Source organism: Dicentrarchus labrax, unplaced genomic scaffold (genome assembly GCF_905237075.1).
Source record: "Dicentrarchus labrax unplaced genomic scaffold, dlabrax2021, whole genome shotgun sequence".
In the NCBI taxonomy this organism is placed as follows: Eukaryota; Metazoa; Chordata; class Actinopteri; family Moronidae; genus Dicentrarchus; species Dicentrarchus labrax.
The window spans coordinates 13,946,787-14,010,456 of NW_026136706.1; the positions used below are offsets into that span (position 1 = coordinate 13,946,787).

At 39.1% G+C, this 63,670-nt stretch overlaps 2 protein-coding genes across 7 annotated transcripts; one reads left to right on the plus strand and one right to left on the minus strand.

Annotated features, from left to right (window-relative positions):
• Window positions 1-22,316: 22,316 nt before the first annotated feature.
• On the minus strand, window positions 22,317-23,515 carry rprma (reprimo, TP53 dependent G2 arrest mediator candidate a). The gene has a single exon (XM_051404785.1). It carries the CDS (start codon window positions 23,200-23,202, stop codon window positions 22,894-22,896), a length of 309 nt encoding a protein of 102 aa, XP_051260745.1. The 5' UTR covers window positions 23,203-23,515; the 3' UTR covers window positions 22,317-22,893.
• Window positions 23,516-25,897: 2,382 nt separating this feature from the next.
• Window positions 25,898-60,478, plus strand: galnt13 (UDP-N-acetyl-alpha-D-galactosamine:polypeptide N-acetylgalactosaminyltransferase 13). Of its 6 annotated transcripts, none has more exons than XM_051404505.1 (14): window positions 25,898-26,367; window positions 30,346-30,614; window positions 39,481-39,649; window positions 41,499-41,665; window positions 42,262-42,469; window positions 44,116-44,286; window positions 44,996-45,113; window positions 45,867-46,047; window positions 47,761-47,900; window positions 49,772-49,870; window positions 50,597-50,731; window positions 51,045-51,074; window positions 53,408-53,625; window positions 57,501-57,630. In XM_051404505.1, exons 2-13 carry the CDS (start codon window positions 30,473-30,475, stop codon window positions 53,591-53,593), a joined length of 1,746 nt encoding a protein of 581 aa, XP_051260465.1. In that variant the 5' UTR covers window positions 25,898-26,367; window positions 30,346-30,472; the 3' UTR covers window positions 53,594-53,625; window positions 57,501-57,630. The 6 variants fall into 6 exon arrangements, 5 of the variants coding, with proteins under 5 accessions (XP_051260465.1, XP_051260467.1, XP_051260466.1 ...); XM_051404507.1 differs by having other exon boundaries at window positions 25,898-26,122; XM_051404506.1 differs by having other exon boundaries at window positions 53,408-53,617; window positions 57,501-57,586.
• The last annotated feature ends 3,192 nt before the right edge of the window (window positions 60,479-63,670 follow it).

Consider the following 63,670-nt stretch of genomic DNA (forward strand, 5'->3'; position numbering starts at 1 on the left):
AAACACCACAGGTTTAATTAAAACATGAGCTGTCCACCAAGTGAGTGCAGATTCACATATAATAATAGTCATGGAAACTTATGCTCAAACGCAGGATAAATATTTTAGCCCCAGGATTTTTTTCAGCTTATCTCAACTAAGAGCTAGTGGGTTATGGTGTAATCTCTGGATCAGCTATGGCTTTTAACCACACTCACCACACTGGTCGAGCAAGATTACTTTGAAATATAGACCGCTTTCAAGAGAGTAGCCCATTTAAATCCATCTGATATTTGTCCTATCTCCAAGGAACAGCATAGACATTCTTACCCAAAGGAAGAGAAAAATACACAGAATCGATAAGCACATTGACTTCCACTGCTGAATGTAATTGCTGTTATACAGTCCCTCCACTCTTCACAGAACATTGTGTTCAGGACATGAATGAGCGGTCAATTAGCTATTACAGTGCTCATTTGTCTGTATGTAATACCCTGCCTGTCAATCAATCGGAGCGACTCCGTGGAGATAATGATGCTCACTAAACTTTATGAATGTAAATGCATGTGAATCATCTTGGCACAGGGCAAACAAATCAAAAGAAAAAGATTCACAATCAGAAGTATCTGTAGGCCTGATTTGGCATCTGTTTGTGAAACCGAGCGTAGTTGTTTTGAAAGACTGACGAGATCAGGTGGGGAACCAACATCAGGTGTGGAATGAGACACAGATCCCAGAGGGAGCTGCTGTGGGAAGTGTACTGTAAAATGGGGCAACGATGGCAGGTTCACCACACCTTGTTGAATCCCACAGTGCTTGGCAAACCAAAGATAAACACCCCAAAAAAATGCTCATTCAGAGAAACCATTTGACATCTGTTATGCAAGAGGACTAATTCTGTAACACTGGAATGCCTCTAAACATCTGGCAATACCAATTAGACATGCAAGGTTGACCACTCTGGCCGCAAGAGAACAGAACATTTTGTTTTGAAGTTTTGTTGTGAGAAGTTAACTAGGTTCATTCTTGAATATCCATGAGAAATCACAGATTTTATTAAAAGCGCTTCTTTGTAAATTGCCTCGACTTAATGTGTTAAGATGTGACTCTGAAAGTTACAAGAAAAATGTCACTGTTATGAGCATGGACTGTCAGTCCTGACCTTGGAAACAGTGTGTGACAAAATAATCTCACCTCAAAGGTCAACTTATCTTTTTGCTGCTTTAAACCACATTTCATAGTCTTGATCATTGAACAGCTGTCAATATGTAACATGAATCAGTCACATCATCAGTCACATGATAACATGTCTCTGTTTTGGTAAGTCAATAGTGATCAAAGTCTATTTTTGCTACACCATACTCCATACTGAAATATCTTAATAACTTTTAGATGAATTACCATGAAATTGCTAATCAGCTGATGTTTCACATTAAAATTGTAAGCATATGGCTGTAGACTACTTTTTTACATGACCAAATTTAATAAGGAGTGTAATAACATCACATGAAGGTGCAGGGCTGCACATTGACTCCAAACCACACATTTATTAAACTTTTTAATCTCTGTTGTAGAACTAATGTGATTGAATTGTAACAGTAACAGCATTAAAGTAACATTTAACATCATAAAAAAAGACAACATGATCAAATGTTTTTGAATCAGAGCTTAAATGTCACTTAAATCTATTACTGTGTCATTATTTTCAACTTTTGCAATTATAACAGTGGACTGGAAAATCATTTCCAATGTCCGATTTAGTTATGTGAAAAGTAAAGTTATTATTTTCTTTTTTTGTCCATTTTATGCCTTCTATACAATTAAACTTTTTGAATTTATTTCTATGAAGTTTTTTTTTTTTGGTTACAGCTCTATTTTCTGACCTACATTGAATACTCAATTTCAAAGCCTCCCTGGGACCCATGAGACTCTCAAAGAGTCAGACAGACCCATTGTCCTCCCAGATGTGGTGACTGACACAGCATTATGATATTCAGTTGGGTGAAAGCACCTGCTCCCAATCTGTAATGAGTATGCAGAGTTTGCTGCACATGAACCAAATGGCAAAAACCTGATGGAAACTGTGAGCCCAGACACAAATAATGACCTAATGTCTGAAGCTCAGGTGGGTTGGCTCCATTTAAAAGTCCCCCACCACTTTAACTCGCTGACACATTTGATATTTCATTAAAGTGATGCCTTAAGCTGCCACTGGAATGTGATGAACTGATCTCATGTTGCTCTCTGAGCTCCCTCTGTGCTGAGGTTTGTTTTCATAATTATTCCAATCTGCCAAGCAATTTCTCACCACGTAGTGAAAGGTCATTATTATTTTGTGATCAGGATTTAAGGTCCTACATTTTTACATTAAAATCACATTACAATATCAGCACAGAGTTGTTTAGTTTTACTGGGCACAGCTGTGTATTAAATAAGGCCCTTAGAGGTTCTTGTCTTGGCAGCATATATAACGAATTACATAATTAATTAATTGAATATGTTTCTTTTAATATTTAAACAATTATAATAAAATAATTAATAAAGAAGATACATATATGTCTCTGTGGGTAGATTTTAGCTATAGAACGTGTTTATTATACTATATATGTTATAGCTATTGCTATATTATGATATTTATCTTTGTCCTGACCCATTATTTGCTGTTTGCACTTTGAATTGCATTAAGGCGTGCAGTTATACACCCATTCATGATTATTATATCCTCTCAAAACTTCTGAAACTTTCAGGCTTTAAGGAAAACAGTGACTGTTTATCCCTTACAATAAAAAAAATGCTGTTAACGATGTGGGGAATTTTACAATTCCTCAGTGTAACATTTCAGCCAAATTGGACACTTTCTGAATGTGTCTGCATCTGGCAATCCCTGATTGTTAATTAGATATCATGTTAAACTGTCATCCTCTGTTTGCCTGACTTATTTAATTTGCTCCATCCCAAATGCTCTCTTCCCCCTTATCTCCAGGAAACAGTTGGGCTGAGGCCATGTCTCCGCTGGCTCTCATTTAGGCTGGTGCAATCCTGTTGACTTCACACATGGAGCAATCCTTTTGTGCTGCTTCTCAGAAGCTCTGATATCACAGGTCTGTCCTGTCAGACTTGAGACAGGCATTTAATTAAAAGAGCATCGCTGAGTTGTTTTTCACTGTCTTGCTTTGAGCCATATCACTCCCACTTCACTGGGTCAAGAGGTATTTGAGGCTCTAATTTTTAGTATTTCATCTTTTTAAATTGGATATCCATTTGATAGAAACTGATAAACCCCTGGGCCTTTTTTGAATGGAATCAAATCTATAATGATTAAAAGTCGCTTGTGAGCACTGATGTGAATTGGGGTGGAAATCCAGCACAGGATTAGGGGAATATTTCAGAAATGTGTTGAAATGAAGTTACCAGGAAAAACAGTGGTGTAGATTTTCGTTTTATAAGACTGTATAAACAGCCAATATAAAATAACAATAAAATGCCTCCTGTTGTACCATTTCCCCCAGTGTTCATTTACTTGGACTGAAGACATTGTTTCACTCACAAATTGGATGACACATGTTGCACAGCAGGGAAAAAGGAGAAAGGGACCTGCAAACTGAGTTACCTCGAGATTCTAAAGTTGCTCCCCTTCAGCTATTCTTTTCATCTCAATACACTGAAATACAAAACAAAATCCCTGTTTGGACATATATGTAATATCTTAGTTAGTCCTGTTGGCTGGTCGGATCTGACACCACTACTGACATGATGACTAACTGTCTCAAGGGGTGGTCAAGTTCAGGCACAATACAACTTGGTTACGGTTAGGCAAAGATTATGGTTTGAGTTAAAATAACTTTTTTATGGCTAGGGGAGCTTCTAAACCACCAGCAGTTAGTTTCAGCTGCAAATTACTCGTAGCAACTGTTCTTACGTCCACCATTTTGCCAGCACATAAATAAAACTTTAGCATAGAATTACTGATCTCAAACATCTGGTAAAGCCGGCTAAGCTATTATCTATACTACCTTTCCCCAAAAGACATGTACAAATATATATACGTATCTATCTTGAAAGGTAGAATGCATAAGGCCAGTAATCATTTATCAGTCAAGAGAGTAGAGTGTGATATGATATAAAGCTCTTTGCCTCCTGACATTCAGGAATATATAAAGTTGAAAAAGTGGTTGAAATCTTCCTTGCAATAATAGTATCTGCGTCTCTTGTGAACATGTTTCATTACAAACACCCACCAGCCTTGAAAGAAAGAAACTTAACCAGCAGTTAGTTGCAATTGAACACACTGTTGCTAGTAGCAACCCCTATTAGTGCACATAAGATTAACTGATATTGTACCATTTTAATCTGTGACCAAGCATTTGTTGACGGGTATCTTTCATTTTCTCTTGGCCTTGCTAGACTGCAGAGCAATATCTGTACCCAATGTTTATTTGTTATTTTGTAACTGGTTTTTTTTCTGAGTCAGTGAATCTGACGGATTAAGTGAACACCAGGTTAAATTTAGTGCTAACCAAGCTAGTCATTATACAAGCTCTCTGAGGCTAACATGTTTCTGATACAGGGTTCTAGGTGACTATTAAATTACTGTTGGTTCCTTGTTACTATCTTTTGTCAGATTTATAATTGCTATCATTTAATAGGTCTTTTTTTTATATACAGCAGATAGTATTGGCTTATTAATTACTGGCTTACTGTGACAGTTAAATCAAAGTCAAAATGTTTTACAAAAACTTAAAGTACAATTTAAGAAGTTGCATTTTCCTTGTCTTTCGGCATTATTTTCAGTTGCAGTGGATGCCTGTGTCAGTTTCAGTTCCCTTAGTAACGCTGTCTTGGGACTTCATCAGTACAGCAGCCACAAGGGAGAGACAGCAGAGCACTGAAAGACAATCTTTTCAGCTCCATTACAAACTGAATACAGTCTGGAAACAGGTGGGCTCGAAAAGTATCTCTTCGTATATGTCAGATATATTAAAACGACATTGAAAAGATGCCCTGCAGTTAAAAGTGTATTACGTTGAACCAATGTGATTATGTCAGCCATGACTATTGGATAGACTGCCATTAAAGTTTGTGCAGACTTTCATGTTCCCCAGAGGATAAAGCATCTTTGGTGGTCACAAAGCCTATTTTTAGCACCACCGACATGTTGACAATTTAGTTTTTGTGTATTTTTGTATTGTCACTTATTCATTAAATTATCACAGCATGTACTGAATGGATCGACACAAAGTTCGTGGCTTCCAGGTTCGAGAATACAGACTTTAGTGGTCACCTAACTTTTCGTCTAGCACCTTGAATTTGCCGGATTTGAGTGCAATCTCACAACAGTTAATGGATAGATTGAAATGATCTTTGTCCAATATTTTGGTTTATGACCAAATATCTGTAAAACCTTCACATCACACCTTAGTTATACTTAATTGCTAAACTAAGGTTGGCGAGCAGGTAGGAAACATTATACCTGCAAACACTGAGCATGTTGGAAAACTACAGAAATTTAAATAAATGATAAATGAATTTTTTTTAATATTGCATTGCATTTGCAATACATAAAAAAGGCTGCAATAAAATATAAAACAATTGCAGAATCATAACTACAGTGAAAATATTTACAAATACTAAAACAGGATGTAAGATGGCTGTATAAATAACAATACACTGAAGACAATATAGATCATATCAACTACTTCAGGAAATCTAGCCACACGTGCCATGTCACCTGTCTGACACATATCACTGAGATGTTAGACACATGCACAAAGCATAAGATGCCTTCAGTTAGTACGGAAATAGGAAACTATTACAGGAGGAGCTAGACAAATCAACACAAGTAACAGTTGTGTGAAACAGGTAGGAGCAAAGCATAACCATCAGCAGCTGCAAAATGAGTGAGAACTTGTCTGAAAAATAAAGACGGCCTAATTTGCTTCATGCCTGTGATTGTGTCCCGTTTGAACGTAATTAGTAATTATAACTGTGTGCTGATTCTGATGGTGTACGCAAATTCAAGTGGTCTGCTAGAAATAATGTGATACTTCACTAATTTAGCTCCCTGCTAGATTTGCTACATTTCTGCATGTATCTCCACAGTTTAGGATCCAGGATGTTTGTTTGTTTGTGTGTGTCAACAAATGTCGATGAAATTTAGTGGAAAGTCAGACCATGCAGTAGAGCCATCAGCCATGGGTTCTTCTTCAATGTCACAGCTCCATCCTGAGGACCCTACTTGTTGGCCACCACAGCGGGTGTCTCAATTACTGCCACCCCAAAAAATGAATCTACCAAGACCATATGTCATCTCCAATCTCAGCATCAGCAGGACTCCTGTGACTCCAGTACTGTCTTGAAGGGAGTGATACAATGCTCTTGCACTTCTTTGCAGCGGTGTTATCTCTCAACTCATCTCCAGTTGCTACATAGGCCAGCTAGGTGACAATAGCAGGTTCTGGTAGGCCCGTGCAGGTAGGTGTGTATATGAGCATAAGCCCCCTTTTGTGTGTTCCTGCATTGTTAATGGCATTTTTATCTTCTTTATTCATCCACCATGTTTCCTAAGATTTCACTGTTTGTACACAGTTAGTGATGTTCTGTGTACAACTAGTGTTTTTTTTTTCTTCAATGTCAACCAATATTAATATGTTGCCACTTACAAAGCAGTTTATACAATTTGAAATGATCACTTCAGTGAGTTCACCCTACCTGTAAACCTTTAAGCTGGGCTAGGACTACAGGAGTTTAAGTACTGATGTTGGACCAGATTATCTGGCAATGTGTGGAGTTCACTCATCCAGTCTTAAACCTCCTGACCTGCTCACAAACTCATCAGGGCCGTCACGATAATTTTCAAACACGTTTAAGTTCAAATCTGGATGATTACGTCGATAAGGAAGTGAATGAGAGGTTCTGCCAAGCTATGGTAAACTTTTTAGCCCTTGGGGTTGACTAGCATACTACTGTTGACAGATATTATCCCTGACAGTTAAAATCTCACCTACAGTTCTTGCTGAATAGAGAACCCGTGTTGACCGAACTGTTTTTTCCTCTTCTGGACTTGTTTAGCCTTCTGTTTTTGTTTTTTGCGTTCTTTTTTCGGTGAAAAGCATAAGTGTTACTACAGCAAGTTTACATCTGCTTCATGTGATCATGTGAGGTGCTGCCTTGCTCCATCTGGCACAATAATCTTAATAATGTATCTTGCAGTCCCTGATCCATCATTATTGCTCAAAAGTAATGTGAGCATGTTTGAAATGAATCAAAATGCATTTGAAATAAAAGCTGGAATCTTATTACACTAATGACAAATAATAAATAATAAATAATACGATTAGACATAATTAATTTCGCTTAGTGAAATTACCGGTGCAATTTAGTTTAGGATAATAACATTGGTTCAAATATATCAGTTTTAGGGTAAATCAAAATATAGGTCAAGCCTTCAGTTGCACAAGCATTGGTCCACTTGTTGAGAATATGAGTCATTTAACATCACATATTTCTTTCTTACACATCTGTCTAACCTTGCGCCTATGTTTTTTGCACCACTGAACTGTTAAATGTGCATTCATCTTTGTAATGAGGGGTTTTATGCTGCAACCCTTCCACAATATCCCTCTGTGTGTTGTTGTTGACCTCGTGTTCTTACTAGCACAGTCTCATCACGCTGACGTTCTCAATCATACAATCTCTCCCAGAAAATAACATCTATATCAGCAAACATTTCTTATGCAGTTGCATTTAAGGTAATCACCTTTGCTCAGTTGAAATGTAGAATGCAGTCATTTAAACACAAGTCTGTTAAAGTGCTGATTGAAATTTCATGCGTTACCAGTGATTGTGGTGTTAATGTTTGAGTGGCAGCTGCTCCTTGTTAGAGGCGCTTATTAAATCTGCAAGCCCACTCACAACTCCACTAACATGCTCATTTCCATTATAAGAATCTTTGAAGGATGTGATGCCTATTATCTCTAGACCTGAACATGGAAGTAAAGGTCAGGAGCTGGAGACATTAATTCAGTTATAAAGGGCCGAAAGGAAGGAACAATCCTTTGAACAGCAATTTGTTGTCTCTGTATGTGATGCTTTGACCAGACAAAAACGAGGTTTGAGAGAGACACAGACCACGGCAGAATATTTATCAACCAGCTCTCACATTCCAGCCCAATGTCCTGGCTACTCAGAAACATGAATCTCAAAGTGTCAGTTGCCTTCTGTCAAATCTGTCCAACCTGTCAGTGATCAGAGCCTGCATTCAAAGGCTAATACAGTGTGACAGTTGTCAAACCCATGCAGCATGTCACCCCCAACATCCTTCTAGGAAAACACAGCATACTGCCCACAGCTATTTATGGTATTGTCGTCCATCTGTAGACGTCTTTATGGTCTTTGTTCAGACAATAAATGGACAGAGATGTTCTATTTGTCTGATAATCAATTTGTAGACAGATTTGATGGTCAGAGTGTAGCTGTCATCAGAGGAGGAAAACAAGGCTGTCAAAGCTATACTTAAGTTTGTCAAGTTATACAGAATTCTAGTAATTCTTCTTATGTGGCTAAATGGAAAAGAGTTATCTTTAACAGATGTACCAATACATTGACTGCTTGGCTGTGTGGGAATGGAGAAAAAAATATTACAGACAGAGAGCCAATGGGTGAACTGTTCACTAAAGGTATGGGGAGAGTTGGTTAAAAAATTTGAACTCCAAAAACAGATATAACTGCTTAGACGGCCAGCATACGACTCTGAATTCACACCAGCATCACAAGATAATAGATATAAACAATGGACCTATTATGGTATTACTGCTGTATGTAAAATTGTTAACAAATGGGAGCTTAACAGCTTTAACAACTTATGTCAAATATATGGGTTGGACTTTTACAGGTACTTACAGTTTTGGGATTATTTTTGTAAAAAGCTGAAAGGTCGTAACCCAACAGAGCCACCAGCGGTTATTCATATATTTATGGATGCAAACAACTCTGGGAGTATCAAAGGACTCATAAGCAAGTTATACCATGGCATCACTTCATTGAATAAGGACACTACAGACTATGTGAAACATCGATCTTGGAAACATGCCGGATGGATTGAGTAAAACTGATATTTATCTTCTTAGGGTCTTGCTGGCTAAAAGTAAAAAGGCCATCACAAAATGCTGGCTCCAGAAAAATGCCCCCACTATAGACAATTACATGTCCTAGAGCAAATGACTTACTTAATCCGACTCCAAAAAGATCTGGGTGAAAAACGATGGCAGAAATGGCATGCCTATTTGGCCAATGTGTGAGACTGTTTATGATGTGTTGTGTATGGTATTTTGTCTTTTGGATATATATAGATCACCCCTGGACCTCAAATTTGTGTAATTGTTCAGTGTTTTGTATTTGTTTGTTTTTTTGTTTTACCTTTCATCTCTGTACTAAAATATGAAAATTATCTATAAATGTAAAGTTTTAACAGTTTAGATTTATTTTAGATTGTTTTCCTTTAGTGTGTCTGAAATATTCAGAGTCTGCACCTCCAAACACCGCACTTATAATAAATGTTCTGTTAGATTTCTATAGACCAACGGGCAGTTTCTATATTCACACTCATGATGTAATTTACATATTTTAAAGCAGCAGTTGTTCTGTTTCTTTTCATATACATCTCCATGAGGGCTGGACCCACAAAGGAGTATTTTGAGAGGAGCCTCTGAAATTGGATGCCACAAAATAAAGTGGGGATTATGAGGCTAACCAGGACTGGGACACTCAACAGCAGTGTGCACTTGTCTCATTTCCGACCAGAGGCCTGAGCTGAGCATTTCTGTTCACGCACAATGAGAATGATTGATTGCCGGCAGAGTCTTGACTGCCAAGTTTTTGGGTTGCATTATTCTCCAGTGAAAAAGAATGAAAAATGTGCTGCTTGTTAATGGCAAAGTTAATCACTGTACCTGTTTGCTATGGCAGTTCTACTATCTTTTACATCTCTCCCTGCTCTTGTCTCCTGGGGTCTTGTTGCTATGTACATTGCTATCTACAGATCATTCTTCAGTAAACACATTATCACATTTATGGGTATTATTAGAGTTCAATTTATGTTCCTCTTAGCCTAGAGCAGTCTGTCAGGCGCTGATTACAAAAACAATGCATTTCATTTGTTGGGTGCGGGAACAGCTTTAATGTTATGGTTTTAGGGAAAGATGAGCGTGTCTGTAACCCCTGTGAGAGATTTTCCATTTGCATTCACATTGCCAGGTGGTAGAGCCTGGTGGCACTGAAACCTGCTCTGCTCTGGATACAGCTGATGTGTTGTGACATTGCTGTCACCAAAACGGAGGCTGAAAGCAAGCAGAGGGACACTGAGGACCCTGGAGAGAGTGACACACACAGAGATGGAAAAAGGTAGAGAGGAGAGGGTTGAAGACCACTGAAAACCAGAGGAACAAATAAGCAGAAAAAGATGCAGGGAAAGAGTGAGGCAGATTTGATTTTATTCATCATGAAGTTCTCATATTCTGCTGCTTAAATAAGCTCCATTTCAACCCCCAGCTACCTCTGAAATCTGGCAGCTGACATGTCCTGTTATTATATTTTCATCATAAAATGAACAATTTTCTAAATGTCACCTGTAGTTTTCAGGGCTTTCATCCATCAACAGCTGACCAGCAGAAATAGACTGTAATGGAGACAGCTTGTCATACACTCCTAGGAGTCCTTGTCAGAGGCATCACCTTTTCAGACAGTTTATTTGTGCAGATGTGTATGTACTTATGTATTGTATGAGTATGTTGCTTGTATTAAGAGTGCTTGAAGTTCACCTACCCCTATATAGCAATTGATTCAGCAGGGCTTCCGGGGTGACTGCTGTCACTTAGCTGTCAGAGAGCATTAATTCTAAAAACCCATATATGCTTGGGAAGAAAAGTGCATTTCTTTCTGGCCCTTTCACCACAGCCACTGTGGTGTGCTTGTATCATCTTGGGTTGGCAAAGATTAAAGGAGGTGGCAATTTTATCAACCCATTTCATGTCAGTTTCATCCATTTTGTGTCACGACACTCCCTGCGCATCACATCTGCTGTGTAGAAATAACCTAACATTGCATGGCACCACACTGACTGAGCTATTTTTAGAGAAAACCTTTGGAAACCAATTTGCCCCACCAATAATCTCTCAAATACCCAGACAAAGTAATGCCTGTGTCTGACATATGACGAAGAGGCCCCCCTCAGAGGCTGCCTGTTTTGGGACACTCTGATGTGCATTGCGTGATGAAAGTGGGGGGCAGCAGAGCGCTGCTTTCTCTCTCTCTGCCCTGGGGTCGCACCAACAGGGACCTGCACAGCCTTTACTGGCTGTCAGCTGAGGGAGTTGGTGTTGAACTGGTTCAACCGGAAAGCTGACAGTGCTGGCTACTGATTTATATATGTCTTTGCCAGTGTAAGAGGTTGTGCTGTTGTCAATCTGCTGTATTGGACAGTCATTTGGTAAAAGAATGGTGCTCCTGTCTCCCCTCAGTTGTGCAAAACACGTGACAAGCAGCAGTGGAAAGTCCCATGGATTCATACACATCGATTTTAATTCTCTCTCATAAATGAAAACTACTGGGATGAACATGAGGGGTGGCAGCAGCAGGGAACATGGCTCTATCTAGGCAGTGCGTGAACTAAAGTTTGAATCTTGAAACCAGGAATCAAAAAAGACATTGACTAGAATTTTAAACTTTCTAATTTGTTGGTCACAGGAATACATGTGTTACATTTCAATTCAGTGAACCATTTTTCATTGCAGCATTATTCAATGTCTTTATATATGACATAGAAATCAATGCAAGATAATATTTTTGTTAGGGTTTAGACTGAAACTGGACTGATGGACTTCATATGTGGGGTAACGATTAAGTTACTTAAAGGAATAATATGACATTTTGTAGAATATGCATCTGTATTCTTGCATAGAAGATTGATACCATGGTTATGATCAAGTGGCATCAATGTTCACATCTAACTCTTTGTAAGTAAGAGAATAAGTGTAACTTCTCAACTATTCCTTTACAATAGGTTGACTCATTTAGAACAGTAGAGAATTTGTGTATTTCCAAAACCCGTAATTGAACAGAACTGTACAATAACAACGTGCTAAGAAATGTAATACTATTTTATTTCTTGCAGGTTTTTCTGTCTACGTTGCCAACAAACCAATAAAACTTCAGCAACAATGACTTTAACAGGTCTGAAAAGGACATAAACTGGACAGATGCTCCGTGTCAGGCATCAGAGCAAGTCCCATTGACAGGTAAATGTGTGATGAGAGGTGTAGTGAAAGGTGCCATCGGTCAGGTGAAGCCCTGAGGCGTTGTCAAGGGATGTGATCAGTTCTGCGAGTGGCGGAGGGGAGGAGGTCAGAGTCAGAGTCAGACTAAAATGGTGCACACCAGCTGCAGCTGCTGAGATCGGCTGCGACTGCATTGCTCAAATTAATGACAGCCATGACGCTCTCACACCTCGCTCACAGCAGCAGTAGCATGGCAGGCTGTCAGCACTCAAAACACCTTTATTTCCACACTAAAGCATAGACCAGCCTGGTTTATGCCAATCGTGGTTGAATATCACATGGATTTAACTATGAATGGAGAAAACAGCTTTTTTTTTAAAAAAGATGACATATACCTGATTGTCAGGGATGCATTGTGGCAGTAAAGTTAGAAGGCAACTTTCTGTCTGTGTTCTGTGTTGTGCAACACACACACATTCATAGAGTGTGTTCATAGAGAAAGCTGACAGAAAAATGTTTGTCTGGCATAATTTGTGTGAATTTTATTGCTCCACTGTTTGTGCAGTCTGTGTTTATTGACCCTAAACAACCAGCAGACTGTACAGATGTTGCTGTAGCTAGCTAGCAATGTACACACCTACCGTGGGTGGGAGCACTTTGTGTGTTACAAAAACAATCTGATAATGCTAGTGTTAGAGAGAGTGAAATTCTCCTAAACACATGGGAGGCTGAGCTGTATTCAATTGGTTGCAATGTGCAATTTCACCACTAGATTCCACTCAATCCCACACTCTGAACCTTTGAAATGTGGCAATACCTGTTGTTACTGGTGGTAGGCCAACCAGCAAGTGCGGTTTAATACTACAGATTCCTGCTTTTCATCTAACTCACTGTAGCTGCTTCTTCTTTTTCAGTTAGTCCCCGAAATATTTCAAACTGATCCACTGACAAACATATTGCAGACACATAGCTTGTGATTACTTCATAATAACAATCAGCTTGTGGTTTGCCAGCTAAATGATTTTAATGTGATGCTGTGATAGTAGGAAATGTTTGGTTTGCATTACCAGAAACTTAATACAGCATTCATTCGTAATACTGAGAATAGGCTCAAACAATATAGTGTTACCCCATTCGGTGATGGATAGTGACTTATTCTTCAAGATTATTACTTTAAACTGTATCATCAGATTTAGCCGGCTTAATGTTGACAATGTCAAACCGCTCTGTCACAGCCACAGCTACTCTCTCACCCACACAACTGAGAGTCTGTTTGGACACAAAGACGCCTCTCCTCCTCTTTCCTTTTTTAATCACTAATCAATTTCCTCTCAAAAGGGACCAGGGAGCTGTTTAATGGTTACAAAGAGGGGAAAACAAGCAGAGAAATAGATCAAAGCATCTCTAACACTAGCCAGGTGCAAAGCTCTGAGAGCCAACCTTTTATGTGGCGACTGGAGTAGCCGCAGATGATCCACAATATTACAGCCAGGCTTTGTTTTTTACATGGGTGGTTCTACAGCTCAGTCCCAATGTAAATTGAATGAGGTCACATAGGATAGTCATGAATAGGCTAATCATATCTGAAATGCTTGATTGGGTGACTGGTGCTTTAGAGAAAATGTGGTTTGCAGCTCATTTCTGACATCTAATAAGAGCTACTTCAAGGCTAAATGGCATATTTGTGATTACTGATTAGAATGTTAAGTTTGAATTCAGAAGATGCTCAAGGAGATCTGGTGTCATTTGTCACATCACTAACAAAAAGGTATCTGGTGCAGTGAAACTAAGGACGATAAGCCAATTTTAACTGAATAGTATACCTTGAATAACCCACAAAAATCAGCTTAGTGGGACTGTTTGCAGGCCTGAGCTGATGCAAACTGACACACTCAAACAGGCGAGAGTTTATTGGTCATGTGATGCAGCTGACCTTTCATTTGTAAGAATAAGCGGTGAGGACAACAGAACAGCAGAGGTCTTTTAGAAAGAGGCTCCTGGAGTGTGGTGGGCTGGATGCTGATCCTTTGTGACAGCTGTTGTGTTGTAAGGTGTGGCTCTGCTAGGCTGGGATGTCATTTCACACTGCTGCAACACTCTGTGGACACAACTGCACCTGTAATGCTGACCCTCATAGCTTATAAGCGCAGGAGAGTAAGCTGTCACACACACACACACACACACACACACACACACACACACACACACACACACACAACACACACACACACCACATGGTAGAGATAAGACTGTGAAGAAGAGAGGGCGATATGCTAGAATTGAATAAAAGCACCCTGAAAGGAGGATGTTATGAGGGTGGATTATTTACTGTATCTGTTTTGTCACATAGAGCTGTGAAATAGCACAAATGGCTTTATGAAAAGATGTTCAGTAAGTAACTGTTTGGTTCCTTGGCTGCTGCCCATACATCGACTGTACAGTAACCGGGACCAGCGACTCTTATATCAGTGACATTTTCGAATGTCATCCTGTTCAGTGGCTGTGAAGTCACACACAGCTTGTGAAGTGAAGTGGATTATTCTGACACTGAGTGATTGAAGCTCTTTTTCTGTGCTCAGATAACATCATTTGCACAGAATAACATTTTCACAAGTTATCTTCCTTTCTGACTCATTTGCTTTAACTTCCTTCTTCTAATCTTGGATTTCTCTCTCTCTGTCTCCCTGTATCTCTCCTGCTTTATGATAGATCTGTTCTGTCAATGCAACCGCTTATCTTAACTCACCAAGTTTCCCCTTTAAGGATTCTGTCTTTTATAAAATATGATACTTTTAATCAGAAAGTGGTAATTGTTCTCTTTCACAAAGGCAGAATTGTCATTAAGAAAGTTCTGTTAGTTCTTAATGTATTTACCTTACCTACCAGTGGAAGTGGCACATTCTTATTATTATCTGACAGTGTTTCTATTTCCACTGGTGGATTTGCAGCATGCAGTATGGTAGTTTTCTCTGGAGCCAATCTTCAGCATAGTTTAAATGAAGCAAGTCAGTGATGTGACCGAAGAGCACCTGCAGACAGAACCAGGCGATAATGGCACCGGGCCTGAGGGAGGAAGAGCTTGCAGCACCGTGAGAAGCAATTTGAAGAAGCTCAATAAGTCATGACACTGTAGAGGTTTTATCATACAGCACTCTGGCTTACTTTCATGTGCTGTGACAGAACCAGGAGGAGCACCATTAGGCATGGATTCCCAAGGCATAGGAGCAGATTTAAAACATGAGACACCACTCAGCTGGCAAATCAGATTATACCTTTTATGCTGTATGTTGACGGTATAGTTTGTGTACTTGATTCTACTGTTTTCAGAACACTATGAAACCTTCTACAACCTCTCTACAAATTATTTACACTGTAAAAATTTAGCTCCTATCCTGGAGAAAAATTGTAATAATCATTATGCATAAATCTTGTTGTGACTAACATATAGAAACCATGTTGCTTTGATTAGAGGATGATACAGGGGACACACTGTATGTAGTGGTAAAGCAAGGCTCAGCCAAAGGTGGTTCATTACTGGTACACTGACTGAGTGCAGTTGACAGCTGGGGCACGGGAGTGCGCCACATAGGCAGGGTGGACACTGCTACTTGGCAGGCAGGTCCAAACTGTCGCCACTGATTTCTACAGTCAGGTCTGACGAGAACACTTCTCATCAGTGTATCTTTGCTCAGCCAAGAGTATGATTATGTGTGGCTTTGCAATGATTTATCTTCTGGTATGTAAGAAGTAAAATACACAAATCTTTGTGTTTGTAAAGGTTTAGTATCACTAATACGTAAGTGATATCTGCTTTAGACACAATCCTGTTGAAACTTGTGAGTCTGTAACAGCTTCTCTGTGTCAGTTAGGTCTCAGGAGAGCAAGTGATGGTGGTGATGATGATGATGATGATGATGGCATAAGGCCTGAGGATGAGTCAGTATCTGTGAAGCCAGTGCGCGCCAGGTGTGGAGCCGAGGTCTTGAGGTCTCTTCGTGGCCACTGAAACCACCTGTCAGAGCTCAACACAAAGAGCTCTGGGCACAATTGTCTCAAAGAAAGACCTTTTCAACAGTCTGATGAAAAAAACATGTTCAAATACACTTGAGTCATGGTGACAGGTTGGGAAAAATGCGGTGCAGCAAACTATAAAAGGAAGAAGAGTGCCAGTGGGTCTTTGGTGCTCTGTTGAAGTCATCTTTAAAATAAACTACAGCGGGAGAAAATGTCCAAAGGTTACACCCAGACAGACGCATATAGAATCAGGTGATGTTTTAAGCATTTGTCCTGAGTATCTCTTGTTGTGACAGGCTATTCAGTACACAGGTAGTTGTACAGTTAGCCCCTCTAGCGTATACAGCCACAACAAGAGGCTTGGTTAAGCATAAGTTTGTCGAGTAGATGCTAGAAAGGTGAGAACAGTAGTAATCAAACATGCACAACCCTAAGACACAAACAGCTGACAGACACACAGGTCATGTGTGCAAAGACCAGCAGTTGGCTGAATTATGCATATTTCTATTTTACATCTTGCCGTATGATTAGGAAGCTTGGCTCATCACACCTGCCATACATTAGTAATGGCTATCTCAAGCCAACAGGCTGCTATGCATTAAAAATGTGATTTGCAAAGTCGAAGTGGATTTCGAAAATGACAGCTAATGGTGTTTTACTTATAGGGTATTAAGGGACATTAAGCTGAACAGTGACAGAGTATGCTTACTGAGTGTATAGCACATACAGAATGTACTATTGGTCAACTTAAGCTCTTTAAAACATAGTGGGTGCGGAGTACTTCAGGTGATTATGATGATACTGAGATAAAAAGGATCCAGAAAGCCTGCGCACTGACTCCATCGGAAAAAGTGCGTCTGCCCTGTTGAGTGGTATTTTTAACACTCAAAAGTGGCAGCAGAGTCCTTACATTGAGTTTGAAAGCTCCCTTGAAAGTTGATCTTATTGTAGAAAAAAAACACTTTAAACTCCATCAGTGCTTTGGGTGCTTTCTTGAAAAGGTTATTACTTATGTGGTTATGGTGTATGGAGAAACTTTCCTCTAAAAGCAAATTAATAACTGATTTTTAGAGACAAGGCTGCAGTGAAGTTAATGCAGCTGCCAGAGAGCTGCATGATTAGAAGGTCAATAAAGCCTGAAACACTCTCACGCAAGAATTGAAATGGATTTCAGGGTCAATATCACATCATCACAGCTATTATTTTTAAAGTAACAAACACTCATTACACATTTGCATGACTGCAGAGAATAATGAGTTCCTGCTGGTCGTCTATAATGATGCTGCGTTGTGTCACTGGTGTGAATAAAGGCAAAGATTAGCCAAACAGGATATTATTTGGTTTCTGCTGTACCATTTAATTACAAGAGTACAGTTGTTTTTTTCAACAGAGCAATGAAATAATCTGATTACCTCGAACAACAGAGTTAATTTTAGATTAATGATACAAACAGATGCACACGCGCTTGCACAAACACACACACACACACACACACACTCAATTACATTAATTCCCTGGAGCCTTACCCTAACCTTTACTACGACCAGTACATGCACTACCACTAATCCTAATCCCAACCTTAAACCTGCGTTAATCAGTCATTTGTGACCACTGGGGGGGGGGGGAGAACTCCACAACAAGCTAAAATTCACATTTATTTGGAGTCGTGTTTAAAAAACTTTTTATATTTAATTAGTGTATAATAACCTGAATATAGGAATCGCTGCCCTTTTGTTACCATAGAATGAGCCGTGGCGGCTTCGATGGAGTCCGGAATGTTGAACCATCATGTTTCTACAATAGCCCAGAAGGTACAGGCCAAACACTGGCTGGGCCTTTCAAGTGTTTTTTTTTTTTGTTTCATGGACACTGTATTTCCTCCTACACATTTCACAGCCCATTCTCATTCTCCGGTTATTAAATTCCGGCGATGATGGTGTTCAGTTAGTTGCAATCTGCAGCTTCACCTCTACATGTCACTAAATCTTAGACACTCGTCCTTTAAGTAATATTTTAGTGAGTAAATATGTTTGTGATTTGTTACAGTGCTATTGGCATAACATTTTGTAAAACATTTGGGAAATGTAATTGGATATTCCAGTTATATAATGTAACCCACTATTATTATTGTTGTTGTTATTATTATTATTACAAAGATTTAGGTTGCCAGATATTGGAGTGTGTTCACTGCCCAGTCTAACTTTTATTCCTACCATGCAGTGATGGGCGAGTAGCATACTGTGAGTTTATTAGAGGTTTTATACTGAAAACAACAAGCAACCTGCTGTGGCTAAACACAACACTGATGAAAGTGGTGAGACTAAACCAAAACATTAAATTTAGTACCGTAAAAAAGAAAACAGTGAGCTGGGGGCAACTGAAAAGGTGGGTGATAATCTAACCTCACCACAAGCTAAAACTTTTGAAACAAAGTCTTTTGGTCCATATTGTTAATTTAAAAAATGGTGTAGCTTTAACCCAACTGATTTGAACCAAAAACAAGTCTTAACCTTTAAATTTAATGGTTTACATTGTGAGGACCTAAATTTTGTCCCAAGATCAGTTGTGAGTCCCTACGATGTGACTGCATGAACAGATGTTTCCACGTTTACCCTGACACACACACACACACACATACACACACACACACACACACACACACACACACACACACACACACACACACACACACACACACACACACACACACACACAGACAGACAGACAAACACAATGGATTACAGTAAAGTGCTAATGGAAGGACTGTTCAGATGTTAAATCCCTGTGATGTTTGAGTGTGAAACAATCAGCGGTACAACAGGGCCATGACTCATCCCATAACTGGAATCAGAGATGTCAAGTAATGGAATCATTCTTCAAAACCAGTCTGCATGGATTTGTCACAGCTTGACTTCCACAATTACTGCTGTAGTCGTAGAATCACGACACCACATGATGTCGGCAACAGCTTGGTTCAGACTGAATAGGCACTGCTGCTGATGGAAACGTCTGCATTTCACAGCCAGTGTTCACTTAAGTTCAGAAAAATCCATTGAATCTCCTTAAAATGTGGAGTTCTCGCTGAGGTCAAACATCTAACGCAAGACAGAACTTGCTTTGGAGGAACCACAAATCAATACGGTGTTCATCAAATATTATTTTCATGAAAAGAGATACATTAGAGGAAAACTTAATATTCACAATTTAACATACCACAGCAGTGTGTTTACAACCACAAAGCCGCAGAAGTAGCGTAAGAAGTGAGCAGAGGAAGAATGGATGAGGAGCTGTGGGCGAATACAAGTAAACAGGGGAGGTGGTTGTCGCTGCCTTGCTGCTATTTGGAGCTTTGAGTCACTATCCAGTTCATCGACTGGACCTCTGCTCGCCAGCCAATCACGAGAGAGCTGGCAAGGACCTGAAGCCTCTTTTAGCCCATAATCAACACCCTGCAGATGCTGTCACAGCTGAACGCAGCTCACATACAGTAGACATGAGATAAAGTCACTGATGGTGTTTTGACCTGTGCTATAGTGGTGATATGCAGCAGGGAACACAGTAAAAATACGAACAGGGATTTTTGTTTTGTTTTTCTTCTTCGACCCACAACACTTTCTGCCTCTGGGAAGAAATGTGAGAACACACTGTAACACCAGGCGAAAGTTCTAAATTGAGCAATGTTTTTTCATACTCTGGGTTGGATCTTTTGGTTTTGCAGGGTAAAACCCTTAGCAATTCCTGAATATCTGGGGAGGAGTTGCTCATAAGCCCTGCAGAGGACTATCAGTATGTTGACAGCAGGAGTACCAGGGGTATAGATTACTGTTTGCTGTTGCTATCTCGCTCTACATCTCTCTGAGCATTGGTGTGTGACAGGTGTGTGAAATCTCTGAGTTGGCAGTAACAACTGTCGGTCAACAAAGCGACTTTCTGCAGTAAAAATGCTTTTTTACCATGAAGTCCTCATTTTTAAACTCTAAACTCGAACTTTACATCTACCTCTTGCAAACTCTCCAAAATCAATCAGTATCCAGTCTGAATAAAACTGCATGAGACACAGCTGGATACGCTAACAATGGTTCAGCTGCAGACAGAAGATTGTTCTCTGCTGGGTATTAAACTGCAACAGCATTTCCCTGGGAGCTATTCCCTGCCCTCTCTAATGAAAGCAATCACACAAAGCAGAGAGCAACACTTGGTGTGACGTATAGAAAGTAATTCTCCCTTTTACATTGTCTTAAAATTTTGATACTCACTGCAACATAACCTGTAATCAGGTTAATGGTTATTTTTAGGAATGAGGTGTTATTTAGTAACTTGGAAAGTCACAAATGTTTGTCTGCTTCATATTAGATTGGATTCAGTTGTTTTTTCTACATCCCCTTCATATCTACATCATAGAAGTCTTAATTTTAGAAAACCAGTTACAGTGTTAATGTTTTATTCTAACTAAGCAGAATCCTGCCTAGGGTTAAAATGAAGAAAATCAGTTACGAGTGTGCTTCATCATACATAAGCTAAACGTATCTACTAGATTATGTAGAGGTGAGACCTTGATATACAGTATGTGCACAAATGTATTCAGTATGATTTGTTTGCTTTGAGTAATTGTCACTTGCTATTTTTAATCTGCTCTGACAGGACTTCTTTAAATGTAGATACCATGTGTCATTGTAGCTTTTTCTTATTGGAGATTTGAACGCAGCCAAGACAAGAATTTAAGACGATATCTGTAATGTCTTGGCTAAACATCCAAATACTATCCAGTACAGTACACAAAGACGTGATAAAATCATTGCTGTTTGCTACTAAGCTTTGGTTGAGGCTGTGCCTGAGAGACGTTGATTTAACTGTGGCAATTTTTAAAGCTGTTAACGTTGGTGATATTGCATTAAATATTACTGTATTGCAAGCTGTACCTTATCCATCCCCTCACTTACAAAAGGGGCAACATCTTACAACATACTGCAATCCAGTGCAACTCTACGAACTATGGCATCAAGCCTCCTCCTGTTCAGCCTCAAACTGAACATTGCAAGCTTAACAAAGCTCTTCTTTATTGCATTGCCCTGTACTGAACTGTACTGCATTGGGCAAGGATTGTTTTAATTGTGTCAACCCCAAATACAGGTCTTGCTCACCTGTAAAAAACTATGGAAATTCATATTATTAACCACTCATTTGCTTGTGATGGATGAATTTAATTTATTTTTTTTGCCTCCTTTAATTTTGGCAGCTACTTTCTTACACACAGCATCATTACAAGTACATAAAACATTTTATCAATACTTGTAGTGATTATCGTATCGATTTCTTCTAAATCCAACATGAGGACATCAAGTGTGTGGCCTAAGACAGAGGTCAGTGTTTCCTGACAAGCTGCAGCCATCCATAATCAGACAGAATAAGGCTTCGTCAAGCAGGACACATGGAGAACAGGAGGAGGGAGAAAGTGAGGTGAAGGACGTTTTTAGAAAAGGAGGATTCAAACTATTTAACTCTGCATGTGGAGCACAGGTGGGCAATCAGACAGCAGCATATTGCCCGGTGGCTTCATCCTCCCCGGGTTGACATGACAAGTCATTTCTGAAGCTGCTGGTTTCACCCTGGGGAGCTGGCATCCAGGTGAGCCTGGAGTGCAACACAACAGATGCTTTGATGGAGGGAGAAAGAATGCATGGATCATAATCTGACCCAGACAAAAAAACTCACGTTTTTACTCTACACCCTCAGATAATAAATTTCGAGTAGCTAAAATAAAATAAATTATTTTCAGTGGAGTGAATTGAATTAACATTTAGATTTTAACTGGAAAAAGCAAACACTCCATTCAACACTCCTCACATGTATGCCAGAGAAAATACATTTCTTGATGTCAATTTAAAATAAATGAATTCACTAATAACCTACATTCTGTCTTATCAACATGATCTTTATATAATTACCATAATTTACCTTACATCTTAATTCAACAGCTCTTTGGGAATTTTAAAGCATGTAATTTTAGTTTCTGAAATCTAAATTACTTTGAAAGAGAGGGAAGATAGACCTTAATTAGGAGGAAAACTTTAATTACAGAATTAATTTATTCCAATTAACAAGATACAGGGCGTGCTGGGCTCTCTTCACCGCCCACGCAGACACTCATACAGTTATCACCAGGAAATCCAGAGAAATACACTTACATTAATATATTGCATATTGTATGCAAAAACACATACAACATACAGTACATGTTTTACATTAATTTCTCCATTGCATTGGCAATATGAGAGGGTATTTCTAAGCAGCAAATATGCAGACTTTGCCACTTACATGACAAGAGGATGCTGCTTGACAAACGGTGCTCCAACTACTGAAATTACAAGAGTGCTTGACTGAATACTTTATAAACAAAGAGGCTTAAAACGCTCTATACCTCTTGGAGATGAGTCTTTGTTGGCATTAAAAAAAGCCACAAGAAATAAGGTGAAGCCTCAGTCACCACTGAGGGTTTAGTTACCTCCAGCGAGGTTTTTTCTAAATACCAATATGAAAACAGGGTTTTATTTGGGCAGTTGATCATCGTCTCTCATCTGCCTCCAGCAGACTTCAGATCTGATTCAAATCATAATATAAAGGTCCTCGTCAGTCAGTAGGCTCCAACAATGACTGCCTCCGTTTCTTTGGACGGTCTCCTGTCCGTTACTAAAAAGTTAATCATCCCCTCTGACTTTATGAGAAGGTTGCAACCCAAGAAAAATATGCCGAACACCACCGTGAGGGACAAAACACACATGACGGCTATCTGGACCACCCTCATGATGAAGAGGCTTCTCTCATCCGGAGCGGCGGCCACAAAGCCGTTATCAGTCACCACGGATGAAAAGTTGCAGCAGAAAAACTCCTCTGTCTTGTTGAGCAGCCCGCCCTCCGTTTGGTTGAACCCGGTGTTATTCATTTCCACTTTTCTTGAAAATCAAACTTTGGTTGCGAGAGATGTAAAAAGAAAAAAAGAAAAAAAGAAGACGCGCTTGGCACAAACGAGCCCCCCAGAGAGATTATCATCAAGTGGAAAGTGAAGATGATGAAGCGCTGAATTGAAGAAGAAGTTCCGTCAGGTCAGACAGCGCTCTTCTGGAGTTTAACAAGCTGCTTTGGCATCGCATTACTGGAGATTTCATGTGTTCAGTAGCCAGTTTCAGAGCGGAATGAATCCACCAACCCGCGGTTAAATAGCCAGACTCTACCTGCCTGCGTTAAAGCGCTCGAGTGGCGGGACAAGAACAGCAAGAGCGCCCCCATACGACCAGACCGCATGCGTGTCACCAATGTCCATGTGCACTAAAGCATGTACAGTACTGTGTAGTACATTATGTTCTCTGTGTGTATTATGAATGTGTGTTGGTGTGTGTATGCATGCGTTAATGTGTGCATGTGTTTGAGTTATCAGTGTTTACACCATTGATATGGTTTACACATTAACAATATGCAGCCCACTACAAGAGGAAAAAGGAGGAATCCTGCAACAAATCCTATCTGAATTTAATTACGTTTTTAAATCACATTAAATCACCATTCCTTAAAAATATTAAGAACAGACACACAATCTCGCTATGTTAAATTCAGTTAAATTCAATTTGCTTTATTGGCAGGAGTGTAACAAAGACAATATTGGCAACGCATTAAGAAAATATAGAGTAAAAAGAAAAACAAACAAACATCAGAATTCATAAAATCAAGAAAATATCAGAAAACAAATACTTTGCCGAGTGTGTGTGTGCGTGTGTGTGTGTGTGTGTGTGTGTGTGTGTGTGTGTGTGTGTTTACACTAGCAAAATATAATTACTCAATTATTTACAGATTTACAAATTATATAAACACAAATATTAACAACAATAACAAATATTATATAAATATAATACTATTAAAAAGAAACCAATAAATTAAAAAGACATTTTCACTCCTCTTTTGTGGACTTTTTATTAATAAATAAACTAACAGTGGCTCAGTTCTATTCAGTGAGGCATGGCAGCGTGACAGTGAGTCAGCATGAACAATACCAGGACCCAGAAACCGAAACAGCTAAATAGAATTCAGCCTATCCTGTGGTTTTCCTACTATGACATGTCAAACATGTCTTCTGTGTAAAATGTGGAGGCAACAACTACTAAACAAGTAATTAAAAAGGGCTGAACGACAACAGCAGAGAAGACGTCCTTCAGACGTTGGTGGTAAACATGTCATAATTACTAATTTAATAACTAATTTCAACCCAATATAAAAACAAGTAGAAGTGGAAGTGGAAGTTCATTACTCAAATGTTTTTTTCTCTCCCAATTTTCCAACCTGCTGCACAAAGCCAAGACATAAACTCCCTCACTGGAACAAAGAGGAACCAGGACATGCACTGACATCTAGTGGATGTTTTAAATCTGAAGGCAATGTTTGTTTTATCTGCATACCAAATGTGCATTTATGAATGGAGGTCAGATTTATCTCACAGTGCACCACTACAGCATATTTGTCAGCTGTTGCATTACGGTGGCGTTCAATTGAATGTAAACAATAAAAACTTCAAATAAAAAAGCAGTTTACAGTCTGTGACAGTGCGTCATTGATAGAACATCAGAGTTATCATGAAGTGCTGTATGTTAATATAATACTGGGCTTAGATTTGATCTACTACATTGCCCAGAGGCCTGTGCAATGCTAAAGGCCTCTCACCAATAGCAGCAGATGGCAGCATTGTTCAACCTGAGTCAGTTAAGGTCTGCCCTAAAATAGCTGTGATGTAGACAACTTTGGGTCAATTTAAATGAATTGGCCCATAGACACATACGCACATGCACACAAAGGTGTGTTTAATTTAAGCTGTTGATTAAAGTGTTTATTTAACCACTGCCTGGCTGTGAATTACTTCAAAGTAACTTTAACCTACTTCTTTTAGTCAACAGTGTGAAGACTCCGGGGTTTGAGGTAAAATTGGGAAATGACGTAGAGTATTTTAACAAATCTGACAAGTATGTTATTCAACTGCATCAATAAAAATACACTCAATGTTTTTATTACAGAAATTACTCATTTAGTATTTAGTCTTGAGGGTATATGATGTTATTACTGTGTTATAGCCAACTTTAGCTAAATGACAAGCAAACTACAGCTGTAAAATATTAACATTATTTACATTTTCTGGATTAATCTCATCCACAACAACTAAAAATACTAAAATGTAAACATTTGAGAAAGCTGTAAACTGAAACTAAATGTGTATATTCAATTGAAAGGCAATTTTGAGACAAGGAGCCTTACCTGATGAGTAGGCTATCATGGGAGTCTGTGTTTTTCATTCAGAAATAACGATTTAAAACAAACAACAACATAATTATTTTGCCTCCCCTGACAAAATAATTAAACTTTTTTACGCATTTTCGCGTGGAATACATAGGAAACAACCACAAAATGTAATAAATGTAACTGGAAAAAAGACATTATTTGGTACAATCAAGTGTTACAGTAAAATCGCAGCCCTAATCACTATTATGTGGCGGTGGTGCACGCGCCTACATTTACCAGACGCCCGTGACGCTCCACAGTCAAGAGGATACCATGAGTGACGTCGCTTTCGACCAATCAGAGCGGAGAACCGAGCCATTTGCAGGAGGTCGGTCTGAGCCGAGGTTAGATTGTGCTGAATGTTATCTCGCCTGTCCTCTCTTACCGTTATAATATTCAGTCGGAGAACAGGTGCGTGCCAGGGCGCGTGTGGCATTGACCGCATCGACATTAAAACGAATGGGGGAATTTAATGGAGACTGCTTAGTGTTCATCGGTTTACTGTGGCTCAACTGGGGACAAACCATATCAAGGAGTCTAAACAGGTACTATGAGAGAGAGGCATTACTGGACGGACACTATCACACGGGGTTTCGGACTACTCTGTATTGAGATGAACTGTGTAACTTGGGTGTCGTTTAGAGACGTTGCGCGTTTACAGGACCAATTTATCCAGTTTAATTTTTAGCCTATAATTGTGCTGTACGTCGGGTTCATGTTGTCTGCGTTCAACACGTTGCCTGAGAGCGAGGCTGGAACAGGTCACTGGTTCACTCCATCCATAATTTAGGTAAGCAGAATATCCTCAATCCTTCATTAGGCAAACAATGTCACGGTCTTATTCCTTTGCACGACATTTAATGACGGCGTTTATGATTTTATATTATATAAATGCAAGGTTACCGTGTTTAGTGGCTCTTGTTACAGTGCTCTCCCATCTTACTCCTGTCACATCCCACTATTAATAGAATAAAGTCAATATGTATTGTACGTGCACATGAATGGATGTGGATGAGAGTAGTGTAATGTTTCTGTGTTGTTTGGGTGATAAAAGAAGCTACATACACTGGCCTAACGGGCTTATTGGGATCAGCTCTATAATTACCTCCTGTTCCTGGTAGGGTTGGGTGTAGAGCTGCATTTTTTTATACTGGTGCCAGTCCTAATACCTGAGTTTCACTACTGGGACCAAAACAATGTTTTTGCAGTCTTTTAGTTGAGAAATATATATATTTATTTATATATTTAAAAAAAGATGTCAGTATTTTATATGTTGTACATGTTGACCAGTCATTCACGTTGTTGTGCACTCAAAAAGTATCGATGTTGCAGATGCAGGAGCATTTGAATTTCTCTCTCCCATCTTCTACCCTTGGAGCACCCATGAGCAAGGCACTTCAATCGCAGTCAATGCCTCAATTGCCAACAGCAGAAATCTGGCTTGACCACATACGAGTGTGGTTCCGGTGTCAAGTGTTGAGCTCAATCAGTTGTATTACTGCTGACAGAAATTAGTTAACGGTCTGGCAGTTGCATACAGTAGGAGCTCTCCTTTTTGAATGGATGAGGGATACATAAATTAGCTCATAACGCCGCACCAGACATTTCACAACAAAGAGTGTTGCTAACAACACAATTAGCTGTCACATCAAGAAGCAGTTAATAGCGCCTGATGGTTTACAAAAAAAAGTGGTTTGTAAAGACTGGGGGGCGGACCTGTTTTTTTCGCACCATGCACAGCAGACAAGAAATATATTCATCTGTGCAGATGGTGAAGCTGATTGACTCAGGCTTCACCAGAGGAGACTCCAGCCACCTGCCGGTGTAGCGCGGTTGGTAGTACCAAACCCAAACATGTGTCTGCCACTGATGCACCAAAGCAGATGGTTAAAGATGGAAACAGTCAGAATCATCATTGGTCTGTCTATGATGTGAGGGTAGGTGATATGCTACATACATACTTGCAGCAGTTCAGTTTTACTGAGACCATTTTGTTGATTACACTCATTATCTTGAAGTCTAGATGGTGTCCATCTACTCGGGTTAGGAGTCAGCGAATGGTGTTTGACTTGTGTCTGTCTGAAATCGTCCGCCGCGCTGCAGCTTCATGCAGCTGGACAGAGGCTGCCTTGTTTTTGAATGAGATAAGAATTAGCCCAGGGCAGCGGTGTCAGACCCTCTGATGGACATTTAGACAGGGAGTGGAGAGGACAATGTGTGTGTGTGAAGTGCAAAATCATTACCACGCTGCAAGTGAAAGATAAGGAAATCTGTCAGATTCGCCACAGGAGATGCTGCAGGCATTTTCCACTAGTTGTAAAAGTAAAGGGTAGGCTAAGTTATTATGCATACATGCATTTGCAATCAAATGCCCAAACCTATTTTTAATATACTGTTACATTTTGAGCACGAGCAATGGAAATTTACTACACTGTGTGACGTATTGTGGCTTATGTTTGAATGTCTAAAAGGCTACCGGGTGTTTGTGTGTTAGATTTTTTTGATAGCTGGAAGCATTTTTGTCATCATACGACTTCCATTCTGATTATACATTCATAAGCCTTTCAGTCAACAAAAAAACTATAATTTCAGTCAAGTAGAAATCCTGTTCGACGGAAAACGATGTTGTTTTTCATCAGAAATGTTGTGAGGCATACATTCCATGCCAATGAGATATCTAACCTCCACAAATTGCCTCTGGAATGAAAGCTTCCCAGATGGTCGTAGCAGCACTACTCACGTAGAAAGTGGGAGAAGGCTGTAAAGGGGAAATTAGCATTCATTCATCCTTTCAAGCGAAGTAATGTGGAGGGTCTGGGGTCAGTCCAACGTGGGAAATTGGGTGTGTGACCAGACCCTTTTATGAAGGTCTGTGTCCGACCGAAGGCAATGACACCCGTTAAACCCTGTTTTAAAAATACAGAAAAGAGAAGAAAAGTCTATTAAAGAAAGAAAAAAGGAGAAGAAAAAACCTGTGGTGGACCTCAGCATCCCTTTATTGGCTGGAGAAAGACCTTTGCAGACCCAAGTTTCAGTTAGAGCTGGGTGATAAATCGATTTAATTCAAATTAATGTTTAAAACAATGCAAAAAAATTACTCAGTCGTAAGTTTAAACATCAGATGTAATAGATGCGTAGATACACAGCTGCGAAGGACTCAACAAGCCCCAAGACACTCTTCTACACAGAACATGTAGAGTTATTTTCCCATAGTATCCGATATGAGAAGAACGGGCCCCGATGATAAGTCAGACATCGCCAAAGATGTGGTGTCTTTTGTAGTTTGTCTCATTATAGGAAAAAAGAAGCGTTTAAGATCATTAATCGGATGGGGTTTTTCATTTTCAGTGAAAAAAACTATTAAAATTATGATGATGTGCCATTTGTTTGGATCTGGAGAGCAGGATTTGTAGGGCAGAGCATGTCTGCAACACCACACTACTTCATTATACTGCTGTTTAGTCACAGATTTTACCTTTTATCTAAAAAAAAGCAGCTTCTGTAATTTGAATATTGCTCTTGGCCATATTGCAGCTTTGATAATGTTTTGATTAATCGTGCAGCACCAGTGTGTATTTTAGAGCTTGACCGATAAATCACCATGGCCAATATATAGACTCACATTATTAGTTTATCACAGATAGGTATTGGTATGTTCACAACTGCAGTACACAAAATGCCAAAGATATATATGTAGACTGTTCCTCTTAGTATGTACTGATCCAACTTTTTGTCCTCCTGATCTTCTGATACCTCAGTTCAGGATATCTGCTCATTCTGATTTCTGATCTGAGACCAGTGCTCTCTTTTCCTCAAACTTGCTTACCTCCCTGCAGTGGAACTCACTGGGGCCATTTTTATGTGAGGTAACATGATGCCAGAGATTACTGTGGCACTACAAACTGAGTTAGCCACCCGCTATGGCTTAATGAATGTAACTGATAGAGGAAACGCTGGATTTTAAGATGATTGTTTTCCAATGGGGATCTCTGGCCGATAGATCTGCCAAATATGACCCTTAACCTTTAACCCCTAAGGCACCAGGACATCTCATTATCAGATTTTCATACTCTCAAATACTGCAAAAATCCAGTATAGGTCTCTTCTACCTCTTTCTGTCTCCTTTTTTTCTTCTCCCTCCTCTCCCATTAACATACTCAGATGCACATGTATAACAAGTCTAACTCATAATCTAAAGTTCACTCTCCTAAATCAGCCTAATTTATTTTACCTTTTGTGTAATGTGACATTACACTAATATTAGGGATGCACAATAATTACCGGTGCGGTAATTATCCACTTATAATAAGAAATGTATATTATTATGAATTATTGGGATAATTCAATTACTGCTGATAAATTATAGTGATGTTAGATTTGAGCTATGGAATATTAAATAATCCATCTTGGCTCACTACATCTAAGCCTTTCTTGCCATCAAGCGTGTGAAAACTAAAGGTTATCAACTTCTTTTAGAAATACAGCAGTGATCGGTTATTTTATTGGTATTGGCCATGGGAAGCAGGAAGTTATTGGTTACCTTATCGGCTGAAAATGAATGAATTCTGGAGAAGGTGATTACTAATCACTTTTACCAGAGAGAAATATTGATCTATTTTAAATGCGGTTGCTCACGGATTTTTGCTGACACGTTTCTTCATAAGTTGATTGTTTTAGATCATTTGATTGATTTTCATCTCAGATCACAGCAGGGAAACTGAAACAATTCTAATGACTCCTGTTCTGTCTTTTTTCCCCTCTCCGGCAGGATGACGCCTCTTGGTCAAACCTGCTTGGTCTCCTCCCTGTTTCCTCACCTCGTCTCCAGAGTTCAAACGCCAAATCAGCAGACTGAGCGCTCCTGAGCACTGTTTGGCTGACGTCCCGGAGAGGTGATGCGACGGTTTATCTACTGTAAGGTGGTGTTGACCACCTCTTTAGTGTGGGTGCTGGTGGACGTGTTCTTGCTGCTCTATTTCAGCGAGTGTAACAAATGTGATGATCGGAAAGACCGCTCGCTGCTCCCTGCCCTCCGAGGTGAGTCTGCACCACTGCTGCTTCACTGTTAATTCACAGATTAGGTGTGACAGGGTTTAAGGTTTTCAGGGATTGATTATGGGCTTTATTCCCCTCTCCCTTTCATGTTTACCTTTTTTAGTTTTGATGTAAGTTTTCAGAATTTTCTATTGAAATATGAAGTATTACAGTGAGTGAAGTTAAAATGTTAATTTTGGGATTTCAAGGGCTTTAGCAGATCTTTAAGAGGAGGAGAAAATCAATTACAGTTCCATTATTGATGTGTTGAAGGGAGCTCACAAAAGCTTTTTGAATATGTAATAATTTTTTTTTAGTTACATTTCCAAAATGAAATAAAGTTATAATAATACCTTTAATAAACATATTTAAGTGTTTGGTATTTGAACTCCTAAAATCATGTTCACATGAGGGTTTGTTTTGGCAATGAACAAACCACTTTATGTTTCTGCCTGTACTGTACAGACTGTACATCTGACATCTTTAAACTATGCTGTAAAACTCATCACAGTAAATGACATGTCTATTTATGCCAAGGTAAATATACCATTGTGTGCTAACGCAGCTGTAAATGCGGATTGATTTTTATTTATAATTTTTTTTTTATTATCACAAGCTGATACAGATACAGGGTAGTTATTAATAACTGTGAAGTGATTAGTGCAGAGTGTGTTTTGCAGTAGGCAAAATGAGATTTCTCTCCTTATACAACTTTGTGTTTTGAAAATCTCAACTACAGTAATGTTTATTTAGAATGACATAAAATGGCGCTTTGATTTAGTTTTTCTTTCAGATTTTTGTATGTGGAGTAGAATAGGTTTCAACACTAGTATCACACACAGCACGCATTAAAAACCACCACGTTCATCTGGGAACGTATGGTGTATTTCCTCCTTAGGAATTCAAGACAACATCTTTAGAAAGAAGTTGTAGGATTATTGAATGTTATTAATAATTAAAATGTAATTCCCCCTTTTTCTTGTTTTGGGTTTCTGCATTTGATATTCAGTAGAATCGACTTCTGGTTTGGCATGAGGCAAACAAGCTTGAAAACATAAGCTGTAGACTTAAAGCGATCATTTCACCAGGATGTTTAACTTAATCTTCATCATCATTTGCCTGAAAGGTCAGAAAAGCATGTTAATAAATCAGCAAAGATATATTATTTTAAATAGTTGACAATAACTAACTAACTAAACTAATGTTTGATTATTGATCTACAACAATGCAAAAACACTTTGATTTTGTGAAGTGATGAATCTCTACCAGCCTAATGTGACAGGAATGTTAAAGATTTACTTAATTTAGTGTGTGCTGTAATTTTGACACAATCTCCATGTGTGCGTTTGTGTGTGAATGTTTCTGAGATCAACGTAAAGTACAGTACCTCCTTAGCTGAGTTCATTTCCTCACATGCTCTGCAGTAAGCGTGTTTCTAAGAGGCTTGCTAAGCTGCTTTTAAGGTTAGAGCTGCCTGCTACTGAGACTGATTACCACACAAAAGTATGCTGTTACATTGGAGTTAGCTTATAAAATAGCTGAAATATGCTAAATATATGAACTGTGTTGACGTTGTTTTCAGATGCTGGTTTTCCTTGACTGTATTGGCCCTTTGCTGCGTGTAGTCCCGTCTCTCTCTCTCCTCCTTTTCCCGCTTGAGCTGTCCTGTCAATAACGAGCCACCCCTCCCCCCCATAAATAAGAAATGGTGGCAATTGTTTTCATAAAATAAAATGTATTGAATTAACCACACAATAGCCTCAGAAAGGCTGAAATGGGATGAATCGCTTATGCGGTGAGAGAGAAAAATGCTATACACAAGCCCTAAGGCTAAATAATATATTTATTAATCAGAGCACTCACATAAGAACGTAGCACTAACAGATTGCTAAATATTTTTAGTTATTTAGTTACGAACGATTCTGTCAAAATCAGCAGAAACAGCTCCTCTCTCTCGCTCAGCGCTGTCCGTGGTTCTGAAACAACAGCTAAGCAGTAGTCACAAGTATCTCGGCCAGTAATTCTGTTGTTTTTGCAGTTTTTCTATACTTACATAAAGCTTAAACTGGGGGGAGGGGGAGCAATATCTACAGAGTACAAAATGTGTTCGTATGGACAAAAATTATGTTTTGTGTGCTGTACAGTTCAGGCGAAAGAGGAAAGGGAGCAAGTCATCTGAAATACAAAATGTTCGCCCGTGCTTGAGGTATGAACTGACAGCCATGATAGCTTACTTTTGTCAGCACCCTGATAAGCTCTCGCCTCCTCTGTATTATATATATTATATATTTCTAATATTATGGCAATATTATATTATAATGTTATATCACATGTGACGTGCTTACAGTAGTATGACTTGCAGTGTGACGGGATGGTCTACTCCATAATCTCACACTGGTCATTACCAAGTTGACAATGACCGCTTTAAATTCCTGATTAGAGCAGGCTTTCTAGTTTAACCATGATGAGCTTTATGGCTCCTGTCCATTATGTTTATTATGATTTTATGTTTGCTTGACATACTACAGTAAAGTTGTTTGGAGTGGTGCTGTATGGTAACATGTAAAGGAAGGATGTTAGACCCACGTAACCACATGTATTTGTCTACAGCATGAATGTGCATTCCTCTGTTCTTTTTTGCACCACATTATGACTTATAAAATATAATATAGTCATTTAGTATTGCACTTCCATAATGGTGGTGGACTTGGGAGGGACAGATAATCACGGTTGTCTTGAAACCTAGTATGTGGCTGAACTTATCTTAGAAGTTGCTGGTAGCTGCAGCCTTTGTGCGAATTATATTTTCTCCAGTGTATAGCTATCTAACAATAACTAGTAAAGATGAAGAGGCTGCAAAACATCCTTACATTCATCATTCACTCTTCTGACGGTTTCTTTATTTGTGATTCATTACAGAGCCAGCCTGTTAAACTTGGGCAGCTCATCCACAATGCCTGCAGGAAATAAAAGCTTGCTTAGCCTTATTTTCATAGCCTGGCATATTAGATCATGAGGTCAATTATAGCAGACTAATGTATGTAAACTTGCCACTGTGGGAACAGTGGTTACATAACCTTGGAAACGAGCCACAACTTAACCATGCGTGCCATAGGTGCGCTCCAGTGCTTAAACAAATAACCCTAAAGCTTTTGGCTCCAGTCAAAAAAAGGAAAAGCAAAGACTGAGTTATCCTCACAGTTAGTCCTGATATGGGTCAAACCCCCCCCAAAAAACTTGATCCTAAACTTCCCTTTACTTAATAGAAGCTTTCAAACTCTACGCAGACAGTTTGTATAAAAAGCACGTTGTTTCTTATCTTAGTCACAATCTGAGATAACCCTTGGCGACGCCATTATACGCACGAAATGTATCCGACAAGCTCTCTACAGAGGGACAAAAGTGGAGTTTCCTTTTTAATATAGACACGGTTTAAGATAGATTTACACACTAAATTTACTGGTTGGTTCTCTTTGGAGTTGGGTTTTGATTTCCACCAGTGACTGAATTTTGTATAAAAATTCACTCTTTGTAGAAACATCAGCTCGAGAAGAGCAGTTAAATATATTTTTAAACTCAGTTCTTTAAGGCTTCACATTCATTAGATTTTTTCAACAATCAGTTCCTGTGTATTTAGAAAAATAAAGACTATCAGCAGATCAATTGATTGAAAATGATCGGTTGACTGGTTTATGGAGATTAAATTAAAATGTGATAGCTATGAGCAAAGCAGTCATGCTTAAGCATTTTCTCATTGGGCGAGCCTTTTAACAGTGAAATAATAGTGAAATTATAATATTACCCATTTTTCTGGGGACCCTTTCAAGGACCCCTGGGGGTTCTCGGACCCCAGGTTGAGGTTGAGAACCACTACCTTAAAGCACACAGAAAAATAAAGTAGAACATGGTTTCTTTTTTGTAACCGCAATCAGCCCCTCACAGAGGCTGAGTATCACAAGGCAAAGCTATGTGTCACACGTGATATTTTTGAAAATTAAATATAATTCAGTGATGGTTGGCGCTGTCACTTATGGACTGCAGTGCATATCTGGTGTAAATTACTGCTATTATATTTAGTATTGCAGTACATATATACATATAGTGTTTTTCATCCTGAACAGAATTTAACTTCAATCAATGCAATATTACTCCTCGCAAGCATATCCATTAAAAATGGAAATGATTAACAGTGAGAACAAATAAGCACCTTTATTTATAAGTACATTTATTTCATTTATTTTTCATGCTTCTGTCATTCAGATATCTGTCTGTTTGTAGGATAGAGAGATGTAGTTCATTAACATTTTGCATTGATAGCACAAGGAACTAAATTGAAAATCTTGCAGAATCCCACTTTTAGCTGTCAGAAAACAAAAATATTATTCTGTGTGAATTACTGTTTATAGACCATCCTCCACTCACACAGGAAGCTTATCATTTTCAGGAAACTCAAATCTTTGCAGGTATTGCACATAAATGTCAGATCCTAAGTGCCTTAAATCTTTATTCCTTGTGTGAGCATCACTCCAGTTGGTTTTCATATAAAAAATTTAAGAAAGTATGTTGAATTCAGGGTGATGGTAGCCTTGTGATACCAGAGGATCAGAGATCACAGAGCCTACCAAGCGACACGCCTTACCTGAGAGTGCTCTTCCCCCATTCTCCTCCGCAGTGCAACCAACACAGAGAGAGAGCTTTTTAAAACATTGTAAATGGATGTCCCAAGCAGCGTTACATGTTACAACAGTGTTTATAAGCATACGACTTCCGCATGTCACCACCCTGAAAGCTTTGGAGTGGTTCTGAAATGCCGGTTTTTTAAAACTCTCTTAACTGTTTCCATCCAGTTTCAGCAAAGAAAGCCAGGAGAAAGTCCTCGGTCTCTATGGAGCGAAGCATTTAGAGACTGGCCTGTGAGTCTAGGGTGCCGGTGCACATAAGGGCCGAGTAGTACTGTGCAGGGTGTTTGGTCCTGCTCTGTTGTGGTTTTGTGTTCAACAGGAGCTTCTCTGATATATAATGTACTGCAGCTGGGTCAGACTCACAGGCAGTAAGCAGAGTGGAGCAGCAGAGAGAAGAGGTGGAGGTAAAGCGTGGAGGATGGATCAAGCTTGTGATAGAGACTCCAGAACTGTGCACTACTACACAGCCCTTTTTCCTGCAAAGCAAATGAATGGATGAAAGGCTTGGGTTTTCAATCTGCATGCAGATTATAGAGTCCAACTTGACAAGCTCTCACAGTATCAGTTTATTTCATTTCAATAATGCAATCTACTAGAAAGGCTAACATATAGCAGGTGTGTATTTAGAGAGTCTAGAGTTGCTAATCACATAACGAACAGGTAGACAGTGAGACATGTGGCACTTTATTTTTGTTCAACATTGAAATTTGAGTGATCGTGTCTCAGAAGACTCATTACCAGAGAGTGTGAGGCGAACCTTTCCACTGTAATTGCTTGGGATAAAGCTGCAGGCAGGGACATTGAATTAGATTGATTGACCCGAGGACAGACAGAGCCACTGTTTTCTTCCCAGATGATCGTGGTCATCTTTTATAATGAATGCTCTGTGTCAGGAGGCGAGTGTGTAAGGCTTGAAAATACAGAGTATATAGAGAGTTTGTTTCCTAAGGCTCCTCTGATCTGTATGTTGCTGAGCAGAACCAGTTTTATGTGAGTGTTTTCAGACTTATATATCCTGATTGTTTTTTATTCTATTTTATTTTAGGCCCCCAGGGTGGAAAAAAAGATAACTTGCAGTTATGAGACATGTACTAAACACATATAAAAGTCTCTTCAAACATGGTGTAATAAGCTTTTATAAGAAAAATAACATCGTCACTTTTAGATACTTTGTATATCCCTGGGTAGATTAGTAGTATGGTGCTGCATATTATATATTTTTATGTCAAAAGGAACTGGTAGAGCATGCACCCCATGTGCTAAGGTAGTGGCCTGGGTTTGATTCCAGCCCGAGGCACTTTGCTGTACAACAGCCCCCCTCTCTCCCCTAGCTTTCCTGTCTCTCTCCGGCTATCCAACTATTACAAATAAAGAAGAAATGCCCAAAAACCATCTTTTAAAAAAGCTACTAGTAAGTGTAAGTATTAAAAAATGTATGAGCAGTAAAAAATACAAAAATTCCCACTGAAATATAGTGGAGTAGCAAAAAATGAAAATGTAACAAAGTCTATCAAAATTGTATTTAAGTACAATACTTGAATAAATGTATTCAGTTAAATTCCACCATGGCTGAAAGCCTAAAATAATACATGTTCTAGTTGAAACTAAACTTAAGAGTCTGCAGCAGCTTTGGCTGTGCTTTGAGCCAAATGCTCATGCTCACAGTTACAATGCTAACATGGTGATGTTTAGTATAGTGTTAACCATCTTAGTTTAGAAAGAAACTTTCTTTAACCCTTAGGTAAAGAAAACTTCATTTCCATCTGCATTAAGTTATATTTGGTGGTATGGCTCTATTCTGGGACCTCCCTGTCCTTCATTGAGAGTGGCAGCAAAGACCCTCCCCGTAGGGTACAGAACAGAGCAAGCATCAGTGACAACAGAGATGACACTGATTCAATCAGACACAGCATAAAAAGGGGGAGCTGGGGTGGAGGCGTGTTGCAAAGTGGCAAGGGTAGACTGGCTGAAGCAGTTGAAAATAAAGCATCCTGTATGAGATTTGCCAATTGAATGCATAGAATGAAATCTGACTTTGAGAGCAGCAGCAGCAGCTGGGATTGTGAGTTGAGCTTGACTTTGAGGCCTGTCTGAACTAAAGCTGTGCTCAATTTGCTAATTAGCTTTAGATGTAATCGTTGTTGAGATCTTTCAGTCCGGTCCAGCCGGTGGACTGACATTGCAATCCCTAGAGCAACACAGCTCACGTTAGCATGGATAGAAGGGTTTTATACAGGGAAGGATAATAGGTTGAAAAAAAACCTCCAGTAGCTTCTGCAGTTTTAACTGAGATGAACTTCTGCTATCTTAAATGTGAACCATATTATTCTACAGTTACATTGTGTATTACATATGGGTTTACCCAATCTTAAAACATACTAATTTATCTGATTATTTGAGATGCTTATATCATCCAGATTGTAACAAAGAGACCAGAAATATAGTGGTAAACTTGGAATGACAGTTATTTATTATAATACCTTGTTATTTCAAGGCCCGAGGACTGTCTCCCTACAAAATTCACAAAGTATTCTGCTCTCTGCAGTTTTTCACATCTGACTTCAGTAAGGTTAAAATATTGTGTATATAGTATAAATAATCTATAGGATTAGTTGTTTATGTTGTAGTGATGGTGTGATCAGACTGGTGTTGATGGTTTGTTTTCCCAGAAAATGCACAAACTGTGTTCATCCATACTATAGACTGATGGATTGCAGAGGCTGAGCATGTGTTTGACGGACACTTTGTTCAATCATCCAGCTCAGCTCTCAAGCTGTGTCCATCAGATTTAAGCCAGTGTCCAAATGGAGAATATCAGCAGCACCATAAAGAAAAGAGCAGAATCAGTCGAGGTTAACAATCCAGCGGACACCGGCCTCCTCAAGGGGTTGTTGGGAATCCTCTTAACCTGGGGCCTCGCAGCTAATGTGTGTCCTTTTTTCATGGAAATCACTGCCTCTGTTCAGAGAGATTATTATGGGAGAGAGAGCGAGAGAGCATAGTCATAAATCCTTGGGAGGTTATTTACCTTTTGGTAAAGGGAGCTACCTCTGGGCAGCATCAGCAACAACAGCAATGCTGATGTTTTGCAGGCATTTGACTGTCGGAGCATATAGCAGAGAAAACTATGGCAATTCTAGAAAGGATTTTTGCCTTCATACTACTTTTTCATCTATTAATACGTTCTCCCAAATCTCTGAATTCAAAACCAGCCTAATAGATTAAATTAAAATTAAATATAGCTGCCAGTGCAGTGCTTAATACCCACTCAGCCCGAGCAACAGCAACCAGGAGACCGCTTAAGCAGAGCGTCTGATCCGTCTGTATTAAATGCCTTTTTCACATACACTGATGTTTGAGGCAACATCTTTTTAATAGTGCTAGTGCGAATGGCATCACATTTTCTGTATGTGCAGTGTTATTAAGTGTTATTAAGGGGAATATGATATACTGTTCATATGTGCACTTCCTGTATACATTCTACCAATACATTAATTGCTTTTTGTTTGGTTCATGCACACAGATCTGGAAAATTATGTTTACAATTACACTTTACAGAGTGTGCAGAGATGGAAGTAGCACGCTTTGCTGCACTCACTCTGCTTTAAGAGACAGATAATAAACCCAGTGTCTTTGATGTTCACTACAGATTGTATACAGCTAACAACCCAGTGCTTTAAGTACAAACCCAGGGAAAAGATTAGAGACGCACTTTTTTTTTTCTCAGAACAGAAATAATTATATATTGATTAATGATCAAAGAAGTACATTTCCAACATCATTTTCCTTCATTGAGGCTTAATTTGTAGCCAAACCAGCACTACATGTGTAATGTATTTATTCAGCTTATGCTCTCTTTGTTCATTGAGTTCTTGAAAAACCACCACAACTCTTTCTCCCCCCCCCCGGTTAGAACAGGGCACACAGCCAACAAACTGGGGTCAGGGAGGTCAGTCAGTACTCATTACTCTCAGTCCCATTTATAGAGGAGATGTGGAGCATTTGTAATTTAGTGGGCTTTTATATTGTAGGAGTTTCCTTATCAAGAATAGACTGTGTATACAAAATGATTTATTTTACACTGCAGTTTGACCTTAATCGCTCACCTCCTTAGTGAGAAATAAAAACTATAATGGGTTTGATTCCTCATCAGATATCCTCTTCGTTTTTCCTCTGTTATGTTACAGCGGTGATATCTCGGAGCCATGAGGGTCCGGGGGAAATGGGCAAGGCAGTGAACATCCCCAAGGACGACCAAGAGAAAATGAAGGAGCTCTTTAAGATTAACCAGTTCAATCTGATGGCCAGTGACATGATTGCACTCAACAGGAGTCTGCCGGACGTGAGGTTGGATGGGTGCGTAAGCTTGGATGTCTTCCAGTCGATGCTGTGAATCACACTACTGACCCTGTAACACCTACACACACACACACACACACACACACACACACACACACACACACACACACATCCACTTTCCATCAGCGAAGCATAACACAAGTCCTCACCTCGCGCCTCCGCTGCCTGCAAACGTACCTTTGATATCTATCACACATTTCAAGGTGCTATGGTTTCTTTATCAAAAAGCTGACATCTCAGCTGATACTTTCTGCTTTTTGCTTCTTTATTTCTTTATTTCTTGGGGATATTTTCATTCCTTAATGTGTGCAGACTTATGCCAGGTTCACCAGAAACTGTTGCAGTATTGAGACAAATGTGTTTGATGGGTCAGCAAGAGTCAAAGGAGTCTCAACAGGGTTGCAGACTGACTGCAGATGAAATGCTCTAAATTATCGAAACTTCGTTATTCTGATGATTAAAATCCCTTTTAAGCTGTTTGTTGAGTCCATTACATTTTATTGGTATTAATAACTTCAGCTAATGTGAAAAGACATCTCTAATTATGGGCACTGTTTCAATGCAGAATCCATCAGATCCCTCAAGTGTATACATTAGGCCTGACATGTGAATGGGAGTAGGGTTTTGTTTACTGTCACTCAAGATCCACTTGAGCACTTAATGAAGATCCAAGGAGCAATTTGTGTGAAACATGAGCGCATTCGTCTCAGGCTGCTGATATGCAGCGGCATTCGCCTCTCGTGGAGACTATCTAAGTGATTCATGCTTAAATATTCCAACTGAACACGAGGACTTTCATTAAGTGGATACCAAAGGCCCTGCCAGTCAGATACATCATGACAAATAGGTGACAAGAATGTCTTTTTTCACACCTACTTTCCCAGGTTTTTCCATGCTGTTCTTGCCTATACCAAAAAATATGTCTAATCAAGACTTTATGCAATGTGGAAATGCAAATTAAATATTATTTCCCCTGCATAGTGCAAAGAAGACTAAAATAGTGAGAAAAAGTGAACATTCAGCTGATTACACCAGTTTTTCTGTCCATCCTTCTCAATATAAATATTACAGCAGCTTTATTACAGAAAACACCTTCGCCTTGCAGGATTTCACCAGCTTAGTGGTGAAAATTATCCAGAGCCATGCAGAATTGTCAGCCGTTGCCTCTGAAGGGCACTAACATTTTGTCTTGAAGGCAACCTCCTGGCCTAGTTGCATCACTCTGCGCTGTCACTTTGAATAGACGGGACTGAACTAGCAACTCTGTCTCCGTCGATGGCTTCTTTCACCCTCCGTCACCTCCCACTTCCGCCTCCTCCTGCCCTGGCCGTCCACCTCCTCCACTTCTGTAATGCAGCTCATTCTTTATTCAACATAATCCACTACAGCGGCGTCCTAAGTTTGCCATGCTCTCGCTCTTTGGCTTTGACAGACAATCCGTCAGGCCAAGGATGTGCTGACATAGCTGCCAACACTGGTTTTACTTTTTCTGTATTTCTGGAGATATTTGTCAGTAAATCTCATATGACAATGTTTTTGCACTGATGGCAGCATTGGATAGCAGCAGGACACACTCAGATTCTCTTCTCACACACTTTTCATACAATATAATGAGCTGCAGGCGTAGAGAACCACTGTGAGTGCAGTTTGAAAACAACATTGTAGTTTGAGACCAACATATTTAGACTTGGTATGTTTTAAGGTTTAGGTAAAAGGACACAAATGATTATGTGCAGGTATTAGCCATTGTTAAGTTTAATGTAGCTACTGCTAATGATTTTATTTTCACTTTTTGTAGAATTAAATAATCATTACCTTACTGATTTAAATTTTTTTGCTCCATCAGCTGTAAGACCAAGGTGTATTTTGATGACGTGCCAAACACCAGCATTGTCATCGTGTTTCACAACGAGGCATGGAGCACCCTGCTGCGGACAGTTCACAGTGTCATCAACCGCTCTCCCAGACACTTGCTCATGGAGATCGTACTTGTTGACGATGCCAGCGAGCGAGGTTGGTAATCTACACTCTAGCTAATAAGCAGCTTACATACTGTAGGTATCTGATAGACGCAGGTTTAACTCTGCAGTCAAACATACACTACGTACATTTTGATTATTAATGTGAAAAATGTGGGACACCAAAGTTGGTAGCATAATAAGAAACAATGCAAAGTTTTTACTACAGTAATATCAATGTTTACTCTTAGAACATATGAAAATAAATACACCAAATTTAGACGTTGTGCTGTAACTAACAATTGTTTTTGTTATTGATTAATCTGCTGATTATATTCTTGATCAGTAGATGAAGCGTTTGGTCTAAAATATCATAAAATAGTGAAATGTTTTGGAAGTTGGACAACAAGAGAAGAAATGGTAAAGTTAAATCTTTAAACCTAAAAATAAAATAAAATAACTCAAGAGGGGATTCCTTAGGACAAAATCCCCTAAAAATGGGGGGCTGTGGTCTAATGTGCATCTATTGTAGGGGTCCTTGATGTGAAAAAGTTTGGGACCGGATGGAATCGACTCATTCTTTCAGGTCTGTTGAGTTAAATTACTCTGCCAGTGCACCTTTGCCAAAATGTGTTCATTGTTTCGTTTCAGACTTTCTGAAGAAGAAGCTGGAGAACTATGTGCGGACTCTGGAGGTGCCGGTGAGGATCCTGAGGATGGAGCAGCGCTCCGGTCTAATCAGAGCCAGGTTGAGAGGGGCAGCTGCCACCAAAGGTCAGGTCATCACCTTCCTGGACGCTCACTGCGAGTGTACTGTCGGCTGGCTGGAGCCCCTGCTGGCACGCATCAAAGAGGACAGGTAGGACCGCAAAATGGACCACACTGAATGTGTGGAAGGTAATGTTGATATTTAAGGTGCTGATATACAAAAACAAATGGATTCACTTTTTAGGAGCAGTGTCAATAAGCTTTTTATTATCAATCATTTTAATCTTTTGTCTTTTCAGTGCTGAAACATGCTTTAAATATACTGGTATTATCACATTTCACTTAAGTTGCATCATCGGGTGCTTGAGCCAAAACTCTATCTGAATATTGATGGGACAGCAAACCATCAGTTATGAATACACTGCTTGAGCCTGACACTGCTGATAGGAGAAGATAATAATTCTGCATCGTCTGCTTCTGCCTCAGAGGAAAAGCTAGCTCCAATTACTGTAGCTTTATTTTTGTGTTAACTCCGCTACAACTGATGCTAGTAGATGCTGGTGAAGTCAAGATAAAAGTGGACTAGAACATGTTTTACTAGCTACAACAGATACATGTTTAGGGATGAGTATCGTGTGGCCAGGCAGTTTTTTTGTTGTTGTTTGTTTTGGCAAAGGATGATTTTTTCTATTTAGAGTGTTTGTACAGTTAAGCCAAATGTGTTAATTTAAAGTGACAATGTGTTCATTCGGTTGCTGTTATTTATCAGAGCATTAAGTTCTTGTTTGAGGCTTTTACTTACTTATTAAAGAACAAAAGAGGGTGTATCTGCCGTGTCTGTGAGAGTGGCATTAACAGATGGATGGATTGATAATGATTCTCCTGCGATCCATCTCATATCTGAGGTCAGACACATTCATTTTCCCTCAGGAAGAAATCAGTATCATATGACTCAGAATATTATATTATGGAGCCATTACACTTTCACTGAATGCTGCTGCAGATGTATTGGTGTCTGTAAGGATGGGCGCAGACTGATGAGATGGTGCAGGAAACAGTATTCACATGATTGATGATACAGGTTGTTTTGGCAAATTCCAAGAAGGGCTGAGAGGTCTGGTTGACATCAGGTTTGTGATATTAACATTTTAACCAGTATTGATTGATATTGATGTACTTCATCAGGATCATTCTGATGAAATGCACAACAATGCTAATGCTAATACTACTATATTATCCTTATGCAATTACACTTTAAATTCACAGTAAAACAGTAGGAAATATTACCTCAATTCAAAGGTGACTGAAAGTGCTTATTAAACATTTGAAATCATATGCACTATGGAAAAGGACAGATAATTTGTTAAGATACCAACCTACCCCAAAATATATTGCTTACAAACAAAACTAGTAGTTTTGTATATTAGTAATAGTATTTTACCAAAATGCTAAGCAGATGGCATTTTTTGTAATAATAATTTTATAATAAAGTAACTAAACTACATAATGTAATATGGTGTTTTGTCTACAATTAGTTAGTCAATCAACCTGACACAAGATCAGCAGTAATTTTGCTTATTGATTATTACATTAGTAATAATCATTAGTTGCAGTGCAGGTGTTTTAGCACTTAAAAAGAAACATTTAGAAAGGTTAATCATTACACGATTTGCTCTCATTCAGAGTGTGTATTCTCTCAATATGAAATTAATCACCTCACCTTTCACCGTTTCATCTTTATCAAGGATAATTTATCTCCACACTGAATCTTACACTTTTTTTTCCCGTGTCTTTCAGGACAGCAGTGGTGTGCCCCATCATCGATGTCATCAGCGACGAGACGTTTGAATACATGGCAGGCTCAGATATGACCTATGGTGGATTCAACTGGAAGCTGAATTTCCGCTGGTACCCTGTTCCCCAGCGGGAGATGGATCGACGCAAGGGGGACAGAACACTTCCTGTTAGGTACACAACAAAAATATGTCTTCCTCCTCTGAAGCTAAATCTAGATGGTTTTTCAGGGGAATGTGTGACACTATGTGTAATGTCTTTTGATTAATAATTAACTGAGATGAGGTGAAATTACACAAAAAGGTGAAGAGACACTTTTTGTATGTTCAAACAGATGTTTTTCATCAGAGCTGAGAATGGGTGTATGTGTGATGAGGGCAGGGTACATCACCAAGAAAATATGGATAATTACATTTCTTCACAAGAACTCTATAAAAAGTGCCATTTTTATCTGCAGATAGAAATAGATCCTTTTCCTCTGTGCATCCCTCTGATACATGCAACTTCCTAAATAGCATCCTGATCGTTGTGTTTGTGCCCTGTTAAGTATGTATGAGCTTATTTAATTTAAAAATAGAAAAATAGGAACTCTGTTCACGGTTGCCTTTATTTTTTGGGGGGCTACACAAAACTAGGCACAATTTGTCATTTGTATGCAAATCACTCCCAGCAACAAACAATATCCTTAATTAGGGGCCGACTTTAACATAAAATGAATTAAAAGATAGAAGTAATTACCCCTCTAAGGCTTTGTTTCAAATTGTCAAACAAATTGGTCTTTTATTATATTCTGAATGTTCCTCAGAGTTACACAAAGATACTAATAAATACTGCACAAAGAGAAAATGATTTTTGTCTTAATTTTTTCATGTGTCTCTTGCAGGACCCCCACCATGGCAGGAGGATTATTCTCCATAGACAAGACGTACTTTGAAGAAATAGGAAGCTATGATCCAGGGATGGATATCTGGGGTGGAGAGAACCTGGAAATGTCTTTTAGAGTGAGTGACAGGCTCAGGAGGACACTATCATGACGTTATCTTGTCAGCGTTGATGTTAAAGGATACGACTCCCTTTATTGTAGCCACGTTTCTTCACTTGCATCTTCTCTTTGAATACACTTGAGATTCAAGGCAGAGATTAAAGGAAAAGATGCAAAGAAGGTACAACAAAAATACATGCTTATTGAAATGAGATATCTGTATCTCTCATCCCCATTATGATTAGAATGTCTCTTAACACTTTTAAATATTTGTGTCTATTTTTACTGTTTTAGGGGTTTTGCAGGTTAAACGGGATCATAAATGTAAGCTTTCTTTTTCTTAATCAAGCCTACAGTTAAGACGTATCCACTATTATTGTAACTAAATGTTGAATGAGAAAACACATAAAATCTACATATTGGTAATGCTATGTTTGTCTGCACACGGCAGTTCAACAGTGCTGTGTTGCGGCAATGCAGCTTCAAAGACAAACTGATTTTCTGTAGAAGAGTGACGTGAGGATGGTCTCTTGTTTCCTTGCTTAAGCCTCCTCCTGGACGCCTCCTTGCTTGCAGAGTAAAGAGCATTGTAATGTCCTTACTGATGACAGATCTGATTTATTTTTGGGTTATCTGAGGATCAAGAAGTGAAGAATGATCAAATAAGGGTACTGGTACCCACCCAGCGTTGTATCCCTTTTTGTATTGACTGTATTTGTCTGCTTTCATGCCACATACTATATAAATCTACATTGTGTGTTTGTGTCTGCAGATCTGGCAGTGCGGTGGCTCATTGGAAATTGTAACATGTTCGCACGTGGGCCACGTTTTCCGGAAGGCCACCCCATACAGCTTCCCTGGAGGAACAGGCCAAGTCATCAACAAGAACAACAGGCGCCTGGCTGAAGTCTGGATGGATGATTTTAAAGATTTCTTCTATATTATATCACCAGGTACAGAGTTGTGGTGCCACTGTTTGACCACATCTTTCTGCCGTCGGAATAGTAGAATCACACATCGATGAGTATGCTAAAATGCCATGAATCCTACATGTTTTACAAGTTTTAGGGAATATATAGTTCAGTGTGGACTTTAATAGATGTTTTATTCGTCATGCACCGCTGTTCAAAAGCAGATATGAACAATCCTCATGACTAGACCCCTCCTTAGTACTTATGTGCAAATTGGTATGAAAAGAAAATCCTTTCTAATCTCTTTTATTCTTTCATTCTCTTTCATGGTACTTTATCTTGCTCTTTTAAGAATTTATATGTCTTACCTTGGAATTTAATGCTGCTTTTGTCATCTCCAAACTGGGATTAATTAATTCCTACTTTCAGACGCATTTTTAGTGCCCCCATAAACTTGAGTTCAGAAATTTGTCAAAGATGGTCCCCAGCAGAGTTCAAACACATGCGGACAAACCGGAACAATACGACTGCACAGATTGAGAGATGAGTACCCCTCCATCTGTCGACTTAGTAATGTGATTACCCTTTAGCAGACAGCAGTGTCCCGGAAATCTCTGGTTAAGTGCTTTAGATGCCGGCCCAACCTATAAGGGATCATCCGTAATCTGCCGATCTTATGGCACAAATTGTGACCTTCTCCTCCCTTCAGTCAGACAGGATTCTGCACGGGCAGGTGTGCCGACAGAGCCAGGGGGGTTGTGATGGATGAGTCTTTCTGCGTATTGTGGCCCCACAATGACTGTCTGTTCCTCCAGGACATTAGGGAGAATGATCTGGGCCACGCTGCTGCCAGACCTCACTTATTGGCACGGAGGAACACAGTATGTTTCGCAGACCGAGTTTGGGAGTGGCATCTAGTGATCCTATTAAAAGTGCGTCTCCTTCCTCGTCCCCTCCTCTGCACCGGTGATTTCAAGATCAAAGAGGCTATTCATCATCTGCAGCATGTGATGCGCAGACCCTACAGAGAGAGGGAGAAAAGGGAAATAGAGAGCCAGGGGGAGTGGCCGTCAGCTCATAGCTTTTATCTGCCAACTTAAAACTTCTATTTCACACAAGTGTAAGACATTGGTATTACAGAAGGTGGTGTTTGCATTGTCTGCCTTGCGTCTGATGGATAATTAGTGCTGTAAGTCTTGCATGTTAGCTGGTTTTTGAAAATTGTATTCTATTTTCTCTTATTGCAATCATGGTCTTTCATGATAAATTACCCTAATGGATCTATCTACATGCAAGCTACGAGGCACTCTGGGGAGAAACCATCTGCCTAATGTGTTTGTAAGTGTCTGTGCCCAGTCGCTGTCTAATCCTTCCTCAGTCTTCAGTTGCATCAAGGCTGATACATCGTGCGGTTTCCATTTGGCTAAAATAACAGACATCACGGCACACAATATTCCAACAATTGCTGCATTTTTGCATATCTGAAGGAGGTGCCTTACCTTTAGCAATACACTATGTGTATTAATGGGATTTGACTTCTCACATGCCCTCTTTGCAGAAATCCTTCCATGACCACCCACATAGCCCAGGTAGAGTTGTAAGTTTTTTGTGAAGGGTCCCTCTGGTGTTTAGTATTGGTTGGTGCACGAAAACAGTTCTCATTCTTTTTTCTGCAGAGCAAAGAAATGTAAATACTGACTGATGTTGTTCAGGGATACATATAGCTGAATCCTTGCCTTTGCATTTTGTCTGCAGGCGTGATGCGGGTGGACTACGGGGACGTTTCTTCCCGTAAAGCCCTCCGCGAGGCCTTGCAGTGCAAGCCGTTTTCCTGGTATCTAGAGAACGTCTACCCAGACTCCCAGATCCCAAGAAGATACTACTCACTTGGTGAAGTATGAGCTTTCTCGTACTCTGATCTCAGCAGATACACCACCTCCCTCTGCATTCAGTCAGATATGTCCTTGTGGGTGTCTTCTGGGTTGTGCTTTCAGAAAGACAATATCGCTGCAAGGTAAATTTGAAAATCTCAGTATCCGGCAAAGGCTGAACAAAACAAGATAAAAACAAACAGCCCCAACTGTTGGTATTGAACTCGTATGATAAATAAACAAGGGGAATTGTGCAGTCAGTATTGATCCCAGTCACATGTTTACACAGTTATGCTATGAATCCTGGGTAGGTGAGATAAGGCTCATGTATTCATTCTACACACTTCCATGGCACAGTTTTGTGTTGTAGTGCCAAGATTCATTTCAAAACACAAAAAAGCGTCATTCAGAATCGCTTTCAGATAGATTTGTAAATTGTCAACCAGCACATTTATTATAAAAATATGAATTCCCTCTTCTAAAAACCTGAATAAGTAGTAGTTCCTCTAAAAAATTAAAAGGGGGATTATGGGAGCTGTGATGATTTGCAGCTAAGATGTGAGAATACATAGTGGTTGTTTTTTTCAAGATAATACAGTTTTTATGAGTTAGTTCCCCCCACCAGAGGAAAAATATTTTTTGAAGTGACCTGAATTTGCCTGCTGATGCCCATGGCTCCGTGACGACAGCAGTGCAGCATGGGGTAAAGTCGGCGCTGACATGCAGTGTGCTGCCTGTACGATAGACGGAGGCCATTTAAAAGTAATGTCAGTTGAAGAACTCGTGGCAAAGCGAGCTTGTAATCCTCCTGCATTCATACAGCTGCGGATGAGAGGATCTTTTTCATCGTGCTGCTCTGCTGTACTGCAGCACAAGCTGGTTTTCTCTCTCTCTCTCTCGGTCTCTATAGCCACTGTAGCATCTCAACTCCCATCTTCCTCTAAACCAGACTCCTCCTGACTGATTCTCATCCTCTATAACACACAGTCAGCCTTTCTTTAACAGCTGGAACCATTAGGTTTTATATCACTTAATTATGAACTTTCTGTTCTGTTCCTGCACGATAGGCATAAGAAGTTGCTTAGGCGACATATTGAGCCAGCTCAGCTTTAGCTCTGTGAATGTAGAAAGCTGAGTTGACTGTAAAGTCAGTCGAAGCTGTGTTGGCAGGGGTTACTCAGGCTGTGCAGCCAGATCACTTCTCCATTTCAGTTTTAAAAGTTTAAAAACATAATAAAGAATTTTGATTAACATGTCATTCTCAATAATCATTTGTCTATAAAATGTCGAAAATAGTCAAAAAGGCTCCATAATTTCCCAGAGTTCAAGGTAATGTCTTCAAATTTCTTGTATAAACTGACAAACTAAATAAGAAAAAAAGAAAATGTTTATATAAAACTTATTTAAATATAGTTGTCAATTAGGTTTTTGTTTATCATCTAGTCTGTTAACAGGTTCATTGTTTTCAGTTGGAGTGTAATGTTAAAGGAACTGAAACAGTTACAATAAATAAGAAAATGATTCATGAACACTAACAGAAAAACATGATTAATGTTTAATGGGAAATATTGAGCAGGACCTGGTTTCTGTTTGGCACTGAAAATAAAATATTTGTTTTACTGTTAAGACATGCAGCCTGGAGCACTGTCAAGTAATACAATACAATACAATATATAATAATACAAACTCAGTGTTTACTTATGTCAGCTTTGTAAACTTTGTATTATAAAAGCGTTGAAATACAAGATTTCCAACAGTTTGACCGTATTCAATAATAAATGTTTAGAGATTTGAAGATTGAGTTGTTATGAAATTTGCCAATGTAGAGACAGAAAGGACATTTCAAGTTAGAATAAGTAACTTCTAATTCTTTTCATTCTAATTCCTGCCTGAAGATCAGAAATGTTGAGACCAACCAGTGTGTGGACAACATGGGAAGAAAGGAAAACGAGAAAGTTGGCTTTTTCAACTGTCACGGCATGGGTGGAAACCAGGTGAGGGGAAAAAGTTCAAACATTTCAATATAATTTTTATTGTATATAGTGTTGTTTTTTTAATCTACAGACAATGTCCTATGAACACTAACTGGAAACTTCTAGAAATATTTTATAAGCGCTGTAAATGTAGAATAAATCTCTTTTAAATTGACGTTGAACCAGCCGAGCCTTCTTCTTCTTTATCTTGGAGCTTTGGGATTTCGTCTTTGCTAGAAAGCTTCAGCTCAATCAGGTTGGACGCTAAGTGTGTCTGAATTGCCAACTTTTAAGTCAATCCACAGATTTTCAATACAATTCAACTTGGGGGTTTTTGCCAAGTTTTTTTTTTTTTTCTTTCTCATTTCTAAGTCCATTGTTGATTTGGCTCCATGCTGGCATCTTTTTAAGAAGGTTTGTGCCAAAAATTTGATTGTATTTTATTTTAATCATTGTCCCCTCTGTCCTTACAGCACTCGTTATGGGGGAGTCTCAGTGTAATCCTTTAGTATCCTGTAAAAAAAAAAAAAAAAGAAGCAGCTAAATACTGTGTCTGTTGAAAGAACCAAAAAGACATTGAACACAACACACCTCATGAATAAATACTGTTAATCAAAATACAAATCAAGAATAATATCTGTCCACATCACACCACACTTCACTTTCAAACACAATCAAAGTTTGCATTTCTTGAGTGGAAAGTTATGAATAATGTCGGCCTTTCTGAGTGAGACATCTTGTTTCCAGGTGTTCTCATACACAGCGGATAAAGAAATTAGGACAGATGACCTCTGTCTGGATGTCTCCCGCCTCAACGGACCTGTCGTCATGCTCAAGTGTCACCATATGAAGGGCAATCAGATGTTTGAGTACGATGCCGAGGTAAGATCTGTGTTTCACAGAATAGCCGAATAATCTATTACCAGGCTGTTATTACAGGAGGCCTTGCTTGCCTTCTGATGTCTGTTATGATGAAAATGACTTTGATGAAATGCTGATTGATTGTCTTTCCGTCTGTCGCATGAGGAGATTGCTGTGCACAGTGAGGATTTGGGTAGTGCGAAGTGGGGAATTGGGTACATGTTTGCTGCCACCAGATGGTGCTCTATGGCAGTTTTTTAGCAGCATAGAAGCTGAGTGGATTTTTCCACCCAGCAGCTGTGTCTCTCCTCTCATGTTCTCTCCTTTCACATAGTATGTTGGCAAGTGGGAATATGATTTTGAGGTAAGCTTTTCAAGTCAGCGCTCCAGAATATTGCCCCTTAGTTTGAGTCCTGTGCTTCCAGTTTTGTGATGTCCTATAACACTGTGTGAACTGTTATGTGTGAGTAGTTATTAGAATAGATCATTTAAATTTTGACGTGAACCTTTTTGGTAGAGGAGTGAAGTCAAAGCTTTAATGGATTATGATCCAAATGTATTTAAAAATATATATTTTATGTATTTACTCATCACATAAAATCAGCAAGCAGATACACCCAGTCCTGCAATAAATCCTCCCTTCATGAAGGTTATAATGTTTTAGTGAGGTGTTGATTCAACTTTATGGTCATTTTGGAGCCTGCAGTATGAGGTGCTGTTGAACTGTATTGCATTATACGGAGAGATGTTTCTGTTATTTAATCTATCCTCACTGAAATAAACGGGGTGGAAACATTTTGCAAACATTTAACTTGATGGGCAGTCTATACGAATAAACCAAAGGTCAGCGCTAAATATAAAGCTGACCTAATATCTTGGAAATCAAAACAAAACAACAAAGTAGTACGAGGAAGAAAAAAAAAAAATCTAACCCTAATGCATTTAATGGTGTGTGGTACATTACAGACCTTATGGCCTCTAAGACACACTCAGGCAAGAGATTATTGGATTTACATAACATACAAATGTGTGAGTGAGTCACAGTTTATTCATTTGTACTAGCACCAAAAGGAAAAAAAAAAGATTAGATAAATGACAAAGCCAAAAAAATGCATATTAAACAGCAGACTCTCATTTTACGTAATATTTCTGGCTGTAATATTCTTACAATTTCAGTATTCAGTCAAATGCAGAAACAGATGTTGCAGGCTCTTAAATGGAAAACAGGGAGACATTGTGAATCTCACAGGAGAACAAAAATATTCTCTTCAAGCCCTGTTGACTCAGAACTCAAAGTACATTATGGATTATACATCTCAAAAAGCATCTTTTAACAATTTATGCATTTAAAAAAAAAAAAAACTCAGACGGTTATAAAAGACCAAATACAGTGTTATCTGTCAGTGATTGAGATGTCCTATCGCTGACATGTAGGTATGACAAGTTAAGGAAGCCTGGAGGCCTTTCCATCAAGCCCCGAACAAACCCTCTGAGAAATCCTTTCATTACACTTTGTTCTCTGGGTGCATTCTTAATATGAAAAAAATTGAATAATTCATAAACGAAGAGGACTGGTCTCTGTTGTAAACAGCATTGGGGTTTCACCGCTGTCGGTGGCCGAGGTTATTTTTAGCCCAAAGTGTGACAGACAGGGGCTGAATCCTGGGTGACTACAGTACCATTAACATTTCATCTGGTCATCAGTTTCACATTCACAGGAAAACCTGACTTTTCCATTCCTGCTGTATTCATTCACAACCATGACAGACAGCCTTCCTTCTTTTTCACCTGCTCTGCTGTTTCAGCCAAAAATAAGCTGTGTTCGCTCTGCTCTGTGAATATACCACTTACATAAATGATATTCCCCTAGTCTTACTTACACAGAGAGTTTAAGTTTAAATGGGAAATCTGCAGAATTTTCAAGATATCCAGCTGTACTTTTTACTTTGGTATACATGTATTGTGTTGTAGAGACTAATAGTGTCATTAGTCTAGTTTTCCAGTTGATAGTTGTCGGGTTGTCTCAGCCAAAAAGATTTATGACGATGTTCTTCAGTGTTATCTAATTCCCACCTGGTGGACAAGTGTGGAAGATGCAGTTGTGTGAAAGAAAATGTGGAATTTCAGCAAACTAAGTTTATTGGAGAGATAATGTTTTGATCATGCTTAAGTAGTATTAACATACTGTGCATTGACTATATAACTATATTATAATAATATAATATATAATTGAACAATGGTCTTTGGCTATTTGTTCTGTTTTTAGGCACTTTAGGTGAGATATATCAGATATATATTTAGAGAAAAGTGTTTCCATGTTGTAATTACAACTCAGTGGTTGACGTAAATGCTATTTAAAATGACATGAACGTGGCATAAAGTCATAGGATCAAATCTCAACACACGGGAGGCAAATTTCAAACGTTTTCAAATTACTGCAAAACTTTCCACAAATATAATTTATAAAAACATCCTTAAAATGAGACAAACAGTATATGTAAAAATGATAAATGTTAAGTCCAGTTAACACCTTAAATTAACAACACAGCTTTTCTATTTGAATGAACCGTTGAAATCACCTCTTACCAATCTGGAAAAGTTGTCTGTGAAGAACAGATGGATTAATTTAACAATAACTGATGACTCTCAGACTTACCTTCACCACCATCTGTCCCTTTCACTCCCGGCTCATCGCAGAAGCACACCTTCCTCCACATCATCACCCAATCATGTCTGACCATCAGCCGTCTGGAGGACGGCACCTACGGCCCCACAGTGGAGTACTGTAACAACAGTCCCGTACAGACCTGGATCCTCCACAACTACACACGTCAGGAGGTCGCTAGACGCCTCTACTTCAGTCCCACTGATTATTTTCTCTAAGCTCCTGTCTGCTATAGGGCTGAGGTGAGCAGGTTAGTACAAATTAGGCTTGGAGTAGAAGCTGGTGGTTATTTTAGCCGCTTTGTAGTGATGTAGTAGTCATTAGCATTGTTAGAACTTGAAGTAGATTTGTTGGACCTGTTCAGGCTTTAATAGGCATCTTTGTAGCTGATTGTTGTCTCATTTTTTTTTTATTTCGTTTTTGTCAGCGAGAGCAGATAAATGCAGGGCTTGTTGTGATGTTGATCTTTCAGGTATTTAGTCAGAATGTGCATGAAAATTGCTTTAGGAAGCACTAAGTAGCTTTTAGCGGTGACCTTTCAGGGGGAACGTATGAAGACGGGGGCAGAGGCCCATCAAACAATGACAGATGTCCCATCAAGATGGTTCTGTGTATAAGATGCTATCTGCAAGACCTTTAGCCAGCCTTCATGCCAAATTAGATCTCATTTGACATTTATTTTCCAACATAAATATTTTATTTTGATGTGAAAATCCACTGGCTGTCCCGTAGACTGCCAGCGTTTGGTGAATGATGCCTGAGATGGAGGAGGATGTGTTTATTTTTAGCTGATTATCTACATGCAGGGGCTGATTGAAATGGGCTTGCCATTGTTTACAAGTTCTTTTGAAGTGATCCTTCATTGTGAACCTGCTTTTCATGGCCCTGGCCTCTCAGGCCACTCTCCTATTGGCCTGATGCAGCTGTGTACACTGTGTGCCATGTACATATTGTAAAAGCAATGAATTCCAATTCAAATCAGTGCTTTTCACCACTCGGCTTGCTTATTTACATAAGTTTGTAAGGAATGTTTTTTTGGCTCATAATTTCTGTCCTTTTCAGGGTTGTCCTGCTTTTTTTCCAGTTTCTGTGCCCTTTTCTCTGTAGCCAATTGTGTTCTGCTGAGTTATATGGAGTTTGCTCCTGAGAGTCCTGTACTGTTGTATTTCTCAAAAAGCTAAAGAGCAATTTCACTGTAGCATGGCACAGTTTTTGTGTCCAAGCAGGGTAAATTGGGTAAGGAGCTTCCAGGGCTGCTGGTGTGTGTCAGAATTGCGGCAGTAGAGTGACCTGCTGTTAGATGGCCTGATTTGTTGTTCACCCTCAGAGGTCCTTGTGGCATAGCCAGCACAAGAGGAGAGCACGTACACAAGAGCAGGGCACCATAAGAGCAAATGAGACTGTTGCCTGACTCTGCCTTGAGACAAAAGGAATCTGCTGTTTTTATATTTCCCACAAAAAGCAGCCCAGCCCTCTAGATCTCCTTCCAGAGTCAGCACAAGATCACACGAAACAGGAACTCTTGTGCCTTTCAGCAAGTCCAGCGTGCTGCTTGGTGACAAAGAGGATAATGTTCCTCAACCGGGGCTTACGGTTAGAAACCGTCCTCATTTAATTAGCTGGTCTCAGCTGTGCACACACTCAGCGACTTGCTCCGGAGACACAGGTTGGTTTGCTGGGAGGCTGAGATGGGAGTTTTCTCTCGCCCAAAGGAGACATGAAATAATTATGAGCAAAGGACAGGACCTCCGCGTTTCTAGTATTTTCATTAAATGTGGAATGTTTTTTTCTATCTCCGCCGTTATGCTCCTCATCCGTCATCTCTGCCACTAGAGTAGGTTTAGATCTTTGAATTGAAGGAAAAAAAATACTAGTCTCATTATTGCCTTCACCAGGTTCTTATGATTTATCGATTAGCTCTACCTCCAGTTCGGAGATGTGTGAATATGCCTTTTAAAGAGGAAGTATTGAGGATTTTCCTCACTTATCCTTAAAACTGCATAGACAGAACTCTACCTCTGACTGAGTTGTAACGGTCGTTAAAAATGAATTATTTTTTAAAATAAAGCTAAAAAAGTAAATTGTCTCTGGTGTAGAGCTACTTTATTGTTCTTTTTAGTTTTTTGACAGGTGTGGAAGGTCGAACACCACCTGCTCTCTTTGTTCTTGCTCTGTTTGAACAAATGTGCCTGTAGGGTGGTCTGCGATGTGTACTTCAGGAAAGATGTGTGTGTGTGTGTGTGTGTGTGTGTGTGTGTGTGTGTGTGTGGCGTGTGTGCACTTCTTTGTATCCAGGCAGAGAATGTCAGGCCCTTGTGTTTTATAGCTTAAGATCAAACATGGCCTGAGTGTCTCTGTATGCTCATTAGTCTGAATACCCTCTGTCAACAGTCAAAACACAATCTTCTTTTAATGAAGAATTATGCCTCGACCGCAAGATAAATCATACCACATGCAGAATGTGGTTTGTAGTAGTAGTTCACATGTATTTTTCTTTCATGTGTGCTGTGCTGTTTAGTTTGAAAATGACCTCCAAGAATGCAGGCTGCAGACTGCTCTTTCATTTTGTCTGTGAAGGTTTTCTTTTAAAAATCCATTTTGAAGCATTATAACACTTAGTGTTACCACTTACACTTACTTACAGTGGCACCTAACATGCATACAATTCTATTTTCAACATAATTTTCCCAATTTCTCTCATGGCATTGTTTTCCTCAGCAGAGGCTCTGCTTCTCCTCACCGGCCAAACTTCTCTGCATGTGATCATTAGGACCAGAAAAGCAGCTCAAGAGAGGAACGAAATTGCGGAAGTGTGTTACTTTTGAAGGAATGAACATAAATGGTTAATCAAGGCCATTGAGAGCTCTCTTCCAGTTGTTAGTGGGGGGTGTTATCTCTGGAGCTCTGGAGCCACAGAGGATTTCTGTGGTACATGCTCATGTAGTACTTGAGTTCAGCTCATCACAACAGGTGTGCTCTTCCAGTCTGGACATTTTAAAAGTGCTTGTTCTGTCTTCTGCCAGTTCTGGTTTATGTGATAGAACAGTACACAGACAGGAGGAGGGACAATGTGGGGAGTGGAGCAGGAGGTATGTTTGAGCTTATTTTGTTGTGAGGATATGGTGTATGATGCAGAGTAAACAGGAATGTTTGAGGTCAGAATCATTTCAATCTAAATCCACCCTTAAGAAATACACCCACAATCTGAGACAGTTAATCCCATATTTAGTAATCATTATGATATTACTGAAACAATTAGAGAATGAATGTCAATAAGATGAAGGTGTTTCTAATAACGTGAGTCAGCATGCACAATACCAGGACCCTGAAACTGAAACAGCTAAATGAAATTGACCCTAAGTCCCGCCCCTTTTTGCTCTGTGCTGTAATAACAGTTGAGCAAGCCTCATTCCACTAGCTAACAACTAATGTAATTTTATACATATATAAAACATCTTCAGAAACATAGACGACCCTAGCACATACAATATCTAAGTACACTTCAGGCAGAGCAGGGAGCATACAGTTGGTTTGCAAACCAAAACATTGAATTAAAAGCGACAGAAAACTGGTATGAGCTGTAGACTGGTGTGTTGATCATCAGTGGTATTGGCACAAGCAATAACAATCATTTGATTATCCGGAAGATCCAACATATTACTTTTGTAGCTGTAAACATAAACGTTAGGTTAGATTGTGATGCTTCTGATTCTCAATGGTCATTTACAGAGAATTACTTCCTATAAAGTGCCACACCAACGGGGACCTCAATTCTGTTGTGTTGTACAAGGGGCTAGACTTTCACTTCTCTCGACTAGAACATCCTGCTCTCTATGTTCCTATTGTTTTTTTCTTGCTCCAAAAAGCTTAGGCCATTTACTGGCTTGAGAGGTATGTGAGTGTAAGTGTGGGGGGAAATCAATAGTTGAAGTGTGTCTTTTTGAAGGTTCATCTTAGTCATACAGGTTGATTCAACTTTCCCCACAGAGGAGTTGAATTGCAGTCGATGAGGCAAGTTGAGAAACTGTAACTGAAAAACAGACAGTACATTATGAAGTGCTGATTTATTTGTGTTTGTACATTAATGTGTTTACATCCGTGTAATTGTCTCCGTCCCCTCTCCAGCGACTCACCCTGCTGCACGTGAACAGCAACCAGTGTTTGGACATGCCATCTGAGGAGGACAAGATGGTGCCCACCCTGAGAGACTGCAACAACAGCCGCTCTCAGCAGTGGCTGCTCCGTAACATGACCCTGAGTGTCTGATCCCTCACCTCGCCTCTCCCCCCGCCACTCTGTCCTCATCCTAACCAGTCCTGGCTCTCCACGCCCTCACCAGGTGGCTCTAACCACACATCATACACCGAAATATACAGAGATCCAGGCAGCAGCGGCTTATCTTCCATTAGGGAGACGTCTCCTTTTACAGCTCGCCAACAGGTTTGAGAGCGGCTGCACTAGCCATTCAGGTGGAATGACGAGCTGTGGCTTTGGTGACCTTGTCGTGTCCAAGCAGGGAGAACGATGTGTGAGGCCTCTGCATGGAGAACATTGAAATCTAAGCACTCAACAGTAGGCCAGCTGCCAGCCCCGCGTCCACTGTGCTGCTCAGACTGCTGCTTAGCTGCTGGACAAACAATTAAACAGAAGAGCATCTATACGAAGGATATCGCAAGGCACGTTTCTGCGATGGTCTGCACTGTAAATGACCCTCCTTTTGCTGTGTACAGTGGGTTGGTTGGTTTCCACTGTAGGTACAATCTGAAAACAAGACTGTTGTTGTTATGACTGCTGCTCATCCTCTTTCCATATCAGCGTCTGTGTTACATTCAAATAAGATTGAAGTGATGTTAATAGAGCCCAACCAATGCGGAAGCTGATATCATAACATAATGTACCGATCATTTAGATTTAAATTCTAACTTCATTTTGAATTGGGAGACATTTGGGAGGACCCATAAGTTTGTATTCCACTTGGAAAGTGGAAGCTAGCTAGCCTGGAGCTAATTCCCTATAGATGTTATTTTTTGTTCATGTTATTTTAGCACCAGCTGACTGAACACCTACTCAGTGTTCTTCCCACATTATACGAAGGAGGGGTCTAACTAGCATTAATTGTCTCTTTTTAATTGATCCAGTTGTAGGAAATGGCCAGATTGTCAAAACTAATCCTGAAACTTCAGCACTCTGTCACACTGTCTACCCCTGATTCGACCCACTACACGGAATAACATACAGACTAACACAGTAGTTAGACAATCGAATCAAAGATGAGGCTGAACATGGGCTAACAGCACCAGCTGTGTGGCTGCACGGTTGTACCAATCAAATTACCACTACCACGACTGTCAGTACCATAGACTGTGTATGGTTGATACCAAGAATTCACATCCCCTGGAAAACACTAATGTACAGTAAGGGGCGCTATCACTGCAGAAAAATAAATACAACTGAAAATGTATTCTTTTTGGTAATTAACCAAATACGGATTTCTGAGAAAAGCTTGTTATTTCAGTTTAACTTTAACATAAATAATTATTAATTTTTCCTTAAATTTGGTTATTAAAGAATTCTAATTTATAAATATGTTCCAAACTACCTATCAGGGCTGGTTGACAAACAGTCTAATGCGATTTCTAAATCACCTAAAACATATCTTTGGCATTTCTTCACTGCAGTTTCTTGTTAATTATTGGCTGACATGTAGGCAGATAATAATATATCTGTGATAAGCTAATATCGGCCGATTTATTGGTTGGGCTCTCGTTAGTAAGGTGGATTTCAAACTATCATATAAAAAAAATGGACACAAAAAGGAATTACAGTAGGTACAGTACGGATGAAAAATGTGAGGCAGCTCTTTCGACCGACATACTGTATGAACGTTTATTTATAACAGGCAAAGGAAGTAGCAAGTAATCAAGACTATGAGTAGATATAACTGATTTTAAATGAATGTAAGAGTTTTCCCTAAATGATAATGACTACTCTGAAAAACTTTAAATGCACTGTGTTATCACAGCTATCTGAGAGCATCATTACTACACATACACTTACACAGTAACATTTCACACGATCAGTTTCTGAAAGTTTCCAGCTACAAAGATGTTGCCCACTTCTTTATAATATCTTAAGAAATCCTGATGTCTTGGAGCCGAATAGTGACGTGTGCCTTTAGAAAGTTGTTTTGTATTTGGTTTATTGATTTTTAGTTGATTTGATTATTTTGGTGTTGAAAAAGGAGAATGTTATATCTTTTGTCATTTTGAGTAAAAAAAAAAAAAATACTGCAAATGGATATTAAATAATTCTCATATCTCATAAATATGTCACAATCATATTAATTCTTGATCAAAGATTTAATTACAGTGAAGTAAGCATTCAGTGTATCAATACTCACCCATCACCCATGTGACAGGTACTTTTCACCACATCGTTGATCAGGATCAGGCAACAAATGTTGTACATAATGTTGTTAACATGTTTCTATCACCATTATTGTTGTTGTACATACAGAACGAATTATTTTTCTAAGATGCTGTAAAAACTTGAACACTCCTCAGAGAAAAAAGACATTGAATGGTAAAAAGATCATGAGGTATTGCAGTGTTATTTGGAATCGTGGTAATAAAAACCAGTGCTTACCTTGGGTTTTGAAATTGCGGTGTGTTTTGGAAATCATCATCGGCCCCACGAAACCAATTCTCAGACTACCTAAAGGACCTTAGGCGAGCATACATGAGGGAGCAACTAATGGTAAAATACTATCAATGCTGCTTGAATACTGAATCCTTGCCAAGTGCCTACTTGGCATTCAGACTAAAATTCAATCACCTCTTCCGTATTACGCACACACATTTATTGTTTTTCATTATCTTAAAGTGCATGGTGTTAAAATAGGAATGTAATGTTTCAGTGTACTGGTTGCAAAGTGATGTTACCTGTTTGTACATTTTTTTTTTTTTTTGTAGAAAAAAACAAAACAAACTTTGAACATAGATTTAGCATTAATTTCGGTGTCAAGCAACTGATGAAAATGTGAACACTAGCACATCACACCAATACATCAGTTGTTTAATAAACCTTGTTCTTGAAGCTTTTAAGACCCCAGTACATCTCATTACCAGGCTTCAGTGTGTGGGCTTTTAAATGTGGAAAATTGCAGCCTCTCTTCTATGGTGACCGTGGAACATGCGTGAGGACCGGATGCCATAAGAACCACATAGTAATGGATGTTTCTCTTTTGTCCGGTTTCTGTAAAGGCACCCGGCATTGTCAGCTGATGAAGGTGCCTCTGACACGGCTCTTTATTCTGTACATTTAAGCGAGGAAGGCTTGACCTTTCAGGTGACTCTGGCTTTGTTAAAATTTGAAAGGCAAGATGACTCTTTCTGAATGGGACACGGGAGAAAAGAGCTAGAGGGTCATTAGAGGGCAGTGGAGATGGTGAACAGGGATTATCCAGGTGACAATTAGAGTTATGAATATTGTAGGACTGAAACTAATGATTACTTTTGCTACTGATTAATTTCCCAATATTTTAATCAACTGATTTATTTGATCAGAAAATTGGGGAAATGCATTCATTTCCAGAAATCTTCAAATTGGTTGTTTTGTCAGACCGAAAATCCAAAACACAGAAATATTCAGTTAAGTTTGATATAAGACAGAAAATAACAACTATTTTAAGACATCTGAGGTTTAGAAAACAGCAAATGTCTGACATTTTTGCTTCATCATCATCAAACTTTATTTGTGTGAATGATTATTGATTTCTCTCAGTGGATTGATTAAATAAATTGTTAGAATTAAATGAAAAAATCATACTTGCATGCCTGTACACCAAATATAAAGCTAAAAGAAGCAATTGTTCAGCTTAGCTTAGCATAAAGACTGGAAATGATTTGGTTAGCTTTGCTCTGCTGAAAGGTATACAAACATTAGCCAACCATCACCTCTAAAGCTAACTAATCAGCACATTACATCTTGGTTGTTTCAAACACAAAAGTGTAATCGACATGCTCTCTTTCAGTCCTAATGCTGAGCTAACCAGCTGCTTCTTGTAGCTTCATATTTAGTGTGCAGACATGATGAATAAGCATATTTTCTACAATGTCAAACTACACCTTTCATCAGCTAACCATTTTAGCGATACAATATTACAAACTTAACTTAATATTAATTTGGTTTATAGAATATATAAATTATATAATTATATATTTTTAATAACTCACACTCTCATTGCATGTACACTGTATATTTCCATTTAAATATTTGTAAACCTCTCCAAGGTTGCCATTGTAGAGGTATTAATAGTTGTTGTGGAGCTGCCAACACATCAGCACCTCACCATACTCTCAGCAGGGGCCCTGACTGCGGTTTCAGACAGTCTCACACCTATAGTAAGCAAAACCCTGGCTGGTTAACTGGGCCAGTGAGGATAAGATAGTGGGTCTGTGGCTGGGCCAGGGGAGTCCATTAAGGGGTGAGATGCTTTAAAATAACAGCTCTAATGGAGGCCTTATCTGTGGCTCACTGTGGCTCTTAAAGGTAGTGCATGATCACATGGAGACTGAACACTTCTCGACTTTGTAAAGCACAGGCTTATGTAAAGGTCCAGTGTGTAACATTTAGGAGGATCTATTGGCAAAAATGGAGTATAATATTCAAAGGTATGTTTTTGTTAGTGTATCACCTGAAAATGATGTTTTCATTACCTGCCTTCGTAACCGTTTTCTTTATTTTTCTATCTACAGGGTGAGTGGGTCCTCGTGTTCCCATGTGGAACCACAACGTTCCTACAGTAGCCCAGAACAGACAAACCAAATATTGGCTCTAGATTGTGCCTTTCATATTTTTTTTTAGTTTTGTGGCCAACGTATTCTCCTGATTGCTTAAAAGGCTGAGCTATATCCAAATGGTTGCAATCTGTACCACAGCTGTCACTGAATCCTACACACTGGTCCTTAAAGCTCAGGAAATGTGTAACTGTGAATATGTCTTAAACCTTTAAATACCTTGGGTCTGATTCCCTTATTTTATTCAGTTAAGCCCCAAAGTTATTCATCTTATAATTTGTTTGAACAATTATTATAATAAATCTTATTATTGCAATTATTATAATTATTATTTCTATTTGTTCTAACAATTTTCTTGCTCTTTAACACCTGAGGTGTTATTTTCCGCTTTGGCCTCATTCTGTGTCGCTAATATTATAAATCAATGCATACAAAAGGTTATAGAAGTTTATGTTGCTTTATGTCACAGCAACCAATGGTGAAAGAAGTACTTAACCTTAAGTAAAAGTACCAAAAGTACCAATACAACAATGTATAAAAAAGGATCACAAGATAAGTCTGGGGAGTTGTGAAATGATTAATAGGTAAAGCACAAAATATTTCTTTTTTTTTATTTCATTTTCTCTTATCTTTGCTTTTTGTGAAATATTAGATCATTTTACCCTCCCATCTGAGAAGACCAGAGGGGAAATCATCATTTGGTAACTTGTAACTAAAATTGAAATACTTGAGGTATATACAAGAACCAGTACAGTAGTAGTAGTAAATGTACTTTCCAACACTGACAGTAACATGATGGTGCAGCTTCAGTGTGTCAGGTTCACTGCAGCGGCGAGTTCTGCTGACAGAATGATGAGAATGTTCGTGTTCGGTCAAATTATTTAAAAGCAGAGGTCATTAATACAGTGGACCGCTGCAGGCTGGGCATACAGCCACACAAGACAATTACAGTGATTTGCGATGACTAATTTGTGTTTGGTAAGTGCCACTTATTCTGTAGTAACAACTATTCTGTGGGTAACAGTAAAATATGTACATAAACGTATAAGATAATGAGTCTATGTTAAGAGGTCAATAAGGTTTGGTTTTATGTGTTTGGGGTTTTACTGTTAATACTATGTTCTGTAGCGTTTACAAGCAATACTATTTCAATTTAAAGTTGAATCTGTGTTACATATGAACATTTAAATCCAGACACTACAATCAGAAATTAAGCTCTTATCCAAGGCACCATTCAATGACAGAGCAGCAGGAATTGAACCTCTTACCTTCTGGTTATGTGACTATCTCTCTAACCTGTTTCCAATTGACCATGGTGACAAGAAGCTCTTAACACTTTTCGTGCTTCGACTTAAAATACGATGCTATACATTTTCTGTCCTATTTCTCCGGGTGTCTCCGGTGTGCTTGATTGTATGGCGGTCTGGCTGTCTCTCCCTGCTCAGTATATGGGGTTCCATCAACGAAGTGAATCCAATAATGAGTAGAGGCAGAGTG

Coding starts and splice junctions, on each gene's coding strand:
- galnt13 (XM_051404505.1), top strand. CDS start 30,473: ATGCGACGGTTTATCTACTGTAAGGTGGTGTTGACCACCTCTTTAGTG. Junction 41,666..42,261: donor TGACGATGCCAGCGAGCGAG/GTTGGTAATCTA, acceptor GTTTCGTTTCAG/ACTTTCTGAAGAAGAAGCTG. Junction 42,470..44,115: donor GCACGCATCAAAGAGGACAG/GTAGGACCGCAA, acceptor CGTGTCTTTCAG/GACAGCAGTGGTGTGCCCCA.
- rprma (XM_051404785.1), bottom strand. CDS start 23,202: ATGAATAACACCGGGTTCAACCAAACGGAGGGCGGGCTGCTCAACAAG.